Source organism: Bos indicus, chromosome 7, assembly GCF_029378745.1.
Source record: "Bos indicus isolate NIAB-ARS_2022 breed Sahiwal x Tharparkar chromosome 7, NIAB-ARS_B.indTharparkar_mat_pri_1.0, whole genome shotgun sequence".
NCBI lineage: Eukaryota > Metazoa > Chordata > Mammalia > Artiodactyla > Bovidae > Bos > Bos indicus.
In genome coordinates, this window is record NC_091766.1 from 39,733,026 (window position 1) to 39,805,114 (window position 72,089).

Here is a 72,089-nt window from a genome sequence, read left to right on the forward strand (position 1 = left end):
TGCCTTCCCCTTCTCTTTTCCTCCTTTCTAGCTGGAGCCAGGGCACCATCTCTGGGAGCTGGGAACCATGTGTTGAAGATGGTAAAAAACGACGAAATGGAAGACTGAGCTCTTGGTGGGTGTGAGTCTGCTGTGGCAGCCTCAAAGACCACCCACCTGAACTTCTGAGTGGATGAGAAATAAAACATATTATTTCGCCCATCATCAGATCATGTTGGGTGTCTCTGAGCGACCAGACTGATACCTTAAAGGCAAAGGTCCTCTGCTTTCAATACAAGTGCATCTCCTGGAAGGGACACACAGATCCCTGTGAAACAGAGTAGGACCATGTGGGGCCTTTCTGGGAGCAGATCCCCACCCCCCCCCCACTACCACCCCTCATTGTAAGAAAACTCTAGCTTCCTAGGCCTTCCCTGAGTTCCAAATAGTAAATTTAATCAGAGAAGTGGTCCCTGGTGGCTCAGGGGTAAAGAATCTACCTGCAATGCAGGAGACGGGGGTTCAGTCCCTGGGTTGGGAAGATCCTCTGGAGAAGCAAATGGTGACTCACTCCAGTATTCTTGCCTGGGATATCTCATGGGCAGAGGAGCCTGGTGGGCTACATCCATGGGGTTCCAAAAGCGTTGGACATGACTTAGTGACTAAACAACAACAACAACAGAAAATGCAGAAACAATGGAAAGCAGTTAAGCAAGATTCCGTGCCTCAAGACAGGCGATGGGGGGACTTCCGTGGTAGTCCAGTAGCTTAGATTTCACACTCCCAATGTAGGGAGCTCAGGTTTGATCCCTGGTCATGTTACTGAGTCCAAGCTCACTCTGCTCATTGCATGGTGGGCCAATAAATCTGAGAGACAAGGTGTTGAGGCAAGGAAGAGACTTTAATCAGGGACCCGGCAGATGGAGAACATGACAGGCTAGTGCCTTAAAATAACCATCTTATGGGGTCTGAATCCCAGATTATTTTATAGATCAGAGATAGGGGAGGTGAGGAAGCAAAGTAAAAAGGCCATTAATTTTGCAAACATCTCCTAGAGTGGCAAATCTCAGGCAGGGGATATGTTAAGTTCTTCCTTCCTGCCATCCACAGGTGGACAGGGTTCTGAACAAAGGCCCTTTAGTTAAATAGTCAGGCAGAGGGGCAGGATTCTCTGAGGTGGGCCGTTATGTGTGATTATAATAAAAGCAATGAAAGGCAAGTCAAAGAAATAGTTCCAACATGGAGTCAGAATTGGCTTCCTTCCTGCAACAGTCAGGGAACTAGATTCCAATGCTGCAACTAAAGAGTTTGCCTACCACAACTAAAGATCCCTCACGCCACAGTAAAGATGGAAGAGCCTTCGTGCTGCAGCCAAGACCCAGTGCAGCCAGATAAACGTGTGCTCAGTCGTTCAGTTGTGTCCAGCTTTTTGCGACGCCATGGACTGTAGTCCACCACATGCCTCTATCCGTGGGACTGTCCAGGCAAGAATACTGAAGTGGGCTGCCATTGCCTTCTCCAGGGGATCTTCCTGATTCAGAGACTGCAGGTGAATTCTTTACTGCTAAGCCACTGGGGAAGCCTAGACAAATGAATAAAATAAATGTTTTTCAGAATGCTTAATAAATAGGAAAAAAAAGATGACACAGAAGTAGTCAAATATACTTTTTTCAAAAAACAGGAAATGTGGTGCATGTTTCCACATCAGGAAGGGCCCTAACCTTTGCCTCTAGATGGAGGGGTGTGGGAGAACTGACAGAAACTCAAGGCCCCAACTGGGCTGGAGGCAAACCACTTATCTCTAAGGAAATCCTTTCAGGAAGCCTGAAACTCCAAGTGTTTGTTAAAGATATTTAAGGAAAAGAGTAAATGATCATAATTATGGTGAAGGTGAGTATGTGACATGGTTATAAAACAATATATAGGATATATATAAATGTTTAACTTATATAAAGCTAAATAAATATTTATGTAACTTTATGACTTTATAGATGATTTATCTATTTATCTACATATATGAGGGGGGTGGTAGATTGTAAGTGTGAATGTTTTATTATTTGCTTTCTGATTTCTAAAATGAACATGTTTTGCTTTTGTAATATGAAAAAAAGTGTTAATGATACTTTTCACTTTAAAAGGTTATTGTAAAACACACACACTCACACACACACACAACAAATTAGAGGTCACTGTAGCTAACCATCTAACAGTCCCCACCTTTCCCCCACCAGCTTCTACTGGCCCCAACCCCCATCCTCAACTCCTCTGCTTGCAGCCCATCCCTGGTTGCCTACCACACCCCCAGCTGCAACCCCCAGCCTTGGTCTAGTTTTGAACAAACCCTAATGTACCAAACAGAGGTTCTGGGGAACCCTGGTCAGAGACTGTACCCAACACATTTGTGTATGCTGGGGGTAACTGAGCCCATGAATGAGATCCCACCAGGATGACCCAGATAAGAGGATGAAGGCTGAGAAACTTCTGGAGTGGAGGGAAGGCGGAAATAGCAGTGGTTGAAGAGAATGGCAGGAAGTGGAAGAGGAAGAGCTGTGGGTCACTGGCAGAGGCTGAAACGCTGAAGCCAAGGCAGAGGAGTAGTGGGCTGGCCCAAGCCGCTTCCGGGCCCACAAACACTGCAGGTCCCCACGAGGCCACCTGTGGGCCGCTGTACCCTGCACATCTCACAGACAAACCCTCCACCCTCGGGAACTGCAAGCACCATACCAGTCAGTCACCGAGGTTCCAGTGAGGGCCTGAGGTAGGAGGTGGGTGGGTCCCAGGGCTGGACAGTGGGTGTTTGTCAAGCAGAGTAAAATTGAAGCTTTGTTTTCAAAGGACAAAGTTAATGGCAGGAGCTGAGCCCTGTTGGAGTAAAGAGATAAGACGACGATTTCTGGGGTCAAGGAAACCCTCCTGACTGCATGTGCAGAGGAATGCTCCTCGGGGTTCAAAAAGGAGGGGGTGCCACCCCATAATAGGTAGCGCTAAAACTCCCACAGGCCTCTGCACCGGAATCCATCTTGGCAAAAACTTGCATATGCATATTGGGGAGAGACCTAGAACAGATCAGGAGTGAGAAAAGAAATGAGATAATTGGCCAAAAGTAAACAAAGACCTGGAAGAACTGCCCTATACAGATGATTTAACCATCTCTTTACTGTTCTCCTCCTCATTAGGGAGGGTGGGCTTTCTCTCCACGTGTGTATTTCTGCCTTGCTTCTGTCTTATTTAAATTAACTGTTTCTCTGTGTGCTCTCTCACACATTATATTGTGTCTCTAATAATAAACTTTACACTTGTTTTTACAGTTCTTGCCTCCTTGAGAAATTCATTTTTCAAATGGGGCAAGAGCCAGGGGAACTTTGCTTCTAGCTTCTAGCCATTCTCCCACATACTCTCTGGTGGTCTGGTAGCTAGGATTTCTGACTTTTCACCCAGGCTACCCAAATTCAATTCCTAGGTTGGGAACTAAGATTCTACTTCAAATCGCTGCTGTGTGCTGTCTCCGGAGATCAGGCCCATCTCACCTGGGAGCCATGTTGAGCTGGGTGAGTTCAATACCCAGCTCCTGTCAGCTCCTGAATTATCTTTAATCTCTGGACTCAAGGTTAGCATAGCTCTGCAGGTTTAATTACACCGTGCTTTTTCCATTTGGTACTTCCGCTTGCTTTGTTATCCACAGGAGAATCACGGTTTGAGGGAGTGGCAGCCAGGCACACACGAATCACTTGACCTCTCTGGGGACCCACATCAAAAGAAAGACAAACAGAATACAGAGACACCTGAAAGTGCTCCTCACTTGAGGAGAAACCAGCCTGAATCTTCTGTCTCCTCCTCTGCAATCTCTCTGGGATGGCTGCCTTCCCACCCCCTCTTGCTATTTGACCTGGCAGCCCAGCCCCATCTACCACCCAGGGGCTTGAGGGAGAGGAGACCAGAGTACAAGGAAGGCTGAGATGGCCTTGGAGGAAATGAGGTAAAAGATAGAAAGGGGATGGTCCTGATTAAGTTCAGTTCAGTCACTCAGTTGTGTCCGACTCTTTGTGACCCCATGGACTGTAGCTCGCCAGGCCTCCCTGTCCATCACCAACTCCCAGAGTTTACTCAAACTCATGTCCATTGAGTCGGTGATGCCATCCAACCATCTCATCCTCTGTCATCCCCTTCTCCTCCCGCATTCAATTTTTCCCAGCATCAGGGTCTTTTCCAATGAGTTGGCTGTTCGCATCATGTGGCCAAAGTATTGGAGTTTCAGCAGTCTTTCCAATGAATATTCAGAGTTGATTTCCTTTAGGATTTAGTGGTTTGATCTCCTTGTGTAACAGGAGAGAAAAGGGCAGGGCACAACTTTTGAAAGAATGACATAGCCCAAGCACACAACATAAACTGATTAGAATCAAATGGGACCAAGATGGCAGACAAGACTAGACCTTGATCCTAAATCAGCAAGTGAAATGACACACCTAGAGGTGCCATGACAGTTCCAAGTCACTATCAAAAGACCATGGTGTGGGCGGTGGCCCAAATCCTGGAAACTTCTGCCCCTTCCCAAAAATAGTTGGAATAATCATCCCACTCATTAGCATATGAAATTACCCAGCTTATAAAAACTAACCAAGCTACATTTCACTGTTGCACTCGCCCTGTGCAATGGCCCACACTCTGTGGGGTGTGTTTTTATCTGTATCTGAATACAACCACTTCTTACCTATCACTTTGTCTCTCACTGAATTCTTTCTATGATGAGACATCAAGAACCTGAGCTTCATTAGGTCCTGAAACCAGGTACTGTGGGTTTTGGCTGGGTTTGAGTCCCAACTATGTGGGTTCAAGGCCCAACCAGGGTTTTGGCTGGGTTCGAGTCCCAGCCATGTGGGTTCAAGTCCCAATCTGTGGTAAACAGTTTCACTTGGAGTCCAAGGGACTCGCAAGAGTCTTTTCCAGCACCACAACTCAAATGCATCAATTCTTAGGTGCTCAGCCTTCTTTATGGTCCAACTCTCACATCCATACATGACTACTGGAAAAACCATAGCTTTGAATATATGGACCTTTGTCACCAAAGTGATGTCTCAGTTTTTTATACTCTGTCTTGGGCTGTCCTCTTGAAGAAAGTGAAAGAGGAGAGTGAAAAAACTGGCTTAAAACTCAACATTCAAAAAATGAAGATCATGGCATCCAGTCCCATCACTTCATGACAAATAGATGAGGAAACAATGGAAATGGTGAAAGACTTTTATTTACTTGGGTTCCAAAATCATGGCAGATGGTGACTGCGGCTATGAAATTAAAAGACGCTTGCTCCTTGGAAGAAGCTATGATCAACCTAGACAGCACATTAAAAAGCAGAAACATTACTTTGCCAACAAAGGTCCATCTAGTCAAAGCTATGGTTTTTCCAGTAGTCGTGTATGGATGTGAGATTTGAACCATAAAGAAATTTGAAGAATTGATGCTTTTGAACTGTGATGTTGGAAAAGACTCTTGAGAGTCTCTTGGACTGCAAGGAGATCAAAGCAGTCAATCCTAAAGGAAATCACCCTCAGTATTCATTGGAAGGACTGATGCTGAAGCTGAAACTACAATACTTTGGCCACCTGATGCGAAGAACTGACTCAACGGAAAAGGCCCTGATGCTGGGAAAGATTGAAGGCCGGAGAAGGGGATGACAGGATGAGATGGTTGAATGGCATCACTGACTCAATGGACATGAATCTGAGTAAACCCTGGGAGTTGGTGATGGACAGGGAAGCTTGGCATGCTGCAGTCCATGTGGTCTCAAAGAGTCAGACACAACTGAGTGACTGAATTGAACTGAACTAGGTCTGTCAGAATGTGGTCCACTGGAGAAGGGAATGGTAAACCACTTCAGTATTCTTGCCTTGAGAACCCCATGAACAGTATGAAAAGGCAAAATGATAGGATACTGAAAGAGGAACTCCCCAGGTCAGTAAGTGCCCAATATGCTACTGGAGATCAGTGGAGAAATAACTCCAGAAAGAATGAAGGGATGGAGCCAAAGCAAAAAGAATACCCAGTTGTGGATGTGACTGGTGATAGAAGCAAGGTCCGATGCTGTAAAGAGCAATATTGCATAGGAACCTGAAATGTTAGGTTCACGAATCAAGGCAAATTAGAAGTGGTCAAACAGGAGATGGCAAGAGTGAACATCGACATTCTAGGAATCAGCGAACTTAAATGGACTGGAATGGGTGAATTTAACTAGATGACCATTATATCTACTACTGTGGGCAGGAATCCCTTAGAAGAAATGGAGTAGCCATCATGGTCAACAAAAGAGTCCAAAATGCAGTACTTGGATGCAGTCTCAAAAATGACAGAATGATCTATGTTCGTTTCCAAGGCAAACCATTCAATATCACAGTAATCCAAGTCTATGCCCCCAACGAGTAATGCTGAAGAAGCTGAAGTTGAACAATTCTATGAAGACCTACAAGACCTTTTAGAACTAACACCCAAAAAAGATGTCCTTTTCATTATAGAGGACTGGAATGCAAAAGTAGAAAGTCAAGAAACACCTGGAGTAACATGCAAATTTGGCCTTGGAGTATGGAATGAAGCAGAGCAAAGGCTAATAAAGTTTTGCCAAGAGAACGCACTGGTCATAGCAAACACCCTCTTCCAACAACACAAGAGAAGACTCTACTCATGGACATCACCAGATGGTCAACACTGAAATCAGATTGATTATATTCTTTGCAGCCAAGGATGAAAAAGCTGTATACAGACAGCGAAAACAAGACCAGGAGCTGACTGTGGCTCAGATCATGAACTCCTTATTGCCAAATTCAGAATGAAATTAAAGAAAGTATGGAAACCACTAGACCATTCAGGTATGACATAAATCAAATCCCTTATTATACAATGGAAGTAAGAAATAGATTTAAGGGACTAGATCTGATAGACAGAGTGCCTGATGAACTATGGACAGAGAGAGGTTCATGACATTGTACAGGAAACAGGGATCAAGACCATCCCCACAGATAAGAAATGCAAAAAAGCAAAATGGCTGTCTGAGGAGGCCTTACAAATAGCTGTGAAAAGAAGAGAAGCAAAAAGCAAAGGAGAAAAGGAAAGATATAAGCATCTGAATGCAGAGTTCCAAAGAATAGCAAGGAGAGATAAGAAGGCCTCTCACATGAATAATGCAAAGAAATAGAGGGAAACAACAGAATGGGAAAGACTAGAGATCTCTTCAAGAAAATTAAAGGGGCGGTCCTAAGGTGGCAGAGCAATAGGACGGGGAGACCACTTTCTCCCCCACAAATTCATCAAAAGAACATTTGAACGCTGAGTAAATTCCACAAAACAACTTCTGAATGCCGGCAGAGGATATCAGGGACCCAGAAAAGTAGCCCATTGTCTTCGAAAGAGGGTAGGAAAAAATATAAAAGACAAAAAGAGAGACAAAAGAGGTAGGGACGGAGATGAGTCTTAAAAAAGAAAGAAGTTTCCAAACACCAGGAAACACTCTCACTGGCGAGTCTGTGGAGAGCCTTGGAATCTCAGAGGGCAACATAACAGGGAGGAAAAATAAATAAGTAATTAAAACCCACATATTACGTGCCCAATGGTAACTCCCAGTAGAGAAGCAGTGCAGACGCCTGCATCCGCCACTAGCAAGTGGGGGCTGGGCAGGGAGACGCGGGCTGCATTGCTTAGAGTAAGGACCAGGCCTGAATGCCCCGAGGGCAATCTGAGGGAAATAACTTGAGATAGCAAACCAGACTGTGGGATAGCTATCCCTTGAAAAGCCCTAACCTAAGACACCTCCAGGCCTGCTCACAGAACAAAGGACTGAGCAGAGCTAGTGGGCTGCGGGCTGGCCCATCCCCCACTGGAGACAAGCAGGAGAGGGCAGCCAGAGCCAGAAGGGGGCAATCGCAGCCCCAGAGAGGCATCATCTACCAAACAGCAATCAGGCTTTGCTGCTAACCAAGACTTCTTGGGATTCTGGACGGTCGACATCCACCAGGAGGGTCACAGTCAGAGATCAGCTCCCCAGAAGAGACACATGGCACACCTGAGAAGGTGCACCGGTTGTACACCTAGAAAACCGAGCGGCAGGGACAGGGGAGGTGATAAGTCGCAGCGACCGTGCTCACCAAATACCTGGTCACCTGAGCTGCTCTGATCTGGGAAGGGCACAAAACGCAGGCCCAACCAAGTCTGCGCCTGTGAGGAGTACCCTAGTACCTGAACCTGAGCGGCTTAGACCTGGGAAGTGCATACAACCCAGGGCCGGCCTCAGGCAGTCCCCAGCAGAGCAACCTAGAGCCTAAGCAGTGTAGACAAGGAATGCACACACGCCGAGAGCAGGGGCAAGCCCAGTGTGGCTGAGACACTGTGAGCACACGCCAGTGTTATTTGTTTGCAGTGTTCCTCCCTGCCCATAGCACAACTGAACAAGTGAGCCTAAAAAAGTGTCCACCACCACCCCCATGTGTCAGGGCGGAAATTACACACTGAAGATACCTGCAAACAGAAGAAGCTAAAACAGAGGGAACCGCCTTGGAAATGACAGGTGGAATAGATTAAAACCCTGTAGTTAGCATTGACTACATAGGAAGGGGCCTATAGATCTTGAGAAGTATAAGCTGGATCAAGAAACTATCTGAAAATGAACTGACCCCACATTGTCCAAAACAACACCAGAGAAAGTCCTAGATATATTTTTACTATTTTCATTCTTTAAATTAAAAACAATTTAAAGTCCTCTATTACGCCTTTAATTTTCATTTTTATCACCTACTATTGCTTTGCAAAAAAAAAAAAAAGACCCTATTTTTTAAAGCAAACTTCATATATATATGTTTTATAATTTTTGTGACTTTCTTTTTTCTTTAATATTGTATTTTTGAGAATCCAACCTCTACTCTAGATTTTTAATTTTTGCTTTTTGGTATTTGTTATCAATTTTGTAGCTTTAAGAAGCAAATCTTCAGTACCCATTTTTACTTGGGATCGAGATTAGTGGCTTGACCTCTCTCTCCCCCTTTGGACTCTCCTTTTTCTCCACCAAGTCACCTCTATCTCCTCCTTCCACCTTCTCTTCTCTACCCAACTCTGTGAATCTCTGTGTGTTCCAGACTGTGGAGAACACTTAGGGAACTGATTACTGGCTGGATCTGTCTCTCTCCTTTTGATTCTCTCCTTTATCCTACTGGCCACCTCTGTCTCCTTCCTCCCTCTTTTCTTCTCTATGTAACTCTGTGAACATCTCTGATGGATCCAGACTGTGGAGAGCACATAGGGAAGTGATTACTGGCTAGCTTGCTCTCTCCTCTTTTGATTCCCTCTCTTCTCCTCCTGGTCACCTCTATCTCCCTCCTCCCTTTTCTCTTCTCCATATAACTCTGTGAACCTCTATGGGTGTCCCTCACTGTGGAGAAACTTTTCATCTCTAACCTAGATGTTTATCATTGGTGCTGTATAGATGGAGAAGTCTTGAGGCTACTGTAAGAATAAGACTGAAAACCAGAAGCAGGAGGCTTAAGTCCAAATCCTGAGAACACCAGAGGACTCCTGACTCCAGGAAACATTAATCGATAGGAGCTCATCAAATGCCTCCATACCTACACTGAAACCAAGCACCACCCAAGGGCCAACAAGTTCCAGAGCAAGACATACCACGCAAATTGTCCAGCAACACAGGAACATATCTCTGAACTTCAATATACAGGCTGCCCAAAGTCACTCCAAACCCACTGACACCTCATAACTCATTACTGGACACTTCATTGCACTCCAGAGAGAAGAAATCCAGCTCCACCCACCAGAACACTGACACAGGCTTCCCTAACCAGGAAACCTTGACAAGGCACCCATCCAACCCCACCCACAGCAAAGAAACTCCACAATAAAGAGAACTCTACAAACTGCCAGAATACGGAAAGGCCACCCCAAACACAGCAATATAAACAAGATGAAAAGGCAGAGTAGATAAAGGAACAGGATAAATGCCCACCAAACCAAACAAAAGAGGAAGAGATAGGGAATCTACCAGATAAAGAATTCTGAATAATTCTGAATAGTGAAAATGATTCAAAATCTTGAAAACAAATTGGAGTTACAGATAAATAGCCTGGAGAAAAGGATCAAGAAGATGCAAGAAAGGTTTAACAAGGACCTAGAAGAAATAAAAAAGAGTCAATATATAATGAATAATGCAAAAAATGAGATAAAAAACACTCTGGAGGGAACCAACAGTAGAATAACAAAGGCAGAAGATAGGATAAGTGAGGTAGAAGATAGAATGGTGGAAATAAATGAAACAGAGAGGGAAAAAGAAAAACAAATTAAAAGAAATGAGGACAATCTCAGAGACCCCTGCTTCTGCTGCTGCTGCAGCTAAGTCAATTCAGTCATGTCCGACTCTGTGCGACCCCAGCCCACCAGGCTTCCCCATCCCTGGGATTCTCCAGGCAAGAACACTGGAGTGGGTTGCCATTTTCTTCTCCAATGCATGAAAGTGAAAAGTGAAAGTGAAGTCGCTCAGTCGTGTCCGACTCTGTGTGACCCCATGGACTGCTGCCTACCAGGCTCCTCCATCCATGGGATTTTCCAAGCAAGAGTACTAGAGTGGGATGCCATTGCCTTCTCCGCAGAGACCCCGGGACAATGTTAAATGCCCCAACATTCGAATCATAGGAGTCCCAGAAGAAGAAGACAAAAAGAAAGACCATGAGAAAATACTTGAGGAGATAATAGTTGAAAACGTCCCTAAAATGGGGAAGGAAATAATCACCCAAGTCCAAGAAACCCAGGGAGTCCCGAACAGGATAAACCCAAGGCGAAGCACCCAACACATATTAATCAAATTAACAAAGATCAAACACAATGAACAAATATTAAAAGCAGCAAGGGAAAAACACAAGGGGATTCCAATAAGGATAACAGCTGATATTTCAATAGAAACTCTTCAGGCCAGGAGGGAATGGCAGGACATACTTAAAATGATGAAAGAAAATAACCTACAGCCCAGATTACTGTACCCAGGAAGGATCTCATTCAAATATGAAGGAGAAATCAAAAGCTTTACAGACAAGCAAAAGCTGAGAGAATTCAGCACCACCAAACCAGCTCTCCAACAAATGCTAAAGGATCTTCTCTAGACAGGAAACACAGAAAGGGTATATAAACTAAATACTAAATTAAAATTTAAATATACTAAATACAGTAAATGGCAACGGGATCATACTTATAAATAATTACCTTAAATATAAATGTGTTGAATGCCCCAACCAAAAGACAAAGACTGGCTGAATGGATACAGAAACAAGACCCCTATATATGCTGTCTACAAGAGACCCACCTCGAAACAAGGGACACATACAGACTGAAAGTGAAGGGCTGGAAAAAGATATTCCATGCAAATAGAGACTAAAAGAAAGCAGGAGTAGCAATACTCATATCAGATAAAATAGACTTTAAAACAAAGGCTGTGAAAAGAGACAAAGAAGGACATTATATAATGATCAAAGGATCAATCCAAGAAGGAGATAAAACAATTATAAATATCTATGCACCCAACATAGAATCACCACAATATGTAAGACAAATGCTAACAAGTATGAAAGGGGAATTAACAGTAACACAATAATAGTGGGAGACTTTAATACCCCACTCACACCTATGGATAGATAAATCAAACAGAAAATTAACAAGGAAACACAAACTTTAAATGATACAATAGACTAGTTAGACCTAATTGATATCTATAGGACATTTCACCCCAAAACAATGAATTTCACCTTTTTCTCCAGCGCACACAGAACCTTCTCCAGGATAGATCACATCCTGGGCTATAAATCTAGCGTTGGTAAATTCAAAAAAATTGAAATCATTCCAAGCATCTTGTCTGACCACAATGCAGTAAGATTAGATCTCAATTACAGGAAAAAAACTTTTAAAAATTCCGACATATGGAGACTGAACAACACGCTGCTAAATAACCAACAAATCACAGAAGAAATCAAAATATGCATAGAAACGAGTGAAAATGAAAGCACAACAACCCAAAACCTGTGGGACACTGGAAAAGCAGTGCTAAGGGGAAGGTTCATAGCAATACAGGCATACCTCAAGAAATGAGAAAAAAAGTCAAATAAATAACTTAACTCTACACCTAAAGCAACTAGAAAAGGAAGAAATGAAGAACCCCAGGGTTAGTAGAAGGAAAGAAATCTTAAAAACTAGGGCAGAAATAAATGCAAAAGAAACAAAAGAGACCATAGCAAAAATCAACAAAGCCAAAAGCTGGTTCTTTGAGAAGATAAACAAAATGGACAAACCATTAGCCAGACTCATCAAGAAACAAGGGGAGAAAAATCAGATCAATAAAATTAGAAATGAAAATAGATCACAACAGACATCACAGAAATACAAAGGATCAGAAGAGACTACTATCACCAACTATATGCCAAAAAATAGACAACTTGGTAGAAATGGACAAATTCTTAGAAAAGTACAACTTTCCAAAACTGAACCAGGAAGAAATAGAGAATCTTAACAGACCTATCACAAGCACAGAAATTGAAACTGTAATCAGAAATCTTCCAGCAAGCAAAAGCCCAGGTCCAGACGGCTTCACAGCTGAATTCTACCAAAAATTTAGAGAAGGGCTAACACCTATCCTACTCAAACTCTTCCAGAAAATTGCAGAGGAAGGTAAACTTTCAAACTCATTCTCTGAGGCCATCATCACCCTAATACCAAAACCTGACAAAGATGCCACAAAAAAAGAAAACTACAGGCCAGTATCACTGATGAACATAGATGCAAAAATCCTTAACAAAATTCTAGCAATCAGAATCCAACAACACATTAAAAAGATTATACATCATGACCAAGTGGGCTTTATCCCAGGGATGCAAGGATTCTTCAATATCCACAAATCAATCAAGGTAATACACCACATTAAGAAATTGAAAAATAAAAACCATATGATTATCTCAATAGATGCAGAGAAAACCTTTGACAAAATTCAACATCAATTTATGATAAAAACCCTCCAGAAAGCAGGAATAGAAAGAACATACCTCAACATAATAAAAGCTATATATGACAAACCCACAGCAAGCATTATCCTCAATGGTGAAAAATTGAAGGCATTTCCCTAAAGTCAGGAACAACACAAGGGTGCCCACTCTCACCACCACTATTCAACATAGTTTTGGAAGTTTTAGCCACAGAAATCAGAGCAGAAAAATAAATAAAAGGAATCCAAATTGGAAAAGAAGAAGTAAAACTCTCACTGTTTGTAGATGACATGATCCTCTACATAGAAAACCCTAAAGACTCCACCAGAAAATTACTAGAGCCAATCAATGAATATAGTAAAGTTGCAGGATATAAAATCAACACACAGAAATCCCTTGCATTCCTATACACTAATAATGAGAAAATAGAAAGAGGAATTAAGGAAACAATTCCATTCATCATTGCAATGAAAAGAAGGAAATACTTAGGAACATATCTACCTAAAGAAACTAAAGACCTATATATAGAAAGCTATAAAACACTGGTGAAAGAAATCAAAGAGGACACTAATAGATGGAGAAATATACCGTGTTCATGGATCAGAAGAATCAATACAGTGAAATGGAGTATACTACCCAAAGCAATCTATAGATTCAATGCAATCCCTATCAAGCTACCAACGGTATTTTTCACAGAGCTAGAACAAATAATTTCACAATTTGTATGGAAATACAAAAAACCTCGAATAACCAAAGCAATCTTGAGAAAGAAGAATGGAACTGGAGGAATCAACCTGCCTGACTTCAGGCTCTACTCCAAAGCCACAGTCATCAAGACAGTATGGTACTGGCACAAAGACAGAAATATAGATCAATGGAACAAAATAGAAAGCCCAGAGATAAACCCACACACCTATGGACACTTTATCTTTGACAAAGGAGGCAAGAATATACAATGGATTAAAGACAATCTCTTTAACAAGTGGTGCTGGGAAAACTGGTCAACCACTTGTGAAAGAATGAAACTAGAACACTTTCTAACACCATACACAAAAATAAACTCAAAATAGATTAAAGATCTAAACATAAGACCAGAAACTATAAAACTCCTAGAGGAGAACATAGGCAAAACACTCTCTGACATAAATCACAGCAGGATCCTCTATACCCACCTCCCAGAATATTGGAAATGAAAGCAAAATAAACAAATGGGACCTAATTAAAATTATAAGCTTCTGCACAACAAAGGAAACTATAAGCAAGATGAAATGACAGCCTTCGGAATGGGAGAAAATAATAGCAAATGAAGCAATTGACAAAGAATTATTCTCAAAAATATACAAGCAGCTCCTGCAGCTCAATTCCAGAAAAATAAATGACCCAATCAAAAAATGGGCCAAAGAACTAAACAGACATTTCTCCAAAGGAGATATAAAGATGGCTAACAAACACATGAAAAGATGCTCAACATCACTCATTATCAGAGAAATGCAAATCAAAACCACAATGAGGTACCATTTGACACCAGTCAGAATGGCTGCTATCCAAAAGTCTACAAGCAATAAATGCTGGAGAGGGTGTGGAGAAAAGGGAACCCTCTTACACTGTTGGTGGGAATGCAAACTAGTACAGCCACTATGGAGAACAGTGTGGAGATTTCTTAAAAAACTGGAAATAGAACTGCCATACGACCCAGCAATCCCACTGATGGGCATACACATCAAGGAAACCAGAATTGAAAGAGACCCATGTACCCCAATGTTCATCGCAGCACTGTTTATAATAGCCAGGACATGGAAGCAACTAGATGTCCATCAGCAGACGAATGGATAAGAAAGCTGTGGTACATATATACAATGGAGTATTACTCAGCCATTAAAAAGAATACATTTGAATCAGTTCTAATGAGGTGGATGAAACTGGAGCCTATTATACAGAGTGAAGTAAGCCAGAAAGAAAACCACCAATACAGTATAATAATGCATATATATGGAATTTAGAAAGATGGTAACAATAAACCTGTATGTGAGACAGCAAAAGAGACACAGATGTATACAACAGTCTTTTGGACTCTGTGGGAGAGGGCGAGGGTGGGATGATTTGGGAGAATGGCATTGAAACATGTATATTATCATATGTGAAATGAATCACCAGTCCAGGTTTGATGTATGATACAGGATGCTTGGGGCTGGTGCACTAGGATGATCCAGAGGGATGGGAAGGAGAGGGAAGTGGGAGGGGGGTTCAGGATGGGGAACACATGTACACCCGTGGCGGATTCATGTCAATATATGAAAAAACCAATACAATATTGTAAAATAATTAGCCTCCAATTAAAATAAATAAATTTATATTAAAAAGAAAATTACAGATACCAAGGGAACATTTCATGCCAAGATGGGCTCGATAAAGGACAGAAATGGTATGGACCTAACAGAAGCAGAAGATATTAAGAAGAGGTAGCAAGAATACACAGAAGAACTGTACAATAAAGATCTTCATGTCTCAGATAATCACAATGGTGTGATCACTCACCTAGAGCCAGACATCCTGGAATGTGAAGTCAAGTGGGCCTTAGCAAGCATCACTACGAACAAAGCTAGTGGAGGTGATGGAATTCCAGTTGAGCTATTTCAAATCCTGAAAGATGATGCTGTGAAAGTGCTGCACTCAATATGCCAGCAAATTTGGAAAACTCAGCAGTGGCCACAGGACTGGAAAAGGTCAGTTTTCATTCCAATCCCAAAGAAAGGCAATGCCAAAGAATGCTCAAACTACCACACAATTGCACTTACCTCACACGCTAGTAAAGTAATACTCAAAATTCTCCAAGCCAGGCTTCAGCACCATGTGAACCATGAACTTCCAGATGTTCAAGCTGGTTTTAGAAAAGGCAGAGGAACCAGAGATCAAATTGCCAACATCTGCTGGATCATCAAAAAAGCAAAAGAGTTCCAGAAAAATATCTATTTCTGCTTTATTGACTATGCCAAAGCCTTTGTGTAGATCACAATAAACTGTGGAAAATTCTTCAAGAGATGGGAATACCAGGCCACCTGACCTGCCTCTTGATAAATCTATATGCAGGTCAGGAGGCAACAGTTAGAACTGGACATGGAACAACAGACTGGTTCCAAATAAGAAAAGGAGTACATCAAGGCTGTATATTGTCACCCTGCTTATTTAACTTCTATGCAGAGTACATCATGAGAAACACTGGGCTGGAAGAAGCACAAGCTGGAATCAAGATTGCTGGGAGAAATATCAATAACCTCAGATATGCAGATGACACCACCCTTATGGCAGAAAGTGAAGAGGAACTCAAAAGCCTCTTAATGAAAGTGAAAGAGGAATTAAAAAGCCTATTGATGAAGGTGAAAGAGGGGGGTGAAAAAGTTGGCTTAAAGCTCAACATTCAGAAAACGAAGATCATGGCATTTGGTCCCATCACTTCATGGCAAATAGATGGGGAAACAGTGGAAACAGTGTCAGATTTATTTTTGGGGGCTCCAAAATCACTGCAGATGGTGACGGCAGCCATGAAATTAAAAGACGCTTACTCCTTGGAAGGAAAGTTACGACCAACCTAGACAGCATATTAAAAAGCAGAGACGTTACTTTGCCAACAAAGGTCTGTCTAGTCAAGTCTATGGTTTTTCCAGTGGTCATGTATGGATGTGAGAGTTGTACTGTGAAGAAAGCTGAGTGCCGAAGAATTGATGCTTTTGAACTGTGGTGTTGGGGAAGACTCTTGAGAATCCCTTGGACTGCCAGGAGATACAACCAGTTCATCCTAAAGGAGATCTGACCTGGGTGTTCATTGGAAGGACTGATGCTGAAGCTAAAACTCCAATACTTGGCCACCTAATTCGAAGAGTTGACTCATTGGAAAAGACCCTGATGCCGGGGGTGGGGGGGGCGGTACTGGGAGGCAGGAGGAGAAGGGGACGACAGAGGACGAGATGGTTGGATGGTTCACAGACTTAATGGACATGAGTTTGGGTAAACTCCGGGAGTTGGTGATGGACAGGGAGGCCTGGCGTGTTGCAACTCACGGGGTCACAAAGAGTTGGACACGACTGAGCGACTGAACTGAACTGAACTGAACTGAAGGTCTGTCCTTACTTAAAGGAGAAAACATCTTTTAATTTCACTAAACATGGGTTCCATCCACAACTAGGTGTGTGGCCTTGGCCAAAGGAACGTCTCTGTGCCATTTCCCCACCTGTAAAATCAGAGCATTAATTACCACCCATGATCTTTTTGAGGATTAAATGAGTTAGTTTTAATTGTGGAACACTAAAAATAATGCACTTGGTAAGGAAGTGTTAATTTAGTGCCAAGACCAAAGTACACCTTGCCTTGTTGTGTCAGGTGAGATAGACAGCCTTGCAAATCATGGACAACGACCATGTCCCTAACCTAGAACAACGTTAAATAATCCATCTAAGAGGATGCTGGAAGACAAAACTAGCTCTACAAGAATCTAAAAGGTTAAAATGAATGTCTGAACACTGGTTCCCTTCAGTTCAGTTCAGTTCAGTCTCTCAGTTGTGTCCAACTCTTTGCAACTCCATGGACTGTAGCACGCCAGGCTTCCCTGTCCATCACCAACTCCTGGAGTTTACTCAAACTCATGTCCATTGAGTTGGCGATGCTATCCAACCATCTCATCCTCTCTCGTCCCCTTCTCCTGCCCTCAATCTTTCCCAGCATCAGGGTCTTTTCAAATGAGTCAGCTCTTTGCGTCAGATGGCCAAGTATTGGAGTTTCAGCTTCAACATCCCTTAGCACAGAGGAAATTCCTGAGCCCAGTAGGGAGGCCAGAGTTGCTCCCTCAGTGACCTGGTTACATGGCTTCTCCACAGCTCATCCATCTGGTGTGACGCTTGAAGGTGGTTACTGTCAACAAAGTCACCTAGCCCAGGGTTTTCAAACCCACTAACGAAATCAAGTTGATAGGTCACAAGCAGTATCAGAAAAAAAAAAAAAAGCGGATAACAGAAACTCTTAGGAATCCTTTCAGGCAAAGTTTGCCATTTAAGTGTGGGTGTTCTGGGTGGCAGTGTAAAAGCCATTCTCACGCTTCATGTGCTACTGCCAGATTTGATCCAGCTGTCAGCTCTACATCTTGGAGCTCAGGGACAGTGCCGGAGGGAGGATGCCTAGGAAATGGTGCCTGGGCCAGCAGAGGGCGCGCACACAATGTACCCACTGCAGGAGACGAGGCCCACGTTCTCTCAGGCCTTGAGGGGCCATAGCCTACCTCTATAGAGATTAGCAGTAGGGCAGTTAAGCCTTAGGTCCTCTCCACCGCCAAGCCTGGCCTTTCGTGCCCAGGCCCCGCCTCAGCTCTCCTATGCCTTTTCCCCCCAACTCCGTGCTCTTACCTTCCTGTCAGCTGCTTTTCTTCCTCCAAAGGATCTACTTCCTCTCTGCGCAGCCCCTTCCTTCAGTCCTCATTCTTTTCCTTTCTTCCTCCACCCTTCACCTCCCTTTTCCACTCCCACCTCCTTTTCCAGGACACATAAACACACAGTTTTTCAGACAAGTCAGCCTTTATTTTTGAAAATAATTCTGTAGCTTAAACTTTCCTCCATGAACTGAGGTCAGGCAAGAGACAAAAACACACACATTGCTCTCCAACCCATCTGCATCCTGATCTGTGTACCCGGGGATGTTTGGGAGAGAAGGGAGGGAGGTTGGGTCGAATGGTCTTGGCTGCTGTACCTCACACTGAGAGGGCCTCCAAAAGCCAGGCTAGCATGAACTGTCCTAGAGCAACAGGGAAAGGACTGGTTTTTGGAAAGGACTGGATGGAGAGGAGAGAGGGGCAGTCTGTTTCTTAGAGGAAGAATGAGGGAGGGGTGCCCCAGCATCCAAGTCTTTCTCCCCACCACAGTGGATGAGCTGGGGGGAACATTCTGCTTTTCCCCTTCACCATTTCATCTTAGAATCATGAACTGCTGGGCTGCATAGAAAGAAGAGCTGAGAGGAGGTCAGAGATGAAAGAGAGGGGAAGAAGAGAAATACAGGCAGGAGGCAGTAAACCCTGACAACCTAACAGCTCTATCTGGACCCTGACGGTGATGAAACCCCTTTGGTTAGTCTCATTCCGGCACAGATACATCCCCTTCTCACATAATACAGCCCCCTACCCCTACTCCAATTGGGAGAAAGCAGAGATGGTCGGGGACAGGTACAGGAGGAGGGCTCATACTCTGGCTAGAAGAGCCAGGAGAGGGAAAAGAGGCCTGATCAAGAGAACTAAAGTTGTCAACCTCTCCACCGATGTCCTAGGAGAAAACCTGGAATGTGGATGTGTGTGGCCATGATAAGCTCAAGTCCCTCCTACCACACAGTGGTTTCTTGTTCAATAACTCCCCCAACATATCCCAGAAAGAGTCCCCTGATTTGACCCCCTCACCTTATCATCTGTGCACCTGAATGCCACTCGGAAAAAGAAAAAAAAAAAAAAAAAGATAAATGGACCCAAGAGAGAAACACAGAGAGGACGATGAAGCCCAGAGACTGCGGTCCCATCTTAGGCCATGAGATGGCAAGGAGGGGGCCCACGATGGACACGCAGGTGCTGCTAATTCCAGCTAGGATCATAACCATCCCAGGTCTGGGGTGGGGCCAGGTGGACACGGCGGCCCCGGTACAGGAAGCTGACGATGCCCCGGTAGCCGGCCCTGGGGACACCAGACTTGAGGTCATCCATGACTCCCAGGGCCTTGGCAAAGGCCTTGAAGCTGTCCCTGCTCGTGTACTGCACTCGCACCTCCTGCAGCTCGCTCCGCTCACTGGTCCTCACTTTCTCTACCTGCAGCAGGGGAGCACCATAGACACGTGCAAGGAAATCCCTGTCATAAGTCTCCTGTCGCAGGTACGACAGGTCCAGCTGGGTGAAGGGCACGAAGTGCTGGTTCAGCTTGATAAACTTGAGGTGCTGGTCAAAGAACTGCCCGTGGCTCACACCTTTGCGGCCAAAGGTCATTGTTCTGGAGATTTCGGGCCGCACGCAGGCCCGGCCCTGCCGCTGCTCTGGCCGGCGCATCCAGTCATCCCAAAAGGCCTTGGGCCACTTGGGCTCCAGCTCAGCCCAAAGCTCAGCCAACAGCAGCCAGCCCAGGCCAGGGAAAAAGTCTGTGCGGTAGAGCAGTTCGGGCTTGCTGGAGTCCACCATCTGCTCCTTGCCATTGTCGTTCCAGGCAGACACACACCAGAGGGAGGGGTCGGCTCTCAGCAGCGGGTAAGTGGCCTGAAAGTACTCGAAGAAGTCTGGAGCCACCTCCAGATCATCCTCTACCACCACGGCTGCTGGGAACTTGAACTCGTGAAAGACCTGGCCCAGTGCCCAGCGGTAGTGCCGAGCAATCTTGTAGTAGCCCTGGAACTTTCGGTGGTCGGGTGGCACTGCAATGGTGCTCAGGTCAGGCTGCCGGATGTGCATGACAGCACTGCCGTAGGAGGCGATAACCTGGGCTGTCTCCTCATGCCCGCAGTCCTGGCTGACAATGATGGGAAAGTGCTCAGCAGAAGGCCGGTAATTCAGCAGCTTGTCCAGGCAGCGCCGAACAGTGCTGCGGTCACAGGCGATGACCAGGATGGGGATTACAGCTGGTGGAGTGGTCACAGGCACTCGTGGCGGGACGGGCGGGGCCACGGTGGGTACCCTCCACCGCTGGCTCCACCTAGCATGGTGCTCCCTGATCTGCTGCAACAGGCCCCGCTGCCGCTCCAACTCCACCTCGGCGTCCTGGGCCAGGCGGATCACCTCACGGGTGAGGCTGGCGGGGTCATCATCAAGAGCACTGTCTGAGGGTAGCCTGCCAGGCGCTGGGCGTGTCCAAAAGAAGAGGAGCAGCAGGGCGTTCCAGGCCACAAAGAGGATGGCACCCCACAGCACAAGCCCTGCAGACTGCTTCTTCAGCATCCTGGCCCCCGCAGGGGAGGCGGGAAGGGTAGGGCTCAAGGCTGCCCTCAGCTTGCCTGGCTCACACCCCCGCGGTTCTAGGGATGCTTCCTCTGGGCTCCAGGATTAGGAAGCAGCCATGCACCTGAGAAGAGGAGAAAAACAACCATCATCACAAGGCACGGGCCTGCTCTAGAGTAGAAGAAGGGGGTGGGGGGCAGAAACAGATGAAAAATTCAGGACAAGGAAGACCAGGAGGTTAACTCCAGACCTCTCTTAGAAAAGAGCTACCCATTCCCTAATTCGGAGGGTCAATCTGTATGGAAGAACAGGATTAGGATAGCATGCTCCCCGACTCCAAAATGGTTTATGAATCCTCTGAAAAGAAATGTGGGGTTTTTTTTGCAGGGGGGAGTGGGGGAGCAGGATATGTAGAGAATGATATTGGTGGAAGACAGGAAGCAAAGGAACCCCACCCACCCCTTCTCTACCTGACAGATTTTGTTTACCATCTTCCATCCAGAGCTTAGGAGAGATGGGGGGTAAGACCATCTGCCTCCCGTTCCTCAAATCAAACTGCCCAAAGATTACTGACTTTAAAATTCTTAGTATCACACTTCAGGACTAAAGCCAGAACCTTACCTAATAAGGAAGAACCAGAGGCATTCCCATGAAGGTCAGGGACCAGATCTACATGACTGTTTAAGATTCTGTTGGAGGGATGAGCCAATGCAATTCGACTGCAGAATACAATTACAGGCAGAAGTACAAATGTGCTGATGCTATGAGACTATGACTAGAAAACTCTAAGAGAAACAATGATAAGTCCAACCCAAACAATCAAAAACTTGAGTCAGGTAGTGGTAGATAAAAATTAATGTGCAAATATCAGTAGCCTTCATATCCACAAACAATAACTCATTAAATAAACAATAAATGAGAAAACCTTATGTATAATAGCTATGAAATGATATGAAATGTATGCAATGATGATACACTATTCAGGAATAAACAAGAAATATGCAAAAACCTACCGGAACTTATAATTCCTGAAAAGACAAAAGACAACTTAAATGTTCCTTGTTCTTGGTTAGGACACCTCAGCTTCATCAAAAATCTCAATAAAAATAGTTTTTGTACAGCTAGTCAAACATGCATTAGAGAAGGAAATGGCAACCCACTCCAGTGTGCTTGCCTGGAGAATCCCAGGGACGGGGGAGCCTGGTGGGCTGCCGTCTATGGGGTCGCACAGAGTTGGACACGACTGAAGCGACTTAGCAGCAGCAGTAGCAGTCAAACTGGCACTGAAGTTCAAACAGAACATCTAGGAAAATGATGAAAATGAACAAGCTGTGAAGAGGGACTAGCCCTACCAGATATACTACACATTACAAAGCCTCTATAATTAAAAGTGTGTTATGCTGATCAGATCAAAACAGTCAATCCTAAAGGAAACCAACCCTGAATAGTCACTGGTGCTAAAGCTGAAACTCCAATACTTTTTCCACCTGATGCAAAAAGCCAAGTCACTGGAAAAGATCCTGACGCTGGGAAAGACAGAAGTCAGGAGGAGAAGGGGATGGGATGACAGGATGAGACAGATGGTTGGATGGCATCACCAACTAAATGGACATGAGTTTGAGCAAGCTATGGGAGATGGTGAAGGACAGGGACGCCTAACGTGCTGCAGTCCATGGGGGTCGCAAAGAGTCGGACACAACTGAATGAATGAACAACAGCAATGTGGTGCTGATATGTAAACAAACAGATCATTCAAGGAATGGAAATTAAACAGATCATGCAAAGGAATAGAATTTCAACTACAGAAACAGACCCAAATACATGTAGATATCTAATATATGATAAAGAGGATTATTAGAATTACTGGGGCAAAAAAAAAAAATGGTCTTATTAATTGTGTTATAACAACTACATAGGTATTTGCGAACAACAACAAGATCTGTATACAAGAATAAATTTAACAAGTGGACTAGATATTTAAGTAGAAAACTAAAAACATACAAGTGCTAAAAGATTTATGTCAATTCCTCTATAGCTTAGCAGAGGGAAAGGCTTTCTAAATATGCCTTAAAATACAGATGCAGTGATAAATAAAATACTTTTGCATGGCTAAAAATACCATGTGTGCTCAGTTGCTAAGTTGTGTCTGACTCTTTTCGACCCCATGGACTGTAGCCCACCAGGCTCCTCTATCCATGGAATTTTCCAGGCAAGAATACTGGAGTGGGTTGCCATTTCCTTCTCCAAAAACACCATAAGCCAAGTCAAAAGAAGATTAACAAACTGGAAGAGAATATTTGAAACACACATCACAAATAAAAAGCCAATACCCTAACTGACAAAGAGCTTCTTAAAAACTGAAGGGAAAAAAAGCCAAAAATTCCCTGTCTAAAACACTAGCATAACTCACACAAAAAAGTACTAAAATGGCCCATAGATGTATGAAAAGGTGTTCAATTTCACTTATGATAAGAAAAATTCTAATTAAAACTATACTAAGGTAACATTTCTCACCCATCAGACTAGCAAAAATCAAAAATTTGTCTGATTCTCATAATAGAATCAGTTTAAGAATAGAAGTTCTAATTTTGATGATTTCTAATTTTCAGGTTTTTTTTTTTTTAAATGAATCATGTTTTTGGTGTTGTATTTAAGAAATCTTTGTTAAAGTCACAGAGATTTTTTTCCCCTATGTTTTCTTTTTTATGTTTTACAGTTTTAAGTTTTACATTTACATTTATGATTCATTTTGAATTAGTTTTCCTATATGGTGTGAGATAAGGAACTGAAGCCCTTTTAGAGTAGTTTGGCAGTTTGTCAAAATGCTAAACAGAGATACCATATGACCCAGTAAGTCCACTCCTACATATACACCCAAGAGAAATGAAAACAAATGTCTATACAAAAACCAATATAGAATGTTTGAGGGCACTTTGCCAAAAAGTGGAAACAACCCAAACACCCATCAGCACTGGAATACTGTGGCTTATCCACGGAATGGAATAATATTCAGCAAGTAAAATGAAACATAAAAAATAAATAAAATGAATGAAACAAACTACTGATACATACAACACATAGACAAATCTCAAGATAATGTTGCAACATATGAAGGAATACATACAGATCAGTGTCTGCCTGGCAGTGAGACCATCAGGGGAGTATTTCAAAGGGACACTAGGAAACTTTGTGGGGGTGATAGTTTCATGGGCTGAATACAGATGAACAAAGTTCTGAAAATGCACACTTTAGATACCTAAGGCTTACTGTATATCATTTATACTTCAATAAAACTTTTTAAAAAGATATTATCACATCAAATGACAAAATTGAATATAGACAGTAGATCAAAATATCAGTGTTGACTAGGTGATAACCACACTGTGGTTATATAAAAGAATATCCCAATTCTTATATAATACATGATGAAGTAATTAGGTATAGAGAGCCATGGTAGATGCAATTTCTCAAATGGTTCAGAACAAAAATATCAAGTATAAATATGAAGAGAAAATGGAGCAAAATGTTAATAGGTGGATCTGAGTAAAGGGAATATGAGAATCCTTACACCATTTTTATTCTTGCAACTTTTTTATATTTTGAAGTTATTTTCAAATACAATCAAACAGGGACATAGCCCACAGCTCTGACTAGCTTCGTCCAATATGGCCCCAGCTGGACACATCAGAAGAACTGGGGACAATCTATTTGTCCTGAACTCTTCAACCATTCCACGGTCTGCAATGACACGACCTGCTCTCTGCCAGGCTCTGGGAAGGGACTGGGACACACAGCCAACAAGAAAAAGGCATGGTTCTGCCAGGCCCCTCACTCTACCAGACCTCATTACTTAAAGGATCTACCACACCCTTCAATGCCAGGACAGCTGCCATTCTTGATCATGCAACTTTAACCCTGGCATTCCTGCCTCTGGTCTCAACACTTCACACCCAAAAGTTGCAGGTCTGCACTCTCTTGTGCTGGCTGCTCTGCCAGCTACCCTCTGCCTCATAGCCCAGTTCACTAAGCTAACCAAAATCTCAGGTCCCAGATTTCGTCTCTGTGCTCCTGGGCTCTCAAGCAGGCCGATTCAGTATCCAAGGATCAAAGGGCAGATCTTTAAGAGTCTCTACAGGGAATGGATCCTGTCCCTCCTCTGAGACCCCTCCAGCTCCTGCACCACCACCTCCTATCTTCCTTCCAGAAACCATCCACACTCCCTACTCCATAGCACCAGTCTTCTTAGAAGCCTCTGTTTTATTGTGTCATTAAATTTCCATTTTATCAGTGCTCATTCACCAATCAGGGTTTCCCAGAACAGAAACACACACAGATTCCCAGTTTTTCCTTCCTCTGCCTGACGATGTGGTCAATGTTGGAATCCCTAACCCTTGATGTCCTGCCTCCCAACTGACTGGGTAGGAAAAGACTTCAGGCAGAAGGATAGGGGAAAGAAAAGAGAAACTGAACTCCAGCAGCTCAAGTGTTGGCTTCAGGGCTGGAGGAGCAGGCCTATCTCAGACTTATCAATGAGCCACCTCAGGCCAAGAGGCTCTCAGAGTGGTGGCAAAACCCCAAGGGACCGTATGGTCTCCAACCTCACTCTTCTCCTGACATTAGAACTAGGCGGCCCACACCCACTACCCCAGGCCTAGAAGACCTCCCCACCACCCTTCTAAGCCAGGCAGATCAAACCAATCTTCTCAGTCCCTCTGCAGACTGTATCCTTAGCAAGTCTATAAACCTTGTAAATGGCTAGACAGCCCATAGCAAACAGCTGCCCCAGGCCACCAGGCCTCCAACTTAGCGCTCAGGCCTTTGTTCTCACTCCACAACCCTTTCCTTTAAATTCTCAAACAGAACTTGCTTCTCTTGCCATCCGGGTACTGGGACATAACTATTCCCAGGCCCACCCCTTTTCCACACAGACTCCCCCGCAGTCCCAGTGCCATTTCCTACTACTTCTCCCCTTATTCTCCAGGGCATGATCCTCTACTTCGTCTAGAAGTTAGTGGTGTGTGAATGCACTCTCCAGCAGATGGCTGTGCCCATGGGATGAGACAGTCCAGCTTTTGACCAACAGAGCCCATGCACTCATCCAGGAAGCACTGCTGCTCTAAGTCCTACCGTTTGGAGGGTATGGCAGTAACAAGAGCAAGTCAAACATCCCAGGGCAATGCTTGGGCATCACCCTGAGTTTTTTCAAATTGCTGAGACTCAATTTTCTCACCTCTAAGACGGAAATGGTAGTAGAATACCTCACTGGGTTGCTTTGAGGATTGGGTGAGATAATTCACATTAAGTGTTTAGAACAGTGCCTGGCATATGACAGGGTAAGTGCTAGCCCATCACTTGTCTGTCTCCTCTCTTGGTGGTTCTCTCTGCACCATTCTACTAGATTCCTTCCAGGGTCCAAACATCCAAGCCTGCCTCAGGGCCTTTGCATGTGCCTGTATGCTTGGTCTGTTCTTCCCTCTCTCCTTCACCTAGTGGGTTCTGACTCACATCTCACTGGACACCTTCCCAGATACCGTCGGCCCCTGTGAGGTCTACCTCCCCTTCACAACCATCAGCACCAGCACAAACCTGTGCTCAGAATCTGTCAAGTCCCCTCAGCTACATGCTACTTGAGGTAGACCAGCTCCCCCAGTGCTGCCAAGCTGCTATGCTAGGATCTTCAACATTCAGGAGATTTGCCTGTAACAAAAAAGTGACTTTCATGTGTATGTCACACACCTACAATCACTTAATTGTAATTCCCAAGTCCAAAAAGTGTTGAAAAACAGAAGTTTTCCACACTTGTTTGGCATAACCTCATTTGGAGAAATCTAATCTAATGTGAGGCTACTATAGCCTTTATATATCCCTTCATATATTTTGCTACAGAAATAAACATGCTGGACTATGGTATGCTGCTCCAGATCTTAGACTGTATCATAAATGTACCAGGTCATCTTTTTTAATCCAAAAATTTCTAAATTCTGAAACATATCCAGCCCCAAGAATTTCAGAATTATGAAAGTGGAAGAGAAAGTTATTCTTTCACTGCCATCATCCCATTTTCAAGATTTCAAACCCTTTAATCTGACTAGGTTTCTCAGCTGGACCACCTATCACTAACTTTGCTTCCCTTTAGCAACCTTCCCAATAGCAACAGAGCATCCTTCTTAAAGTACACACCTGGTCACAACACTCACCTGCCTTAAAAACTATACTGCCACTACCCACAGAATAAAATGCAAAATCATTATTATGACACACAGGGCCTTCACAACAAACTGACTCAAACATCCCTTTCAATCTCACCTCCAACCACTAACTCCAGGAACTGCATACTCTGGCCTCGACAGGCTACTTACCTCCCCCAGTAAGTATGCTTTCTACACTGTTGTCTCTGCTCTGGCTGGTCCTGCATGCTGAAATCATCTAAAGCCTCATCAACAAGCACTATACCTCCTAAGAACCCAGTTTGGGTGATACTTCCTTAACATTCAGGCAGACTCAGGCTTTCCACACTATACTTCCACCATACTCTCTCCACACCTCCTGCCTTCCCTTTCCACACTGTAATAGAATCTGTGGCTGTACTTACCTGACTCTCACCTTACTCCTTAGAAGAAAAGGCTCTATGACCTCTAAACCTATTACAATGCTTGGCACATGTATGAAGTTCAAGTAGTTAGATGGAGGACATTATTAACTAAATTGGAGAGAAAGACCAAATTAGAAGCCTAACAGTGAAGGATTACATTTTTCAAAGTTGATTACAAAACATCCCATTCTACATGCTCTTCTTACAAAGTGACAATGACACGCCTCCCTCCAGAGCTTGGGGGTTGGGGGGGCCGGCGGGGATAGCAGGTGGGGTCAGTGTTCCCTCTCTCTGAGCTGTGACTACAGAGGAAGTGATGATTATGTGACTTCTTAAGACTAGTTTATGAAAGTCAACACAGTTCCTACTTGATGCTCCTGAGATGCCTATTGTTGGAACCCAGCCACCAAGGTAAGAGGAAGCCCAGCCACATGGACTAGATACCTTCCAAGTATTCTGGCTGACAACCACAGCTAAGGTCAGCTGACAGTCAGCCACAGATAGTAGACATGACAGGAAGCCTTCCAAATGATTCCAGCCCCAGCCACATCCAACTGCAACTACATGAAAGACCAGAAGCAAAATGACATAGCTGAGACGGGAATAAGATAATTCTGCTGTTTTAAGCCACTAGGTTTTAGGGTGATTTGTTATGTAGCAATGAGTATCTGAAATGATGAGTGAAGCAGAATCTAAGTAGCCTTGATACAAAGAGCAAGTGTTCCTTCTGCCGTCTGTCCACAAGAGTCCAAGTTTTGAGGTCCTGCCCCTATACATACTCCTTTATTAGATATTTACTGATGAATAATAAAAAATACCGAATGGCTTAAAACAAGAGCAATCATTTATTCTCTCTTGGTTTCTACAAGTAAGGAATTTGGACGCTGGGGCACAAAGATGACCTGCCTCTGCACCATCAGGTCTGCAACTTCAGCTAGAAGACTCCTCTAAAGGCTCAGTTTCTCATGTGTCGGCAGGATGATGTTGGCGTTGGCTGAGATGTCAGCTGGAGTCACCTCCATGTGGTCTCTCCACATGGCATAGACTTCCTCTGAGCATGAGGCTGAACTCCAAAAAGTGACTGTCTGAAGGAAGAGCGCAAGTCAAATAAAACTGCATCCTTTTCAGGATCCAACCTTGCATCACTTCTGACATATTCACTGGTCAGGGGCATCCTGAGTACCGCCTACATTCAAGGAAAAAGAAACACAGCCACCACAGCCAGGTGGCAGGAGGGCAGTGTCCTATGGTAACAACTGGAGAATGTGATGTTTAAGGTTGTGGCCATTTGGGAAAATACAATCGGACACACCTTCCTTTTCTAAAATAGAACAGTCCTTAACCTTGACCTGAATACCTGATGTTTTGTTATCAATGACATTTGCCTGCAAAGCACAAACTCAAACTTAAACTATGTTTTGCCAGAGTTTTCACTGCTCCTTCAGGGAAGTGACACAGCTGGTCCATACCACCAAGTACAAAGACCAAGTACACTGTGGTGGGAATGAGGAATGAGCCTTTTTAGTGAATAAGACCCTCAATCAAAAACCAGAAGGCTCTGGGCAGGTCCCACCAACTCCTGTAAGTCTCAGTTTTTTCTTCTGAAGAACTGCCTCGGAGCTGTAAGAACCCTTTCTAACACTCTGATTCCTATAGTATTCTCTAGCCAGTCCTCTCTCTATGGCAAAAAAATTTAAAAAGGTGTTTTTTTAAACAGCAAGAGAACACCAGATAGTCAAAAATGAGCAAAAATGGAGAAGTCTTAGTTTTTAGAAAGCATGGAAATGAATGTTGACAGAACTTCCCTTCTATCTCTGTCTTGCTTAGCATGTTAAAAAGCACCGCCTAAAAAAACCGAGAAAGTATAGACACGCCAAAAATAATGGAGACTCAATTGAATTACTTTTTGTTCATTATTAGGCCTCCTCTAATAATGTATCCTCCTGTATCTTGTACCAGGCTCCACAATTTCAAAAGGATGGAAGAACTGAAAGGGAGTCAGAGAAGATACACTAAATAATTCAAGGACTTAAGAGAATAAGACCTAGAGAGAAGGGATACAGGTTATTCATCCTGGAAAAGGCTAACGGGATATATGATGCTAGTGCAGGAAAAAAGCACAAAGCCTTGGGAAACCAAGTAACCCTGAGTAGTCACTTGGGCCTTCGTTCCTGCATTTGTACAGGGAGAGGCTTGATGTGGATCATCTCCAAGGTCTCTGGGTTCTAATGACAAAAAGAACAGTACTAACTTCCTCAATGTCCCAAACAGGAAAAGAGTTTAACCTGTCACATAAGCCACTGAGGTTAAACTCACTACATTGCTTTCTAATCTGAGAGAAGGACAGGGTGGGGAATCCAAGAGAGCTCAATAGTCTCGGAATCGGAATCGAGGCAGACGTGGGGTGGGGCGGCGGGTGTAAGCATCTAAGAGAAGAGGCTACATGGTATGAAAAGTATTATAAACGACAGAAGAGAAAGCTGGGCAATCTTAGCCAGTTCACGTTCGTAAAGCAGAGACTAATTAAATACATCACAGGGGCAAAGGTTAACCAAGGTAGAGCCTTTTACCCCGGGGCTCACTGTCCTGAGGAGACACTGACTAGCTGGCCCCAGCCCTTCTGCTCGGGAGTTTATAAGATGGGGGCCCTGTACGTCTCAGGGCCCCCTACTTCACACACATTAGCAAACAAGTAGGAGCAAATTTTCTTGACAATTTACTTATTCCCACATTGAGTCAATTCTTCCTCAGAGCTGTTGAGAAAGAACTCCTAATAACTTTTGGAAAGGACTCTGGGGTGGAGTCTGAGGAAAAGCCACCTCGGATTCCTCTCCCCAACCCTCTCCAGCAACACCAGCTCCTCCAAGCCCCGCACCCAAGTCCGCCCGGAGGATGTTTCACAACCGCCCCCCTCCTCGCAGAGCCCGCCCTCTCTCCAACAGCTGGAGGCCCGGGATTCCGCAAACGGAACGCAAGAGTTCACTTCCCGGCTCAGGAGCGGCGCGCGGCCGTGACCCCGGGTGGCCCGGGCCAATATCCTCTTGCTGGGGCTCTCAGGCACCGAGGCTGGCGGGGGACACAGAGGGACTGGAAAGCGGCAGCCTCTCAAGTCGGGACCCGAGTCCCGAAGCGCCCTCTCCCCTCCGGCGGGGCCTCCTTCAGTCAGACCTCGATCCCCTTCCGGGAACAAACCCCAGAACTGACGGATGCCGGCGTTCCCTGGCTCCCACTTACCAGGTCCTTCCAACTTCCCGGCCCTGAACTTGGCCCGCCCCGAAGCGTGGGGAGCGAGCCGGGTGCCCCGGCGCGTTCAAGGCGCTCGCGCGGCTGCAGGCGCCTTCCGCCCGGCCGGCCCTTCTCGCTGCGCGCCGGGCCGGATAGCCGGGCGGGCAACGTGGCCCTTCCCCGGGGAGGGCGGAGCGGGGCGGGGCGGGCCGAGGGGCGGAGCTGTCTGCCTCAACTCTTCCAGGGCCCCTTCTCCCCAGGTCGTCTCCAATGCCCGATCTCTCAGAACGACTCGAGGTCTGGACCACCCCAAGTTTTCCGGGGTCCCCAACTTCGGGAGATGTAGTGGAGATAACTGTTACTATTGGGCCCTTCGCTACTCACAATCGCAACTCCACGGGTCAATACCCATCAAACCAATTACGCTTAATCCACTCCAGTCCAGACTTCTCGCGTCTCCCAGCCCAGACCCAGTCACACAGTGCAGAATCTCGTGGAGCTTAGGGGAACAGCCCTGCCAGGGGTAGGCCGAGCAGCTTACCTCAGCAGTGTGTTTACCAAACCCAAAGCCAAGAATCTGGGGGCCTGCTCCCCCAACCGCTGGCTTCCGGAAGGGAGGAGTCCAGGGCATCACAGAGGCTACAGCTTACAGGGAAGTGAGAACAAGAACCAGGGTGCCAAAAAGAAGCCAGGGAGGAAACACTTGCAGTCAAAATCGAGAAAGAGCAAGCTGGCTTCCCTCACCCACCCTTGCTTTTGTTTTTTCTTTCGGGGTAGATAATGCTGTTAGTTGGAAGTAAAAGAGTAGAAACAGACAGACCTTTCCCTAGGGGAGAACCATTAGACCCAAAGAGGAAATTAAGGCCTCAAGCAGGCTTTGGGGTTGACCTGTGAAAGGGGGTAGGGGGAACCCTGGAAAAGCGTAGATATCTGTATCTGACCCTAAGAAGTGAAGGAGGGACGCTAAGAACTACTGGTTACTCGTGCAGATAACTTTCCTGAGAAGGACTGGGTCCAGAGCCAGGGCTGCCATGTGATCAGGACACACTGTTCTGGCACCAGCACCTGCCCCCATCCACTTCCCTCCCCTGTGTTTCAGAGCACAGAGCAGTCTGGAACTTCCTGGTGTGTGGTTACTGACATCACTCACTAACTTGTTTCTAAGTGAAACTAGGAATTGTGTGGCGGTTTAAAGAAACAAAGGCAGGACATGACCTAAAATTCCCTGCATGGGGGTAAGGAGCTAAAACAAAATTGCAGTGGCCTTTACATGCACCTACAACCTACCCCACCCCCAGCCTCTCCTTTAACCCTAGCAGCTCTGCAGAATATACACTGTCGTCTCACTCTACAGATGTATATTCTGAGGCTCAAGCTAAGTCCCAATTTGCTGAAGGTCACAAGACCTAATGAGGGTCATGGCTAGGTTTTAGACCCAGGCAGTCCTACTTCCAAGATGGCACTCATTCCCTCTTCTCATGCAGCCTTGAGTGTTTGAGATAGCTGTGTGTCCAGCATGACAAGCACATAGTGGGGCAGCAGGGAAATCCTGCAGTTGGAGCCTGGTCCTAAAGGAGAAGAGTGAAAGAAGAGCTGACGCCTCAGTGATGCTGGACTCTGTGTGTGTCCAGGGTCTCCAGTTTGGTTGATTGTGTGGACTGTGGCAAGCGATGGGAGTCCACACTTATGGGCCAGTCAGCAGCGAATGTTTCTGTATCTCTGCCCTCTCTCTAAGCTTTTCCTCATGAGGGGTACATGGGATTATAATACTAATACTCCATATCAAAGCAAGAAGGAAAACCATCGTTTCCTAAAATTGGGAAAAGTTGGGAAACACTGTGGATCCAAGATAAGCTAAGATCACTATCCCAGGACAAAGGCCAGAGTAGAATGCTGAAAGGTGAGGAAACCAATTATCCCAGAATATGTCAGATTCCCATCTCTACCAATCCTCCTTCTCTATCTAAGGCTGTTCAGTGGGAAAGAGGAAAGATAACTGTGTACCAAAACTCATGCCCCATCACTATAACCCTCTGTTTAAATTTCAAGTCTTAGAGAAGATCTAAGAGTAGAAATTCCCTGACTGTCCCAAAACAAAGGACCTGGTTAGAGAGGCAGGATGAGCTGAATTCTTGGATGGAAGCAAAAGAAAACATTTGTTCTGAGAGGCAAGAAGCCAGGGTGATGAGTGCCAAATTGACCTGGGAAGAGGCCCTGGGCTCCTGATGGATGTTTCATGGAGAAGGGTTATAGGGTAAGAAGGGCAGAAACAAGGAGCCAAGTGCCTGAATTCTGGGGATGAAACTGGGATTGGATTCTGTGAAAATGGAAGAATAGGAAGTTCTGGTCCTAGCTACTACTCCCAAAAAAGGAGAGGACAGATAAGAAGGAAGTGAAAATTGTCCCAGGAAACTGCCCTCCCATAAACAATGCCCAAGATATCCTGAATTTTTGTATAATTTGCAAAGAATTCATGCTCTGAACATAAGACAGATCTTAGCTTGAAACCGTAAGTAGAAATAAAAGCAAAGTTTTAAATCAACGATGTATCTATTTTTCCCCTTACTTCCTCCCAATATCACTACTCCCCTCGACAACACAGAAACTCAGCTCACCAAAATCAAAGAAAAGAGAAAAGATTAACACAACCACCACTGAGCAATGTCTATTAAATGGAACTTTGGGTTAGTCACCGACGATTCCTTTTGGAAAAAAGAAGGGTATAAATAAATTCAGTTACAACATACACACAACATGTGGTTTATTGGTCCTGGCTAAGTGGCTGAACACCCAATGAGTGCTGTGCCCTGGCATCATGGTGCCCCTTTGAGAAGGCTAATGGCTGTGTCCAGAGGACTGTCTTGTCAAAGGGTCAGGCTGAGGGAAGGACTACTGCTTTTGCTGGAAACAATAGGGGAGAGGAATTCTGGCTCACTCTAAGAAGGAAGCATCTTACCAGGAGGCTGTCTGACAGGGCCCTTGAGTTCTCCTCCCTGGAGGTTTGCAGCAGAATCCCGACGGCCCTTGTCAGGTCAGATACTATAGAAGAAGCACAGAACTGGGCAGGCGATCACAGCATCTGCCACTTCACACTTAGGCAAGCCCTGCCTGCTCAGGGCTTCTGTAGCTTCCCCTCACGCATCATACTGGGAGAATAATCCCTGCTCTGTTCTCCTCACAACAATGTGGTGACGAAAAACTGACACAACACAACAGCCTGGACACTTCACATAATGTAAGCACTGTACAAATACAGCACGACTCTGTGGTACTTCAAGTGCTTCGAAGCACTCACAGGCCTCCTAGGCAGGATGAGGGCCTGGGACCACATATCCCTGAGGGATCACTGTGATCCTAGTGTCTAAGCAAAGAATAGCACCAGGAATTTGCTGGGCAAAGCTAGGGGAGGTGACAGGAAATCCACCTAGGTCTGCCTGCCCAGCCCTCAGGCCACTGGGGGCCTCACAGACTCCTGTGGAAAAGAAGGAAGGGAAAAAGAAAGAAACCAAGTCATAAATACACGATTTTCAGCTTGCAAATGCCCACTGAATATGAGGCCCAGGTGTTACACAGCAGTGAGAGGCAAAGAGATGCTAGAAGCAAGCTTCCTACCCCTTGCCCAGTCCACTGTATCCTATCAAAATTTCCATCACCTCTCCTTTCTGCTGTTGTTGTCACTCAGAAAAGCAGGCATCCTGGCATAGGTAAATTGGAATTCAAGGAAGGAACAGAAGGTAAGAAGGTAAGATGAACAGCTTCTGCTTTAAGTGGGAATAGAGCCTGTGAAAATATAGAAGGCTAAACAATGGCAGTCTGAAAAACACTGTCACTTCAAAGAGCAGGACAGAAGACCAGGATATGGCATAGAAAAGAAAGGCCCAGTGCTCACTCCAAGAAATGGAGCTCCATCTCCTAACAGACACTTGGTCCTTGAGACTTACACTTCTCTCCACCTCTCTTTGGTCTGCTACCCAGAAGCACACATGCCCAGCTGACCGGAGAGCTCTGAGAGCCAACAAGAATCCCTCAATCTGAGCTCTCTTTGAACCCATGCACCTTTGCCACCACTTCATGATAGCAGGTATTGGCTAGTAGCAACAGGATGAGACAAATTCAGGACAGACTCTTAATTAAGCACAAATAAGACTTTTGCCAGAACACTAATTCAATAAATGAACAGAACTCCTAATTCAGTTTTTCTCTATGCAACTAAACAAGCATATCAAACAATAACAATGTTACTCTGCTACATGTACATGGCCCTGGATACTCCTGAAAAATCAATCATTTCATTTGTTCCTTGGAAACAACCTGTGAGGGACTTGGAAAGTTAGTTATCCCCATTTTGCAAGCGAAGAGAACATGGCATAGCTTAACTGACATTATCTAGGGGTGTACACTAAGAAAGGCAGAGCTAGGACACAAATCCTGATTCCCAAACCTGTGTTCAGTTCCTCTGCTCTTACAGTGAGGTTTCACGGCCTACATTTCCTTAAAGGGGAAGGAGGAGAGGCAACTTAGGAGGTATTCCAGACCATCTGCTACCTGCCCCCACCCAAGGTAGCTCTATTTAGTTAGTTCTCCAAAACACAGCAGCCTGCCTCAGCCTGGATAATCCATTCCAGAGTTGTACTTAGCCCAAACTGACTTGGAATCCTATTACCCCAGTGTGGAAAAGGCCTTTACAAGTAATCTAATACAACCTCCCTTCAGAGGCCTAAAGTCTTTTTATGTTCTCCGTGGTCTAACCTCACAACTGACATTGCTCACAACTCCTTTCAAGGTACTCTGTCTGGGTAAGGAGATACTGGGAACAAGCCTGCACTCTGAGAGGGAAGGAGAAGTGAAGTTTTCTGTGTACCCATCAGGGTAAGAGTTCTCATCAGGGCATTTTCTGAATGGCAGTGTCCCGGACTCGCCCTACTCAACACTATCTGCACAGGAGCAGCAAGACACCAAGTGGGAAATGAGACAGGAACCTTACCTTTCTTCTCTCAGCTGCTTCCCTGAAGATCATCAAACCCCCATCCAGTACTCCATTTCCAAAACTGAGAATCCCAGATCAGAAACACCGAAGTGCAGCTTCTCTCCTCTGGTCCAGGTCCAAAGTCCATGGCTAAGTGGACTCTGAATGGGAGGAGTCTGGGGGGGAAGGAGTATGTCCAGGTCCCTCCCCCCCCTGCAGGCTTCAGTGTCCCTCCCAGAGGTCTATTACATCCCTTCATTCAGCTGGTTTATTATGCCCAAAGTCTGGTGATAGGCAGATCCCAGGTACTATCCCATCTCCTGTTCAGGGAAGGAAAGTCATCCACTGTGAGGGCTGGAGAGTCCGTCTTCTGTTGAAGCTCATGAGAGGAAACAGGCCTTAGAACCGGCATGGCCCTTGAAGCTGATTTCTGTGTTAACCTGAAGAATATTTAATCATGACACTCTCTAATCTATTATATACTCAAAGGAATCCCTAATACTTCCTACCTAAATGAGATTATCATCAAAAACCCTTCCTTAAACACTCCACAAGGTTATTCAAAGTACCTACCTCACTCACAATTCCACCCCAAACAGTCACCTCAACAATATGTATACAAATATGACTCAAGGTAAAGGAAAGACAGCACCTAATCCCACCATAGAAAAGTAACCAAAACCACTGCTGTGTGGAGACTGTCTTCTAAGAAATACAGAAAAGAACATTCTCCTCCTGTTCCCGTTTGTGCCACACACTAATCGTCCTACATCTCCCAAGCTTCTTAGGGTGTGCAGTGTTTTAATCGGCCAACTCTCCCAGTCTGAATTAAATCCATACCAGACCTAGATGCTGGCACCTTCTACAAGCATTCTTTGCCCCCTTCCCTTCACTGGCACCCCCCGCCCCTTCCAAAATTGTGCCAAAGATGTAATTCCCAATCTTCGTCAAACTCCTTCCTGAGGCGACTCCCGAGAGCACTTTCCTGAAATGCTAGAGGCCCGAATGCTACCACCAACAGCCCCAGTGATGTTCCAATTTTTTCAATCCAGTGGCCCACCCCGGCCGCCCCTTCCCTTCTAAGTTTATTCCTACACACACACACACACACACACACAACACACACACACACACACACACGCACGCACGCGCCTTTCCTTCCTGTAGGGGCGTGGCGTCCACAAGAACGACCCCCCCCACCCCCCCAGCCAAGAATTTGACTCCTCCCACCCTTCTCCCTGGAACCCCTTGCTCTGTGTTCACTGGGAAAGAGGGTAACAACGCGACCCTCTCTAGACTCTGACCCCCGCACCCCTCTGCGGCCCAGACGACCCTCGCCCTATCTGCGCTGGTTCTTTACCTGGGTCCCGCCCACCCAAACTCGGCAGGTATCCGCAGCCCGCCCCTGGTCGAACTCCAGGCCCCAGGCTGGGTCCCCACTACCGGCCCAGGCCCCACCCCCTCGACCCCCGGCGCCCGGCCCTCCCCTCGCACTCCTTTCCCCCTCCCACCATCTACCGCAGCCACTTCCGCCCGTCCTCCGGAAGTGGGTCCGCGGCAACTGCCACCTCCCGTCATCCCGCCTTATCGCCCCCCGCCTATCACCATCGCCACCAAGGGAGCACGGAACGTGACTCTGCAGGACTTGAGGTTGTTCTGCAGTTACTATTCACAGAACTGGAGAAGAGGTGTGGGCAGGACAGAGTGCGGGTGAGAAAGGACATGTGGACAAGAGTAAAGGCTGGGCAAGAAGGGGCGGGGCAGTGTGGCGGAAAGCCGGAGCTCGCGTCACGTCGAGCCGCGCGGGAAGAAGAGCGCATGCGCATGACACCTCGGCCGGGTGAAGTTTGGTGCTTGGACAGCTTCGCCAGGCCGGACTTGGGCGGGAAGGGGGCGGAGCGAGAGCCCGGAAGTGGGGGCGGAGTCGGCCAGGGGCAGTCTCGCCAGGCCCCCACGGTTTTACTGTCACAACACCATGCCTCTTTGGGGTTCTGAAGAAGGCCTAAGCTGGCCCACTCTCTGGATTCGAGTCCTGGTGAGAAGCAATTCTGGAAGCACCAAGGCCTGTGTTCACCCGTTCCTACGCTGAGAGCTCTGTAGCAGTACTAGAAGAAAGCTGTTTTGTTTATTGCTCACTTTTCTCGCTGCATCTCTAACGGAGGCAGGACCTTCCTTGGGTCTACTCATAGAGTAAGCTCTACTCCCCCTCCCACCCCCAGGACAACTCTGTTCTACACGCATTGTGCGAAGCCCTTGTCAAGTATCAGTGTTAGTACGCACAAGTCTGAACCTTGGTTACCGTTCTCTGAACAGCACAGAAGTTTTGCAGAGGTTAGATGGCTAGAAAGTGATAGGGGCTGATAGCGAACCTTCCAGTCTGTGACACTGACCTGTGTTGCCACTATCGTGTGCAAACAGTCTCCTCTTGAACCTTTCCACACCTTCAAACATTAGACTTCCAGTTTCCAAAATTGCCCTGGTTGATTTTTCTCTAAATGTATTGGTCAGACCTGTTCTTGACTTAAAACTGCATGCAAAAGCAGCTACTACTAATTTTTGTTCATATGTCGTCTACTTAATGACATGTTCTAGAATTTTGCCAGGGCTGTGCAACCTTTGTTTTTTTCCCCTTTTATTGAAAACTGGAACTTAGTCTGTAGTCTTCTGGAATATCTTCTTTGATACTGAACTGCTAAAATCCTTGGAATTTTCATATGTGATAAGAGTACTAGGAGGCTCTTTTGTTATAATATTTGACCTTTGACCTTAGTTCCTGCCACAAGGCCACAAAAACCCTTGGCATTTCCTGGGTGATAGGAATGTCATTTCTTCTAATGAGCAACTTTGTGTGGGCTCCTAGACAGCTTCTGAATGGGAGCTGATCATTGGAAAGATCAAGCTACGATTAGAAAGTTGGAATTTTTTAGCATCTCCCTCCTGCACCTTTCCTTGTGGGAAGGCTTCCCTTGTGGCTCAGCTGGTAAAGAATCCACCTGCAATGCCGGAGATCTGGATTTGATCCCCTGGAGAAGGGAAAGGCTACCCACTCCAGTATTCTGGCATAGAGAATTCCATGGACTATAGTCCATACTGTTGCAAAGAGTTGGACACTACTGAGTGATTTTGATTTCGTTCTCATGCCACCCCCTACCCTTGCCATCGTATTGAGATGAGAGAAGGGTTGAAAATGGAGCTAATGATAAATCATGCTTAGGTGATGAAGCATCCTTTAAAATTCCAACAAAATGGGGGTTCAGAGAGCTTCCAGGTTGGTGAACACATCCACAAACTGGGAGGGTGCAACACCCTCAACTCAGGAAGACAGAAGCTCCTGTGCTTGGGACCTGCCCCCCCCATGCCTTTCCCCTTCCCCCACCCCCATATCCCCCACCCCAGGCCTTGACCTCTGTATATCATCTGGCATTCATCTATATCCTTTAATAAACTAATAAACATGGATAAGTGTTTCCCAGAGTTCTGTGAGTTGGTCTAGCAAATTACTGAATCCTCCGGGTATGAAGTCACAGGAACCTCCAGGTAGAACAGAAGTTAGGAGTAACTTGGTGACTTACTACTTGTAATTGGCATCTGAAGCAGAGTCAGTCCCATGGTACTGGTCCCTAACCTGTGTTATCTGATGTTATTTCAGATTGTGTCAGAATTGAGTTAAATTGTAGGACAACCAGCTGGTATCCCAGAGAACTGCTTGGTGGGAGAAAACGCCCATGCATTTGGTGGCAGAGGTAAAGTATTCTGTATGAGTAGTAATGAAGACATGTAGGAAAAAGACTGGGTTTTTTAGTACGTACGTTAATCTGACTTGCTGTTAACATCAGACTGAATCCAATAGGAACTACTAATTTTAGGCAATCATATGTCATCCATTTAATGACATGTTCTAGGATCTCGCCAAGATTATGGAAAGATTTATAGCCTCTGTTTCCCACCCCACCCCACCCCACCACCCTTTTGAAAATTGTAACCTAGGTTCCAGTTTCCTGGAATATCTTCTACCCACACAGTTCCTCCAGAATATTAGCAGTGACCAAGTTGCATATTTACAGTACTGGGAATGTAATAGTTACTAAGTCAGGAGTCTTGAAATGATTTTTTTATTTGGAAAGATGTCATAATATTAGAGGAGAAGGCAATGGCACCCCACTCCAGTACTCTTGCTTGGAAAATCCCTTGGACGGAGGAGCCTGGTGGGCTGCAGTCCACGGGGTCGCTGAGGGTCGGACACGACTGAGCGACTTCACTTTCACTTTTCACTTTCCTGCATTGGAGAAGGAAATGGCAACCCACTCCAGTGTTCTTGCCTGGAGTATCCCAGGGACGGGGAAGCCTGGTGGGCTCCCATCTATGGGGTCGCACAGAGTCGGACACAACTGAAGTGACTTAGCAGTAGCAGCATAATATTAGAAACAGTCTTAAGACAAAATTTATATTGCTGTCAACCTCACATAATACAGTTCTACAGATAACTTCCTGATACTTTCACAACCCCAAATTTACTCCACTCAGCTGGCTTTCTTATTGGAATTAATGGTAACACCACTTCATTTGTTCAGGCCATAATGCTGAGAGCCATCCTCATACTCCTCTCTTACAACCCCTGTCAATCTGTCTGAAAATCCTCTTGGCTCTATCTTCAAACCATGTCTCAGGTTCAGTACCTCGGTATTCTCACAGCCACCTTCATCCCACACCTGGACAACCCAGGTCCCTCTATCCTTACTTCCCTCCTCCAGTAGCCTGGTCTTCACACAGCAGTCAGAGTGATCCTGGCATTTTTCTGCTTAAAACCCCACAGTGTATCCCCAGTTCAATTGGAATAAAAAGCCAGTCCTTTCAGTAGACTACAGAGCCCAATACCAACTGGCCTGCTTACTCCTGATGGGCTTTGCTCACTCTGTCTCAGCCACACTACCTTCATTGCTATTCCTTGGGGAATATTTCTAGTGCAAAAGCTCTAGCTGTTCTCTCTGCTTATCAGTTCATCAGTCAGTTCAGTTGCTCAGTCATATCTGACTCTTTGCAACCCCATGGACTGAAGCATGCTAGGCTTCCCTATTCATCACCAACTCCTGGAGCTTGCTCAAACTCATGTCCATCAAGTCAGTGATGCCATCCAACCATTTCATCCTCTGTCAGCCACTTCTCCTCTTGCCTTCAAATTTTCCCAGCATCAGGGTCTTTTCCAGTGAGTCAGTTCTTCACATCAGGTGGCCAAAACATTGGAGTGTCAGCATCAGTCCTTCCAATGAATATTCAGGTCTGATTTCCTTTAAGATTGACTGATTTGATCTCCTTGTAGTCAAAGAGACTTGCAAGAATCTTCTCTAACACCACAGTTCAAAAGCATCAATTCTAAAGTGTTCAGCTTTCTTTATGATTCAATTCTCACATCCATGCATGACTACTGGAAAAATCATAGCTTTGGCTAGACAGACCATTGTTGGCAAAGTAATGTCTCTGCTTTTTAATATGCTGTCTATGTTTGACATAGCTTTTCTTCCAAGGAGGAAGTGTCTTTTAATTTCATGGCTGCACTCACCATCTGCAGTGATTTTGGAGCCCAAGAAAATAAAGTCTGTCACTGTTTTCCATTGTTTCCCCATCTATTTGCCATGAAGTGATGGAACTGGATGCCATGATCTTTGTTTTTTTTTTTTAATGTTGAGTTTTAAGCCAACTTTTTCACCCTCCTCTCACTTTCATCAAGAGATTCTTCAGTTCCTCTTCACTTTCTGCCATAAGAGTGGTATCATCTGCATATCTGAGGTTACTGATATTTCTCCTGGCAATCTTGATTCCTGCTTGTGCTTCATCCAGCCCAGCATTTTGCATGATGTACTCTGCATGGAAGTTAAATAAGCAGGGTGACAATATACAGCCTTGACATACTCCTTTCCCAATTTGGAACCAGTCCATTGTTCCATGTCCAATTCTAACTGTTGCTTCTTGACCTGCATACAGATTTCTCAAGAGGCAGGTAAAGTGGTCAGGTATTCCCATCTCTTGAAGAATTTTCCACAGTTTGTTGTGATCCACACAGTTAAAGGCTTTGGTATAGTCAATAAAGCAGAAGTAAATGTTATTCTGGAACTCTCGCTTTTTATATGATCCAACAGATGTTGCAATTTGATCTCTCTGCTTATAAAGCTCCTATTCTGGATATTTTCATTACTCAGATATTTCCTCAAATGTCACCTTCTCAGTGAGGCCTTCCCTGACCAACCTATTTAAACCCTGGCCCTTACCACAGCATTGCCAGTATCCCTTTGTTGTTGTTCAGTCGCTCAGTCGTGTCTGAGTCTTTGCAGCCCATCAACTGCAGCCTGTCAGGCTTCCCTGTCCTTCACCATCTCCTGGAGCTTGCTCAAACTCATGTCCATTGAGTCAGTGATGCCATCCAACCATTGCATCCTCTGTCGTCCCCTTCTCCTCCTGCCTTCAATCTTTCCCAGCATCAAGGTCTTTTCTAATGAGTTGGCTCTTTGAATCAGGTGGCCAAAGTACTGGAGCTTCAGCTTCAACATCAGTCCATCCAAATGAATATTCAGGATTGATTTCCTTTAGGATTGACTGGTTTGATCTCCTTGCAGTCCAAGGGATTCTTAAAGGGTCTTCTCCCAACACTACAGTTACTCTCCCTCACTCTGCTCCATTTTTTCAGTAGCACTTATCAACTCCTTCCATATTTATTATGCTTTACTACTTCCTATCTGCCTCTGCCTGCTTGAATGTCAGTTCCCTGAGAGGAGGCATGTTTGGCTGTTTGGTTCCTTGCTATATCCCAAGTGCCTGGACAAGGGTATGCTCAGCACTTAGTAGGTGCTCAGTAAACATTTGTGAAATGAATGAATGAATGAACTTGAACAATTATTTTCATGATGGAGTATTGTTATCTGGGCCTTTCTTACCTGCAGATACATGAACATAGTGGTAAGCATACTATGCATATTTTGTATATGATATTTTTATCATCATACCATAAATACTATCATGTTTCTAAATATTTTCAGAATTACAACCACTTTTTCTTTTTAAATGTACTTAAACTTTTTGCATGCTTGTTATTATTTTTCAGACAATAGACTTGTTCAAAGGAAAAGTTAATTATTTCCCACCTCCACTTATCCTGCTGAAAGGAACCACTTTCAAATTTAGTGGATATCTTTCCAAATATTTTCTCTATACGTACATATAAATATGTAACATGTACAGATTTCACAGTTCAAAGACAAGTATGTAACTTTATTTTCTGTAACACAAGCCAGTTTCTATTTTAGGCCTCACTTACTCTGATAGCAGAAAAACTAAGTGTAGTTAACTCAGAATAAATGTTCACACTTCATGATTTGCTTATGTTTTAATGATCAGTTATGGTTTAATTCAGGCTTAATCCACCTGCAATGTGGGAGACCTGGGTTTGATCCCTGGATTGGCAAGATCCCCTGAAGGAGGGCATGGCAACCCACTCCAGTATTCTTGCCTGGAGAATCCCCATGGACAGAGGAGCTTGGCAGGCTGCAGTCCATGGGGTTGCAAAGAAACGGACCCAACTGAACGACTAAGCACAGCACAGCATGGTTTAATTCTAGTGAACTTGTTCTTTTCTTCTTTCACCTTTATATAATTACCAAGTTTTTTAAAGTTATTATAAAAGTATATATTCATTGCAGAAAAATTTTGTTGTCGTTCAGCTGCTAACAACAGCTGTCTGCCTCTTTGAGACCCCGTGAACTGCAGTATGCCAGGCTTCTCTGTCCTTCACTATCTCCCTGAATTTGCTCAAACTAATGTCTCTTGAATCAGTGATGCCACCTCCTCTGCTGCCCGCTTCTCTTGTCCTCAGTTTTTCCCAGCATCAGGGTCTTCCCCAGTGAGTCAGCTCTTTGTATCTGCTGGTCAAAGCACTGGAGCTTCAGTTTCAGCATCAGTCCTTCAATGAATATTCATGGTTGATTTCCTTTAGGATGGACTAGTTTGATCTCCTTGCAGTCCAAGGGACTCTCAAGAGTCTTCTCCAACACCACAGTTTGAAAGCATCACTTCTCTGGTGCTCAGCCTTCTTTATGGTCCAACTCTCACGTCCATGCATGAGTCCTGGAAAAACCATAGTTTTGACTGTATGGATTTTTGTTGGCCAAGCGATTCTCTGCTTTTTAATACACTGTCTAGGTTTGTTAATAGCTATTTTTCCAAGGAGTAAGCATCTTAAAATAGTAAGTCACAAATAAGCAAAATAAAAACCATACGTAAAGCCAGCAGCCAGAAATAATCAATTTGTTCTGTTCATATATATGCATACTTGAGTTCCTATTATAATTAGCTTTTATTGCTTTATATATTGCAAACATTTTTTCATGTCAGAAAATACACTTCCATGGCATTTTTAATGACTGTGTGGTCTCCCATTGTATAAATGTACCATAATTATTTTACCTGATTTTGTACATTTGGTTTGTTTCCAGCTTTTCATTTTTGTGGAATTACTTGTAGATGAATCTCTGTGCACATCCCTAATTATTTCCTCAGGATAAAACCCTTGGAACAGTTGTTAAAAGGTTGTGCTCACTGTTGAAGGCTTTTGATGGTGTTGTCAGTAGACCTACCAAATGGTGTCACTGCTTTCACTCCAGCAGGCAGAAGGATCCTTTTCTTCACATTGTGCCAACACCGTCTTAAAAGTCTTCCACATTACCTTGTTTTTCGATGTTTTCTTGAATGTTTTCACAAGTATATTTTTTTCCAACATAATATTTTTCAGGTGATAATTATTTGGGATTCATTTTAGAAATTAGATCCTCTTTTATAATTTAATAGACTCCTCCTTATCTTATCAAGTATTCTTTGTATTGATTTTGGTCCAAAGCCCTATAGGGACAAAAGTCAGTTTGTATATTTGCTATTTGTGACATGTTCTTTTATTCTGGAATATATTGTAAAACTCTGACCCATAAAGAAATGGCCATATTCGTTTTCTCCTCTTATCTTATTTTACCTCTTAGCAACTTGTAAGACACTGGACTATGCACCTCTTCTTCCAACACTATTCCCCTTTAATTCCCTTGCCACCACTCTCTCCTGGGTGCCCTCCTCCCTCTCTGACTACTCCTTCTCAACCTTCCTAACCAGCTTCTTCCTCTTCCCTTTTATTCTGTACCCAACACTTTCTGTTTATGTAATGCTGTTACCGAACTTAGGTCTGGATCCTCGATGTCCAAAAATTATTACTCAAGAAAGAGACAAATGTTTGTAAAAGGAAAGTTGCTTTTAATCAGAGTGCTGGCAATCTGAGGAGACAGTGAATTCAGTTTCCCTGCAAAGCTATCTCTGAAGATTCTGCTTGGCCATGATAGTTTGTAAAGGGGAAAAAAAGGAAATAATCTCAGTTAATCATTGAAATAGGGGCACAGAGTTGTTTCAGTTCCCGACATAAAGAAAGCTGAGAGCCAAAGAATTGATGCTTTTGAACTGTGGTGTTAGAGAAGACTCTTGAGAGTCCCTTGGACTGCAAGAAGATCCAACCAGTCAGTCCTAAAGGAAATCAGTCCTGAATATTCATTGGAAAGACTGATGCTGAAGCTGAAGCTCTAATACTTTAGCCACCTGATGCAAAGAAATGACTCAGTGGAAAAGACCTTGATGCTGGGAATGATTGAAGGCAGGAGGAGAAGGGGATGACAGAGGATGCGATGGTTGGATGGCATCACTGACTCGATGGACATGGGTTTGAGCAAGCTTTGGGAGTTGGTGATGGACAGGAAAACCTGGCATGCTGCAGTACATGGGGTCGCAAAGAGTTGGACACGACTGAACGACTGAACTGAACCGAACTGAATCCTGTTATCCTAAGATGTAAATTATGGGAATGGGTCTGGTAAGACCTTTACAACCTTGAGACATTCTTTTGATTTACTGTAATAACCAATTTAAAAAGCATATAGCTCTCTTGTTAAGACTAGCAAGGGGGGCTGTCTCCATTCCCCCTTCTGATGTCTATGTCAGAAGCTTTCTCTGTCCCTTTTTCTCTTTAATAAAACTCTGCTACACAAAAGCTCTTAAGTGATCAAGCCAGGTCCCTGGTCCCAAAGCTAAATCATCTTCTTCAGAGATCACAAATCCCACATTGTTCAGCATAAGCTATCAATGTCAAGACAAAAGGAACCTCTCAGGAGAGTTCTTTCCTGCCAGAAGCTGCTTTCAATCCCAGTATGAGTCACTTGGCTTCCATTATCAACTCCACAAATAAGCCCCCAGGCCCCTTCTCCTCATCCTCCAGGCCCATATATCCAGCTACATACTTGGACATCTCAACTGGGTCCCCTTACAGACAGCTCTAATGCACGTGTCCAAAACTGACTCACAGTATTCCTCCCAGCTCCTCTCCCAGCATTCCCCTTCTCAGTGAGTAGCTCCATCATCCCACGAAATACTTGTGCCAGAATTCCAAGTCCTTCACAAAGTTTCCACCTCTAATCAATAAACACACTCCTCAAGGTTCATCTCCCAATTACTTCATGCTGCGCTTCTCTCTGTCTCTTCCCAACCTGGGCCAGTTGTTACAGCTCATACCCTAACCATAGGGATTGGGTCACAAAGGACTCAAGCTTGGCCAGCCAGTTCCTTCCTGGAATTTACCGAACTAGGAGAAGGTTTCTGTCAGATAGCAAACCACGAGCACAAATGAAAATAGTTTCAGCTTTTCTATTTAAAGGACGAAAGTCTTGGAGGACACTTGCTCAAGATTTGTGGGCCTTGCTCAACCTTTTGACCTTCTGACATGAGTTGATGCTCAAACTATGTGCAATATATATAGTAAGTGCTCAGTAAATGTTGGTTACTATTCTTATGATTAATTCTGAAAAGTTTCAGTCTAGTACTTTTTGTTTGTTTCATTTGTTCTATTCCCATCTTAGGAATACCAGTTTTGTATATGTTGGGACTCATTTGACTACTTCCACTTCCCTCATTTTCTGGTCTTTGTTTCTTTGCCATTTGTCATGTTTTTTGAATAGTTTTTTGTGCATGCATGCATGCTTGCTCAGTTGTGTCCAGCTCTTTGCAATCATGTGAACTGTAGCCCACCAGGCTCCTCTGTCCAAGGAATTTTCCAAGCAAGAATACTGGGAGTGGGTTACCATTTCTTCCTGTAGGGAATCTTCCTGACCCAGGGTTCAAACCAGCATCTCCTGCATTGGCAAGCGGATTCTTTACCACTGAGCTACCTGGGAAGCCCCTAGTTTTTTTAGTTATACTTATTTTATTTTTGATGTTTCTAGTGTTCCCAGGCAAATATCAGGTTAATACAGTTAAGTTCCCCCAATTTTCCTTAAATTTAAAATAAAATTCTAACAGTGCATACTTGGTTTTATTTTTTCATTCTTCCAAAATGTATGATTTAGTGGTTTTCAGTATACTTGATACAGTTACACAACCATCACCACTTATCCAAAACACTTTCATCACCCTTGAAAGAAACTGCATGTCCATTAGCAGTCACTCTCCTTTCTTGCCTCCCTCACCCCTATGAACCATTGATTTACTATACATCCCTATCAGCCTGTTCTGAACATTTCATATGAATATCATCAGACATGTGTCTGCTTCTTAGCGTAGTTTTTAAGATTTCATCCATGTTATAGTATGTATTAGCACTTCATTCCTTTTTGTGGCTGAATAACTTTTCACTGTATATATGTTGTTTATTCATTCATCAGTTGATAGATATTAAGTTGTTTCCACTCTATAGTATCTGTTTTTGCCAGTGTAATATAAGGAATACATAAAAGGAGACTGGACTGCAGCCTCCACATAAAAGCCTACAGAATCCTCAGATGAAGAAAGGTATTTGGGAGAAATTTGTGTTTTCTGGGGAACAGTGGATGTGGGCCAGTGCCCCCCTAGATTTGGGGAAATCCCAATTTTAAATGATCTGTTACCCCTGTTCTTGTTATGCACATAATCATCACACCATGTATCTTCTGTGTCAGATGGAGACAGTCCTGACCATGGGCATGTTCTGACTTTCTCCTGTCTTGTCACTCACTCAGTCCTTGGCCTGGTTGGTATTCATTCCTGAAATACCCTCCACCTGTAAGTCTCTCTTCATGTGGGTTTTCTTAATCATTATACTATTTTCTAAAATCTGCTCCCATTAGCACTTCCAGGAGGTGAGGGTGGACTTTTCTAGAACACTGAAGACAGATAACCCCCACTCCCTTTTTTATGTCCCTTGTGGCTAAAAATAAATAACTAAAAATTGGGTGTGGGGACCTGGAGTTATACTGCAAATATGGGACTAAAGAGGATGTGACTAGCCCAGACATCTCCGTAGCTGATGTGTAAAGCTGAAGACTGTGTAGTGTGCCATAGGGAATTCAAGTGAAACCCAGAATATTAAGCAGAGACTTAGGATGAAGGTGGGGTGGTAGATGGAGGACACTTGGGAATTTCAGTTTAATCATGGGATGAAAGCTATTTAAGTACACTTAAAATCATAGCACTGCCTTGCTTTGTTTCACAGTGAAGGATGCACTTACTGCCTTGTGTCTGGTCTTTCCTTATTTAATCCTAGTATTATTTTAATTATATTACTTTGGAGCATTTCTCCCCAACTAGATTATGAGCTTCTTACAAGAAGAGACCCTGCTTACCTCATAATACTCATATGTTTCTGAATTTGTTCAATGCAGCGAACATTTACCTGCCAGCTCAGATTCTGGCTCCTCTGATTTCTGTGGACTTGGGAGATTCGGTTTCCTTTTCCAAGGCTCAGGTTGTGAAATCTGCCTTTCATTCTTGGCAAGGCATTCATGAGGATCAAGTGAAACCAAGGCTATGGGAACCCTTTTAGAACTGAAAAGAGCTATGTAAGTATCTGTGGTATTTAGAAGTTTCCAGATAGCAATCAGTATGCCAGGGTGCTAGTCGTTTTGAGCTTTCAGGGGAGGACCCCTTAATGCCCTTTCCATCTGAGAACTGAGAAAGCCCTGAGCATCCCCTCCCTTAGGAAGCTGCTCCCATTTCTCACCTGGCCTCTCCTTTTTCAGGACTCTCAGAGTGTGATCATGCCACAGAGAAATCCAGTCTGCTTTTAAACACCTTTCTTTAACCATATTATAAGTTCTGATTGTCACTAGATCAGTTGGTTGGTTTTCAAATCTGTGAATTTGCATTTAAACCAGCAGCATTCTTAAGTCAGTATTCCTTTAGACCAGCTCCATCAGAAAGGGTTTTCCAGTTACCTAGTGAATATTTGAACCTTCAGATACTGATGCCAGGAAGCTGAGGTTTTCCTGTAGGGCCTCCACTAGTGGGGAGTGGTGCAGAGAGGGGAGGAGAGGGAGAAGGGCAGTCAAAGGAGAACAGTCTGAAACAGAGATGTCTTTTGCCTTCAGGATGTATCAGGTCACAGGAGAGAGGAGACTGGTTATCAAGAAAGAACAAAAAAACTTACAAGTAAAACACTGAAGACAATGCAGGAGTACAAGAAGTATGTAAAATTAATTTGGAGTATTTCCTGAAGGTAGGTTTTGAAGGGAACCAGGAGAGAGGAATCCCTGGTTTAGGAGTCATATATCCTCTACTTGAAGTAGAACCTAGCTCAAATAGGAATATTTCTAATCTTTATCATCTAAACTGAGCCTGGTGCCAGGAGCTTGGATGCTGATCCTGATTGCAGTGACCAGGTTTCACACATCCCAATCAAACCCTTTAAAGCATCTCCTCATGTAGGAGCAGTTGAGAAGTACTTTTGGGGAAAACAATTTTAACGAATACCTCCAAAGCAAAACTATAACCTCATCATAATTCCTTTATTTCTTTTGAAATGGGTTTTAAACCAGAATAACTATTTCTAATTGTTAGAAATATTTTAAATAATTGTCAGTAATAATCTTTACTAATCATGAAAAGAGAAACACATACATTAGTCTTTTTCAAAGTATCATTTCTGATCTTTTGCTCAGTATGTGAGTTGCTGTTTTCCACCTTATTTTGTGATAAAGGTGTGGTACTCATGTTCCCCACCCCCATGCCCCCCAAACCAATACTAGACTCCTCTAGAATAGTGGAAGAACAGAAGTTAAAGGCAACCCTACACTCCCAGCAAACACTCATCAGGTATCACCTGGAAACCGTTCAAGGCAAAAACCAAAAATGTTTAAGGGGCCTCTAGCTTCTTGGAGTTAATAATCCATTCTGCCTACTGCCTCCCAGTTATTTCACTGCTATATGACAGTCACCTCTGCATTGTATCACGCACTGATTTCATTCCTGGTAACTGTTGAAGGACTGACCTTTTCAGATGATTGGCGCTTCTAAATAAACCAGATCCATTTGAGGTCATGTCTGGGGGAATATTAAGCTTGCATTCTCACATGCCTTCTTGAGTGGGTGAAAAACAATTGGAATTTCTGTACAGAATTGGGTGTGATGTATGAAATGGATCCTGTTACTCAGCTGCAACCCAGAGTGAGGCAAATATCTCAAGAAAAACATTTGATATGCATTTTTCTGGGCTTTGTCAATACCTGAAAACAAGAGGCAGTTTCTTCCAAGGAAGAGATCATGGATGGTTGGTCTGAGGAACACAGAGATTCCAGATTGATTTCCCCTCCCTCAGCTTGGGGTGCCACATCTTCCTTATCCACCCACCAAAGTCCTCGGAAGTATTCTATTACTAGCTCAAATGCCTCTTCCTCCTTGAAACCTCAGTCACTGTCAGCACTGATTTGTCTTTCCCTTGGAATTCATTGTGGTACAGCTATCCCTAGTGTTACTCCTTTCCTCATCTCTCAGTTTCACCTCACCCCCAGCAGTATCTTGAGAGACTCCAGTGGAGTATGAACAGCTGCAGGATGCAGCAGATGTGAGCAGCCACAGAGGAAATCGAAGTCTCAGTGAAATCCTATATGGAAACCCAGGCAAGCTGTGAAATCGAAATTAAGAAAGGTAGAAAAAAAATGTAAAATGTTGAAGATTTAGCCTGATAAATTTTGAGCAAAAGAAGAAAGAAACATGATATAGTGGATAAGGCAGAACTTTGGGCTCAAATCTGAGTGAAGTTTACAAAGTCCACTCAACCAGATCCCTAGAGGAGAGATAGAGCCAAGAAAATGTTAGAAACTTGGTTGTAGATTTTACAAGATTGAACCAAGAGGGCCAAGTCTGTGGGGTAATGGAAAATAGAGTAGGCACTCCAAGAATAATACATTGTTTTCTCATTTAAAAAGTAAGGAAGCACAATCTGAAAAGTATGGGAAAGTGCAAGTTTAGGCCTGCTTTGAGAGATGCCATGGCATATCATTATGCCTTGAGTTCAGCTGCCACCTCCGCCACAAAGTTCTGTGCCCATGGGCAATTCTTTAACCTCTCGACGCCTAAGTTCCTCTACCTGCCAAATGGGAAATGATAATGGCCACCTCATGGTATTCTTGTAAAGACTGGAGGAGTTGCCAAAAATGGTGCCTGGTACATAGTGAGTACTATGTTATTTTATTACACATGAAATTTGAAAGTTCTCCTTGGTGATTTATTTGGAATCAATAAACTTTAGGAATAACCTTATCAAATTTTTCATAAATGATGAAACACAGTGTGATTATGTGACCTTTATAAGCCATTTGAATTGCATTTTATTATCCACCAGTCTCTTTAGGTCATTTTTAAATGACTTCATGTATTTAAATCTTGTCTTCCAGTATGACTCTTGAATGCAGGAAGTTCTGTCTTAACCTTATGTGACACAATGTGAGGCACATATATCAGAGCTTACTAATACCTGTTAGTTCCTTTAAAATGCAAACTTTCAAATGTATCCCAATGACAGTCATTTACACATTAGCAATAAGTTTCTTTCTTTGTAAGTATTTATTTGGCTGTTAGTTGTGGCACTCAGGATCTTCAGTCTTCCTGTGGCATGCAAACTCAGCTGTGGCATGTAGGATCTAGTTCCCAGACCGGGGATCAAACCCAGGACGCCTGCGTTGGGAGCATGAAGTCTTAGTGAAGCCACTGGATCACCAGGGAAGTCCCAGCTTCTTTCTTTTTTAATGCCATCTTGGAAAACCCAGATGTCCCTGGTAGAAAGGTCTGGATAAGTAAGTGTTAACAAAGGGAGAGAAGACCCCAGAAGGAAATGTGGCTGCGGCAGCAGATCTTGCTGGGTCTCGATAGAGGAAATAAAATGTGTTTACTGAAAAGTTTTATGAAAACAAAACAGAAGGTATAACAAGGACCATGACTCATACTTTTCAACTGCCCCCTCTGTCCAGCTATGGCAGGCTCCTTTTCATGTGTTTTTCCGCAGATGTTGGGCCCCTGTCCTCAGGCTCACAGCCCATTGAAGAAACTGGTCAGCAGCTTCGAAAAACAACCCAGGGCATGGAAGAAGGCCCTGCAGGGCCCCAGAGCTCAGAACTTGACCTGAAGCTTTGACCAGGAGGTAACATTTGTCCTTCCTATTAACCAAATGTAAGGGAACTGTTGGAACAGCAAGGACACAGGGAGGATCGAATCATTTCACTAAACCATCCATTTGTGAGCCGTTTCAAATTTACCGATTTCCTGCTGGGGCAGTGGGAGAGGGAAAATGAGAAGAAAAACCAAGTCCAGTGGTCTTAATTCTGAGGGCCTACATGGGGCAGAGAATATGCTTTGATGGAAAGGCAAGACTTTTCTCTGGGATATGTAGAATTGGAGGCAAGGGGAAGCAGGAGGGAGGTTGGGAATGTAGGCTCTGGAGGAGGGAAGTAGGAAGTGAGTTCTGTCCTCCCAGTGGGCTTTCCCTCCCCAAGCAGATCACTAGCACAGACGGGAGTGACTATTAGGAGAGATGGGGGTTCCGTTCAAAAGCTGGATGGGCTGGTGACTGTCCCTTTGCCACAGAGCTAGAGTGGCAGTGCAGCATGCATCCCAGAGGTCTGGCATGCCAAGCTCCAGGAGGACCCCAAGGTCAAGTGGACAGAGCAGGAACAGGGTTTGTGCCATCTCGCCAATCTACTGCCCTGTCTGAGAGGGTGCTCTCCAGATGAGGTCCATCAGGGGCCTGTGGGGTGTGTAGCCAGCAATGAAAACTGAGGGGAGCAGAAGGAGGCTGAGCCAGATGTTCCCCCTTCTTCCCAGCAACGATGCCCACATCCTGTCCAGCCTACATCCATCCATCAGATTTAGGAACTTCAAAGTAGAGACAGGGTGTACAGCCAGTTGAGTTGCCAGATAAAACACAGGACACCCAATTAAATTTGAACTAAAGACAAACAAGGAATAATTGTTATTGCATGAGACATACACTAAAAAAAGACTATTCCTTGTTTATCTGAAATTAAAATCTTACTGGCTGTCCTGATTTTTTTAAATTGTTTTGCTAAATCTGGTATTTCGATTAACAGGACAAATGCTAAATGAATCTCAACATTTTTGAGGATGGTATTAAAGTAATAGGGTCTTGTCATGTCTGGGCAGTTGTAGGAATTTCCAGAAGTGGTGCTGAGTTCTCCAGGCTCTGGGATTTTGTTACTGACTCCCAGGTGACAGTTTCCTTTCCAAGCACTTGGCCCCTCTTCCCTCTGGGAGCTATGAGAGAAAAGAAAAAAGAAATATACTATACAAGCTGATTTGATGGGCCAGCCAAAGGAACTGGCAGTAACTCAGGGGTTTCAAACTGTGGGTCACAACTCCTGCAGGTTGTGAACCCAGGTCATGCCAGCATGAGTAGGGGATAGGGTGGATTAGGGAAGGGGATCAGAGTGTACAGCCTGTATTTTTTTTTCAACTGCTCTCCCTTTTTAATCAATTTTACACAATGATATTGTACATGAGTAATCACAGTAAGAGACAGGATGGGTTTCCTATACACATACAAGACGTACAAGCTCATTCACTGAGGCTTTTAGAAGGTTTTATCAGTACAAAACTTGTTAATACAGGTGAAGCCCAAGAGTACAGTAAACATGACAGAACATCAACTCAGCAGAGGTGAATTCTTAAGGCGTTTGTCTCCTGCCCACACTGTCTGCCATGAACCAAGTATAGAGGACTTTCTCTCTCGGGTATTGAACCTTTGATGAGCACAGGCCTGTGGGACATGCAGCTTCACAGTGACCCCACAGCTCAACCACACCAACCTTGACACAAGCAAAGGATGTCTTCCTTTCTCAAGTATTCTCAAGAGTAAAAAAGCTATTCCTGGTCACCCTACTCCTTTGGGTAACCTACATTCTAAAATATATGATTATTAATCTGGTAACATTCTCAAGCATTTTTGGCAAGATATCTCAAATATCTCATCACTGTTCATCTACTCACTAAAAATTCTTTGAGCTTCATAAAGATTGTTTCTGATTTTCCCCTCAAAGTATGACAATTACATACAGAATAAACGTGCTAGAGTTAACAGAACTAAACAGAGGGCAGACTTTTCCTTACAGAATAAAGCAGTAATGGAGATATAAGAGAATAGTCTAGTATACACATTAATGGAGGAAGCTGAGTCCACTAATGATTCTGTCACTTCTACCCAGTCCACTAACAGTTCTGAGCGAGTGTGTTTCTACTTTCCTTTTTCACACCCAATCTCATTAGCCACAGGAACTGTTAAAAGTTCACAATGTTGACCTTCACTTGGCCCATGGAATTCCCATGATACGCAATGGGGAAACTGCCCACCAGCCCTCACAGTCAGCTACTGCTTCCCATGGCCAGAGCTAGACCTCATCACTGCCTGGGATGGATTTTAGTTCTCTCACTTACATACCTCAGGAACATAGAGGTTCAAAGACTACATTAAACAAAGGCTTGCAGGACACATTAGGGAAAGAAAAACCCATGCATCACATCCACATCTATTTTCCATCCTTCACAAAGCCTAACCCTCTTACAACAAAACAGGCTTTTGTAAGCAGATTTTTAAAAAGATAAAGCAGGAGAAATCAGTAACTGGCTGTGATTTGACCTAAAGTAGAGAAAGAAAACAAAATGTTTGCTAGATTTTAAAAATGACAATTTTACAAAGACAATCTTCAATCTGTAATTTTATTACTTAACTGTCTCTAGAAGCAGAGTATTAATACAAAATAAAAACTGATTTTTTAATTAGACAATTCCACAAAATTTCAATAAACATTTAACATTCATTATTTTAGTAAATTTTATGTAATAATCCGTGACTACCGAAGGTTTCCTATGTGTGATTTTATACTTTTGCACAATCCTTCATATAAACTAGGTACTGGGAGGAAGTGTGGTAAGAAACAGCCAAAGGACAGCTGTTCCTCTTTCCTGAAAGTAAAATCAAATTACTATCTATCTCACACCCACCACTGCCATGCACACAGTTGTTAGTTGCTGAGTCGTGTCTGACTCAGTGACCCAGTGGACTATAGCCTGCCAGACTCCTCTGTCCACGGGATTTCCCTGATAAGAATATCGGAGTGGGTTGCCATTTCCTTCTCTACTGCTTGTATTTTATCTCAAAAAAATCTTGTATCTCTGAGTTATTGTGTGTATACATGACTAACAATATTTCTTACTGTAGTCAGGGTCCAAAATGTTTGAAAGACACTAATGATGATGTTGAGGCTTGCAGGACATTATTGTGAAAACTGTTGGATCAACAGCCAGGATGAGTTGGTTTCACACCCATGGGTTAGGGTAAGCTTTGCCTTGTTCTGGAGAAATCACCCTCTGGAACCATCTTATCTTTTCATGGAATCTTCAGTCCCTGCATATAAATGGCCAATGCTTAATTTAAATCATTTAAAGTTCCCAGGTTTGTTCATTTTGTTTACTGTACTGTAATAACTTATTAAAAACGTACGTGGAATTGAACATTGTTGCACCTGGTCTTAGGCATTAAATATGTTATAATGTGGGACTAAAGGCATTGTCCAAATGGCCATAGTGGGTTTTCTTAATTTATTTTTTTATTGAAGGATAATTGCTTTACAGAAAACCATAGTGGTTTTAACATTTGCTTTATTTCCTCCTCTAGAGGAAAGGTTTTTCACTGAAAAATCCATGGAGATTACTTGGGATAATTCCCCAAAGCTACCCTAAATGGTTTTGACAGAGTCATAATTTCTCTCATGCAAAGAATATATGATGCTTTTACTTAGAAAGTGGAAGAAGAAATGTTTGCAGTTGTACTTTGAATTTTTAAAAAATTCCTATAACAATTAGCTCTTGATTCAGAAATTATAAATAAAGCTATTTTATCATCCAGTGTCACTGAAACATTTTGTCCTGTGATGTTTTATTTTTATTGTTCTTAGAGATTTAATTTTTATCTTGCACTCTTTGTCGGAAATAGCTTATAAATATTAAGTCTAAATACTTATTGTCCTGTACCAATTGTTCCAACCTCTGTTTCTTCAAATTTTGTATTTATATATGAATGAAGTGGATTTGCCATGCTTTTTCAGTAGGGAGATACTGTTTGGCCATGGAATGTACAGGCTTTGGAGGCAGATACACCAGGATATGAAACTAATTCTGACACACAGTACACTGTGACACACAACACACTATGATTTTGAAAGGCACATAACGCCTTAGAGCCTCAACATCCTTAAATGTAAGATGGGGGGAAGTACCTAACTGGAAGAGCTATTGTGGAGTTTATATGAAAGAATAAAGACTGGCATGGGGAAGATAATGCTATATACTCACCAAAGTCCATTTGTGTTTCCTCTTTATGAACTTGACAGTACGTTTTAAACCTCCCTTTAATTAGTTTGGGGCTATGTGACTGGGTTATGGTGTGGGCTATTTCTAGGCCTGGCTACCTAACCTGCTCCCATAGAGCACACATGTTTTAGATCGTGTGGCTGCAAGACGAAGACTGCTCAACTCACATAAGACTAAGCAAGAAGTCAACCTTTCTTTGATTCTTTCTTCCTGGTAGCTCAGCTGGAAAAGAATCTGCCTGCAATGTAGAAGACCCTAGTTTGATTCCTGGGTCGGGAAGATCCCCTGGAGAAGGGATAGGCTACCCACTTCAGTATTCTTGGGCTTCCCTGGTGGCTCAGACAGTAAAGAATCTGCCTGCAATGAGGGAGACCTAGGTTCGATCCCTGGGTTGGGAAAATCCCCTGGAGAAGGGAACAGCTACCTACTCCAGTATTCTAGCCTAGAGAATTCCAAATTCCATGGACTCTACAGTTAATGGGGTCACAAAGAGTCAGATATGACTGAGTGATTCTTTCAGTTTTTATTCTTTAAGGCCATTAAGATTTTGAGTTTGTTGCTACAGCATTGACTAGCCAACTCTGACCAGTGGGGCTTCTCAGGTGGCACTAGTGTAAAGAACCTGCATGCCAATGTAGGAGGATGTAAGAGACTTGGGTTTGATCCCTGGGTCGGGAAGATCTCCTAGAGGAGGACATGGCAACCCATTTCAGTATTCTTGCCTGGAGAATCCCATGGCTAGAGGAGCCTGGCAAACTACAATCCATAGGGTCACAAAGAGTCGGACATGATTGAAGTGATTTAGCATGCATGCAAACACTAAACAATGCATTTGAGATACTAAGTGTATTTTTCTTAAATGTAGGTAGATGTAGATACTTGGATATAGAAACTTAGATACAGATAGAAAACAGTAAATTTTAGCATTTAAGGTATCTATGAACCTTAAAGTATAGTATGAGTCCTTTGATATATATTAAGAGTAAAAAAGAAGACAGAGTATATACCATGTCACATTTTGTGTAAGAAAGAAGGGAAAATCAAGATATACATATGTATTTGCTTATTTTTGCCCCCCCCCCAAAAAAAGTATAGGAAAAGAGAAAACAGAAACTGATAAAAATGATTACCTATAAGGGGTAGATTGGAACAGAGTGGAGATAGTGTTCATGGGAGTGAGACTTCTCTGACTAAATATGTTTATACAGTGTTGATTTTTGAGCCATAAAGTTTATGTATTCAGAAATAAGAGTAAATCATAAAAGGAAAATGCCCTAAAGTTGGACCTTAAAAGAAACACATGGCCCAACTCTAAATAAAATTGGTCATTCAACCAGCAATGAAAAAGAAGCTTATTTGGGATAAACTAAACACTCTTCCAGTTGAGCTATTTCAAATCCTGAAAGATGATGCTGTGAAAGTGCTGCACTCAATATGCCAGCAAATTTGAAAAACTCAGCAGTGGCCACAGGACTGGAAAAGGTCAGTTTTCATTCCAATCCCAAAGAAAGGCAATGCCAAAGAATGCTCAAACTACCACACAATTGCACTCATCTCACACGCTAGTAAAGTAATGCTCAAAATTCTCCAAGCCAGGCTTCAGCAATATGTGAACCGTGAACTTCCTGATGTTCAAGCTGGTTTTAGAAAAGGCAGAGGAACCAGAGATCAAATTGCCAACATCCACTGGATCATGGAAAAAGCAAGAGGGTGCCAGAAAAACATCTATCTCTGCTTTATTGACTATGCCAACTCTGTGTGGATCACAATAAACTGTGGAAAATTCTCAATGAGATGGGAATACCAGACCACCTGACCTGCCTCTTGAGAAATCTCTATGCAGGTCAGGAAACAACAGTTAGAACTGGACATGGAACAATAGACTGGTTCCAAATAGGAAAAGGAGTACATCAAGGCTGTATATTGTCACCTGGCTTATTTAACTTATATGCAGAGTACATCATGAGAAACGCTGGACTGGAAGAAACACAAGCTGGCATCAAGATTGCCGGGAGAAATATCAATAACCTGATATGCAGATGACACCACCCTTATGGCAGAAAGTGAAGAGGAACTCAAAAGCCTCTTGATGAAAGTGGAGAGTGAAAAAGTTGGCTTAAAGCTCAACATTCAGAAAATGGAGATCATGGCATCCGGTCCCATCACTTCATGGGAAATAGATGGGGAAACAGTGGAAACAGTGTCAGACTTTATTTTGGGGGGCTCCAAAATCACTGCAGATGGTGACTGCAGCCACGAAATTAAAAGACACTTACTCCTTGGAAGGAAAGTTATGACCAACCTAGATAGCATATTCAAAAGCAGAGATATTACTTTGCCAACAAAGGTCTGTCTAGTCAAGGCTATGGTTTTTCCTGTGGTCATGTATGCATGTGAGAGTTGGACTGTGAAGAAGGCTGAGCACCGAAGAATTGATGCTTTTGAACTGTGGTGTTGGAGAAGACTCTTGAGAGTCCCTTGGAGTGCAAGGAGATCCAACCAGTCCATTCTGAAGGAGATCAGCCCTGGGATTTCTTTGGAAGGAATGATGCTGAAGCTGAAACTCCAGTACTTTGGCCACCTCATGCAAAGAGTTGACTCATTGGAAAAGACTCTGATGCTGGGAGGGATTGAGGGCAGGAGGAGAAGGGGATGACAGAGGATGAGATGGTTGGATGGGATCACTGACTCGATGGACGTGAGTTTGAGTGAACTCTGGGAGTTAGTGATGGACAGGGAGGCCTGGCGTGCTGCAATTCATGGGGTTGCAAAGAGTCAGACACGACTGAGCAACTGAACTGATCTGAACTGAAACACTGTTATTCTGACTGCACATACATTTTATTGGAAATGAGGAATGTCCAGTATAAGAGGGGAAAAATAAAGGAGAATTTAAGAAAAACACTGTTAAATACCAATAACAATATAAACTCATATAATTCATATTCCACCTCCTTGCTCTCCATACATATACATATGAAATAGTTGTGCTCCTGAAGGATCCTAAAAATTATATTCTAGTGACAATGAGCCTACCTAGTCCCCTTATTTTGCATTTCCCAATAAAATAACTGCCACAGGCAAGGATAATCAAATGGTACTACAATCACTACAGGAAAGGTAGTTGGGCAATAGGTTATTCCCACAGGGGCGGAGTACCACTTCACAGATCATTACTAATTTCAAAGGGAAAGTTGTTCCTTTGATACCCGATGCAATGTATGCCCCCACACACATATGCATGTGGCCTTGCCTGTCCCTGGGGACCACTTGCCCAGACTGCTGGGTAAAGTGGCCCAGTGACAGTTGTAAAGCTCCAGCCTCCACCTTGTCACCTCACCTCCTACGACAGATGTCCCTGCTTTGACATGGCTGTCATTACACCTACCAGAGTCAAAGCTGCAGCAGCTCCCATGCCTGGGTCCAAAGCAGTGGGACCCATGGAGGCCCTGGTTTTTCCAGTAGCTGCCCAGAGGCACCTGGTAACACAGCCGAGACGTACAAATGCATCAACACCCCATAGGAGTGTTGATTCCCCAGATGAGTCCTCCAGGATGTGATGGTGTCACGCAGCAACTCCAAAGATGTCCCACATGACAAAGTGACAAGCAGGCCACTTGTGAAGTCATTGGCAGCTCAGCAATAAATCACTTTTTATTTGTTTCCCTCCTTTTCTGCCTCAATTCTTACCCCTCCCTTTTTTTGCTCCCATGAGATTGTACTCATTATAAAACACCAGCATGTAAACTTTGCCTCAGTCTTTGTTCCCAGGCAGGTGCTTCTCTGTGGAGGTATGGCAGTCACCATCTCCACCCAGTCACCATTAGGGTCACCAGTAGTGGAAAAACCCAACATATGGACCTCTTCATAAAATGAATGAAGATGAACCTTCATGAGGTGGAACTCTTCAGAACGCTCTGAAGCATTCTTGCAAACAATGTTTAACCCCAAACGAATCAAGCTTCCAGATCTAATTTCCATTTTAAGGGCAACATAGGCTTCCCTGGTGGCTCAGATGGTAAAGAGTCTGACTACAATGCGGGAGACCTGGGTTTGATCCCTGGGTTTGATCCCTGGGTTGGGAAGATCCCCTGGAGAAGGAAATGGCAACCCACTCCAGTATCCTTGCCTGGAAAATCCCATGGACAGAGGAGCCTGGTAGGCTATAGTCCATGGGGTCGCAAAGAGTGGGACACAACTGAGCAACTTAACTTTCTTTTCTAGGCTTAAAAGTTAAAGAACACCATCAGGAAGAAAGCAGACACATTAAGAATGTACAACTCTATAAATCCCCTGGCCTGGACTCTTCAACAGTCAATGTTGTAAGTCAAAACCAAACAGAAGTTAAGATGGGGGAGATTTTCCAGGTTAACCTCCAGAAAGACTTCACAAACCTTGATTAGATCGTGGGGGAAACTGCATAGAAATCTTCAGGGGACAATTTTAAAAATTTAAAGTGTGGAAAATTCTTCAAGAGATGGGAATACCAGACCACCTGATCTGCCTCTTGAGAAATCTGTATGCAGGTCAGGAAGCAACAGTTAGAACTGGACATGGAACAACAGACTGGTCCAAATAGGAAAAGGAGTTAGTCAAGGCTCTATGTCGTCACCCTGTTTATTTAACTTATATGCAGAGTACATCATGAGAAACGCTGGACTGGAAGAAACACAAGCTGGAATCAAGATTGCCAGGAGAAATATCAATAACCTCAGATATGCAGATGACACCACCCTTATGACAGAAAGTGAAGAGGAACTCAAAAGCCTCTTGATGAAGGTGAAAGTGGAGAGTGAAAAAGTTGGCTTAAAGCTCAACATTCAGAAAACGAAGATCATGGCATCCGGTCCCACCACTTCATGGGAAATAGATGGGGAAACAGTGTCAGACTTTATTTTGGGGGGCTCCAAAATCACTACAGATGGTGACTGCAGCCATGAAATTAAAAGACACTTACTCCTTGGAAGGAAAATTATGACCAACCTAGATAGCATATTAAAAAGCAGAGACATTACTTTGCCAACAAAGGTCTGTCTAGTCAAGGCTATGGTTTTTCCTGTGGTCATGTATGGATGTGAGAGTTGGACTGTGAAGAAGGCTGAGTGCCAAAGAATTGATGCTTTTGAACTGTGGTGTTGGAAAAGACCCTTGAGAGTCCCTTGGAGTGCAAGGAGATCCAACCAGTCCATTCTGAAAGAGATCAGCTCTGGGATTTCTTCGGAAGGAATGATGCTGAAGCTGAAACTCCAGTACTTTGGCCACCTCATGCAAAGAGTTGACTCATTGGAAAAGACTCTGATGCTGGGAGGGATTGAGGGCAGGAGGAGAAGGGGACGACAGAGGATGAGATGGCTGGATGGCATCACTGACTCGATGGACGTGAGTCTGAGTGAACTCTGGGAGTTGGTGATGGACAGGGAGGCCTGGCGTGCTGCGATGCACGGGGTCGCAAAGAGTCGGACACGACTGAGTGACTGATCTGATCTGATCTGGATATTAGTTGTGATTGTAGAATGATTATTACTTTTTTTAGGTGTGATAGTGGCATTGTGTTTATATAGGTAATTGTCTTTATTTAGAGATTCATGCTGAAATATTTAAGGATCATGATGTCATATTGACAACTTAGTTTCAAATTTTATGTATGTCAGTGTATGTGTGGTGGGGGCAGGGAAGAGAGAGCAAATGTAAAATATTAACCATTCTGTTTAGAGGGAAGGCCTTCGTGGTTCTTTCAACATAAAATGTTTTAAAATTTTCACAATAAAACTTAAAGTGTTTTTAAATTGTCAGAAAAAAATCTAGGTAAAATTCAGGATACATTCATACTTGAAGAAATGTTTTAAACTGTTTTTTATTTTCCTCAATTGGTCTCCAAAAGGCAGTCAATACTTTATCAGGGGTTAATTCACTTCCCTCAAAATGTATGTGAAAGTAGCTCAGTTGTGTCCAACTCTTTGGACCCCATGGCCTATAGAGTCCATGGAATTCTCCACGCCAGAATACTGGAGTGGGTAGCCTTTCCCTTCTACAGGGGATCTTCCTAACCCAGGGATCAAACCCAGGTCTCCACATTGTGGGTGGATTCTTTACCAGATAAGCCATAGGGAAACCCAAGAAAACTGGAGTGTGTAGCCTATCCCTTCTCCAGTGGATCTTCCCAACCCAGGAATCGAACTGGGGTCTCCTGCATTTAAGGCAGATTCTTTACCAATTAAGCTATCAGGGAAGCCCTTCAAAATATGTGTTCACTCCCAAATTGCTGTGCTTTCAAAAGTTATTTAGCTCTAGCAGGTGTCTAGCAATTTCCCAAGTAGAAAGAATTTGATACCATTGTTGTACATCTAAATTCTTGTTGACAAAGAATTTGTCAAACCAGCAAGTAGCACAGAGAGTCTCTTCCTTTGAAAATCTTTTTGGTGTGCAAACTGAATATTCAGGCACTGAGGCACCATGGAGAAAATGTTTTTTTTAGAAGTAAATTTTGATTAATCTGGTCGAGGCATCAGTTATCTTTCCCATGCATTACAAATCTTGTTTAGGATTCAGATAGGAATGGCTTCATTCTCTATAGCTGTATTAGCAACAGGTAGACACTAAACAGGAGAAGGCGATGGCACCCCACTCCAGTCCTGTTGCCTGGAAAATCCCATGGATGGAGGAGTCTGGTAGGCTGCAGTCCATGGGGTCACAAAGAGTCGGACACGACTGAGCAACTTCATTTTCACTTTCACTTTCCACTTTCATGCATTGGAGAAGGAAATGGCAACCCACTCCAGTGTTCTTCCCTGGAGAATCCCGGGGACAGGGGAGCCTGGTGGGCTGCCATCTATGGGGTTGCACAGAGTCGGACACAACTGAAGCGACTTAGCAGCAGCAGACACTAAATAACTTTTAAATATGATAATATACAGTTATTTCAGGCTTTTATTACTAAAACTACTTCCTGACTCATGGGGAAAACTTTCCAAGCTTGTTGTTGTTGTAGCTATTTTAATTGATTTTCAGAGAGTTTTCTATTATTATCATTCCTCTAACCCACAGCTTGCACTTTATTCCCCAGATGCCTCCATTCCAAACACAGTTGCTACTCCCATACCCCCTTCTGCTCTCATCAAGGTGACTGGCTCCAGGTCAGCTGATCTTCAGCGCTTCCACCCAAGACAGTGCCAGGAAGCCATGCACCCTTACATTATATTCGTGCTAACTAAACTGGCTTGACAATGCTCTGGACTCATATAGGAGTCCCCCACAGGTTGGGTTATCTCTGCTTTATCCAGGAAGGGGCCCTTCTTATACCCATAGAATGCTTGTAGTATACGAATGTGCATTTTCCCCTACTGAACAGCAGAACTCCTCAGTTAAGGCTGAGTCCATAGCCACTGCATTAGGTTTCTGCTGCATTAATGCTGCATAGCAAGTGACCAAAAATCTCAAAAAAAAAAAAAAAAGCCATTGATGTTTCTTTCAGGCCAGTAAAGGCAGCTCTGCTTTAGGCTATGCACTGGTTTAGGGCTGCTCCACTTGTCTCTTGTTCTCTGGACCAATGGCTACTTGGGCAGGCTCTTCTCCATGTAGGGTGGCAGCTGTGTTGGTAGGGTGAGCAGAGACACATGGCCTTGGCTTAGAACTAACATACTGTCGCTTCTGCCACATATCGCCCTGGTTGATTTTGGGATCCATTGATTATGGATCCCAAAATCAATGGGATAGGGAAGTACTCTCCATCCTGGTGAAACTTGCTAAGGGCAGGGAGAAGAGGAAGAATTGCAGGCAGATAATTCAGTTGACCTCAGTCTTCTTTGCAGCTTGGCGCATCCTTGCAACTAAGTTATGGCCAGTGGGATGTGAGGGGGAGCAATGTGTACAACCTTCAGGCCTTGCCCTTGTAAGGATTAGGCATGCCCTGTCTTCCCCCTGCCCATTACCTGGAGGGCATGGTGGGATTGCAGCAGTCACCCAGCCCAGAGGCAGATGGCACAGTTGTCCTTCCAGTCCTACCTCTGGACTGTTACACATATGTCATTTACACTGCTGGATTTTTGCCTCCCCTGTTATGGCATCTTAGAACCATAGTTATTTAGTACACTATCCATTCATTCAACAAGTATCTACTGAGTGTCTTCTCTGTGCCAAGCATTGTGCTAAGGCTTGGAGGAAGTAACAATCAGCAAAAATAAGAAAGGGACTAATGTATGTTGCCTCCTTCAGAGTAATCCCTGAAGGTGGTGGGAAAGAGTTCAGAGCAGCATACAGCAGTAAATCAGCTTCCTTTACTATCTTTGGTTCTTTTCAGTTGCAGTCTGCTGCTGCTGCTGCTGCTAAGTCACTTCAGTCGTGTCTGACTCTGCAACTCCATAGACGGCAGCCCACCAGGGTCCCCTGTCCCTGGGATTCTCCAGGCAGGAACACTGGAGTGGGTTGCCATTTCCTTCTCCAGTGCATGAAAGTGAAAAGTGAAAGTGAAGATGCTCTGTCGTGTCCGACCCTTAGCGACCCCATGGACTGCAGCCTACCAGGCTCCTCCGTCCATGGGATTTTCCAGGCAAGAGTACTGGAGTGGGTTGCCATTGCTGTCTACTACCATTCATTTCTGAGAACACTATTTTCTTCCCTCCATTTTATAATTCTCTCTCCTCCTCATATTAGTTGGGCTTTTCCAGAGAGACAGAATAAAGAAGATGTGTCTGTCTGTCTGTCTACCTATCTTAGAGAGAAGAAGAACAGGAGGAGAAAGGAGAACAGTAAGGGAAAGAAGGAGGAGGAGGGGGCAGTGGGAGGAGGAAGAAGAGGAGGGAAGAGGAGAAAAGGAAAGGGAGTGAGAGATTGATTTTTAAGGAATTGGCTCATGTAGTTTTGGAGGTTGGCCAGTCCAAAATCAGCAGGGTGGGCCAGCAGGCTGGAGAGCTGCAGAGAAAAGTTGCAGTTTGAGTCCAAAGGCTCATAACTGGCACAGCTCCTTCTAGCTCAGAGGAGGTTAGTCTTTCTGTTCTCTGTAGGCCTTCAACTGATTGGACAAGACCACTCATATTATGGAGGGCAATGTGCTTTACTCAAAGTCAATCCATTTAAATGTAAACCTCATCCAAAAGACTAACAGAAACATCCAAAATAATGTTTAACCAGATATCTGGAGACCATGGCTCAACCAAGCTGACACATGAAATTAAACACATCTTCCAAGGCCAGTTTTTAACACTTTATGGTGGTGGTTTAGTCATTAAGTCGTGTCTGACTCTTGCGACCCCATGGACTGTAGTAGCCTGCCAGGCTTCTCTGTCCATGGGATTCTCCAGGCAAGAATACTGGAGTGGGTTGCCATTTCCTTCTCCACAGTTCAGTGGTTAGGATTCCACAATCTCAACGCAGGGGCAGGGGTTTGAACCCTGGTTGACAAGATCCCACGTGCTACGTGGCATAGCCAAAAAAATAAAAAAACATCCATAAAAATACTGATATGTAGTGTTCAGTGAAGCTTTTTTTCAAGTTGAAAACTGAATAATTGCCACCATTTGTCAGGCACAAGTCTAGTCATGTCCAACTCTTTGTGACCCCGTGGACTGCAGCACACCAGGCTTCCCTGTCCATCATCAGCTCCTGCAGCTTGCTCAAACTCATGTCCATCGTGTTGGTGATGCCATTTCCTCCTGCCTTCAATCTTTCCCAGAACCAGGGTCTTTTCTAATGAGTCAGATCTTCACATCAGATAGCCAAAGAATTGGAGCTTCAGTCCATGGGGTCGCAAAGAGTCGGACACGACTGAGCAACTAACACACACACACAACCACTGAACTGCCAGGGAAGTCCCTTACTGATGCTTTTTATGCAGGTGACTCTCCACCCTTTTCATTCTCCTTCAACAAGAAGAAAATTTCCTACTGGTTCTTATGTGGCTTCACCATTTCCTGGCGCTTGAGTTGCCAGCAGTCAGCTGTGTCTTGGATGCTTTGCCTTCCTACTTTTCCATGAGCCATCACTGATAACCCATGGAATGGCACATGTTTGAACAACTTACTTAGGCACTCCAGAGAAAAACCAAGGAGAAAGAAGTGAGAAAGAGTAATAAGAATAAAGAAAAGGTGAAAGCTAGCAGGAAATGACGGGAGGAGGAAAAGAAACAGAAATCATATTTTCTATTAATTTGCTTTATGTTCCTGTGTCAGTTCATAAATTCTCATCTGGCTGATTGGACAAACCAGTATTTTCTGAATACTCTCAGCCAGCCAGGCTACAGATTCCTCCATTGGGGTGGAACTGAGAAAGCTTTAAAAGCAGGCAAAAGCCATATGGGGACATGTGTCATAAGCAAAATGGTCTTCCATGAGTGAGTGCTGCCGATGGCTTGAAGTAGGTAATGCAGAGGTTATCAAACGGTGCTCCTTTAAGACTTGGTTTTCTAGTTAGGCAACTGTCTAAGTCACCATACAAAAAGATCCCAAATGCATTGGCTTTAACAAAATAGGTCTCTATTTCTCTTTTAGATAATAGCACAGAGGTCGGCAGGTGGACAGTACAGAACAATAGTTGAACTGCTCCACAGGTCATAGGGTGCCAAGGTTGGAAGGTTGGCATTGTCATCATCAAAACAAGGTATCCACTCATGGATCCAGGATGTCACTTCAGTGCCACTCCAGTTGTCCCCTTTCCAAGCCAGGTGGAAGGGGCAGAAGAAGCAGAGGACTAAGAGCTGGGTTTTTTTGTTGTTTTTTTTTAAGGACATCACCTGAAAGTTTCTCCTTTACTTCTGCTCATATTCCTTTGTTCAGAGGCTTGAAGGGAAGCTGGGCACATGCCCTGCCAAAACCTGTTGGGAGGGGTCGGATTACTAAATGGAAGAAGGCAAGACTGGATCCTCTGAATAGCTTGTAGTCTTTGCCCTAGCTAGTTCTTTGGAGGTGATTTGAATCCCTCATGAGAGTCTGATCCAGCGGGCAACACCCCAATTTTCCATTCTCTACATGAGAAGCTCCACTTTCCACCTTATTTGAGGTTTCCATCTAGATTTCTGAGAAATAAGTTTTTTTTGCTTAAAAAGAGAAGCTCAAATCAGTGAGGTGACTCAGTCAAAAGCACTTGTTACACCTTGGAGTCATACCTGAACCCCTAGCCATGGCCATTCTGGTACAAGGGGAGCCTGAGGTGAGGGGCGGTGGTACTGTCCAGAGCCAGGCCTCCTCACGTAAGAAGTTCATCTGCTTTCCCACCCTCCCCTCACCAAGTCCCTCTTCCACACTCATACCTAATAGTTCTCAATCTCAGGAGAAAATATTTGGCCTCGTCATCTGGCATGAAGATGGTATTTGTCATGTCTACCTGACAAAACATGGCTGTCCCCACCCCAGTTTCTGGACTTTCCTCAAGTCAAGTTCTGATCAGTGGTATATATCTTGAGCCAAGTGTGCCTGTCACATCATGCTCCTTCAAAAAGCTCCTGTTGACTGGAACACAGATCAGATGGCTGGACTAGGGAAGTCTCTTTGGCCCATGGGAAGGAAGCAGCACAAGAGAAGGCTGAGTAACAAGATAATGGGAGCCTGAGTCCCTGATGATTGCAGAGCCACCATAGCAGCCCTGGGCTACTGTTTCCAACTTTCATCTTGTCTAAGCTGCCTTCATTTAGGGTCTCACTTAAAGCATCAATCATCATCCTAATGGTGGTGATGTGGGTGTGGGTGGAATACTACTTTCCAGCTGTCAAAGCTAGACACTAATTAAAACTAGTGCTTTAATTAGAATAGATTTTATTCGATAACTGTTGCAATAGGGAAGAAGGTCCAGTGTGAACTAAACTCTAATTCAATTATATAAACCTGAGTCTTTTAAAGGGAGAATGAGAGAGTAGGGAGGAGGAAATGAGGAGTTGGGAGCAGAGTCAGGGAAATAGAAATAAAAAAATGTGATTGACACATTGGGATTTGCTAACTGACATTTATAGAAGCGAGGCTCCTACCCTCCTACAGAGACTGGGAGACAGGGATCCTATCTTCAAATGTTGACTGGAACAAACAGAACATTCCTTTGAGTTTTCCCAGGCAGGAACTTCAGTGGGCTGGAGTAGTCATCCTAGGGGACGTGGCCTTCAGCTGTTAAAATCTATGCTAGTGTTTGTTTACATCTCTAAATGCAGGACATGGGTGGAGTTGTTCTTTGCCAAGAGCTCTCTGTAGTGCTCACAGTCCACCCCACTCCAATGTCTAGGATCTTTGTGAGGCAGCCTAGGATAGCTTGGCCCTTAGGACCACAAGAGAATGAATCAGATTCAGGACTTTCTGGCTAGCAACCCTGCACACACAGGCCCTCTCCTCTGCAGGAGACAGGGTGGCTAGGGTGAAAAAACCATTGCAAAATAAGCCAGGAGAAGAGGAACCACAGTTGTCATCCAACTTTTTGGTTTCTTTGATGTTTTTATAAGTTACAATAGGCCTTTAGTCAAAATCTGAGTCCCCCTGCTTCCTAGAGCCATACAGCAGGGAGCAGGGTGGTCCAGGTCACACTTCTGGCAACTCCAGAGCAGTGGCAAGGATTGGGGTCTGAGCTAGGACCTTGGAGACACCCTCCACACACCCATCCTCCATGCCTCACCATGCTCCCTAACAACTCCTCTCCTTACCCCACCTCTAGCTCCTAACTTCCACCTTGCACCCCATCCCCAGAGCATTCTCCTGTTTCACACATGTACTTGACCCGTTATCATGTGTGTGCCTTCCAAATTCAGTCTTTTTCCAGCTGTGTGTCTATCTCCCTCCTCCTTTGCTTGGCTAATGCCTACTTAGCCTCAGGCCTCAGCCCTCAGCTGTCAGCTTGAACACTGCCTCTTCATTTTATCTTTCCGAACTTCTAAACCAGGTCAGTCTCCACTCCCTTCTACCTCCAGGTTTCTAGGAAGGAAGTACAAGGAGGCAGACAAAAAGAGAAGTAGCTTCAGGGTAAAAAAGTGAAGGTGAAACTGTTAGTTACTCATTCGTGTCCAACTCTTTGGGACCCCCCAGCCAGACTGTAGCCTCCCAAACACCTCTGTCCATGGAATTTTCCAGGCAGGAATACTGGAGTGTGTAGCCATTCCGTTCTCCAGGGGATCTGCCTGACCCAGGGATTGAACCTGGGTCTCCTGCATTGCAGGAGATTCTTTACCATCTGAGCCACCAGGGAAGCTTCAGGGTACAACAGAGTAAAGGAAAGCTGACTCAGCACTGGGGTAAAAGCCAGCATGTTTAAAAGGGGAAGCTAAGGAGCTAGTGGCAAGACCACTTGAGAAGGTGAGGAGGGCAGCAGAGCTGAAGAAGGGGATCTGGTTTAGAAAAGGCAACAAGAAAGGAAAGGAAGTATGCTCAAAGAGACGATAGCAACAACAAAAAGCAGGCATCACAGGTCTTAGTAGTGTACCTCCTCTGTAACTATTATACATTTAGAGGGGAGAGGTGAAAAATTGTGGTTGGCTATTTCAGATGACCTCAGTCTTCTTAGGGAAATAGGAACTTAGGTCTTATGAAAAATGGGCATGGGAATAAAATCAAGATATATTCTCATTTGTTAGGGCAGTATTAGGACTAAGAGCTATAATAGGTAGACTCAAAATGCAATGGCTCTACAGTATAGTCTCTAGGCCATAGAAATTTATTTCTTGCACCCACCCTTAGCAGTCCAGGATGGGTGTTTGGATCAGTGGGCAGTTCCCTTCCTTGGTGATCATTTAGGCACACAGGCTCTGCCATTCTCTAAGGTCTAGAGAAAATGGGAGGAACATGCAGAGCATGCAAAGGAGGTTCTCACAGATGTGGCATGGAAGGGATACACACATTTCTGCTCACATCCCTTTGGAGGGACATTGATCATGTGCTGTCAACCAACTGTAAAAAGGACTAGAAGATGTTAGGCTAGCTGTGTGCTCACAGGAGAGAACAGAGTTTGATAGACAGCTAGTGGTTTTCACCACTGTGGTAGGCAGAAAAATGGACCCCAAAGATGTCCACATCTTAATTTCTAGAACCTGTGAATATGTTACCTCATGTGGTAAAAGGGATTTTGAAGATATTTAGGATCTTGAAATGAGGTAGTTATTCTGCAGATTCCCCTGTGAGTGAAAGTGAAGTTGCTCAGTCATGTCCGACTCTTTACGACCCCATGGACTGTAGCTTACCACACTCCTCCATCCATGGGATTTTCCAGGCAAGAGTACTGGAGTGGGTTGCCATTTCCTTTTCCAGAGCATCTTCCCAACCCAAGGATCGAAACCGGGTCTCCCACATTGTAGGCAGACACTTTACTGTCTGAGCCACTAGCCCGCGGGGCATAAATCAAAGAAGGAGGCAGGAGAGTCAGTCAGTATCAGAGGGATGCAGCATAGAAAGAGTAGCATGGCCACTGCTGACTTTGAAGATGGAAGGGGACCATGAACTAAGAAATTTGGGGACCCTGTAGAAGCTAGGAAAAAAAAAAAAAAGAATGGGTTCTTCTCTAAAGCCTCCAGAAAAAAATGCAACTCCTGCTGACACCTTGATTTTAGCCCAATGACACTCATTTCAAATTCTTGATCTCCAGAACTCTAAGATAGTATGTTTATATCATTTTAAACCACCAAATTATGGTGATTTCTGCAGCAAGAAGAAACTAAGACAACCACATGTGGTAATTTCTTTTTAAAAAATTTACTTATTAGTGGTGTGAAGCGTTATGTTAAAATTTAAGAAGACAAGACTATGTGTTGACTTTCCACTTTTTGCAGAAGCCTATTGACTGCTTTATTAACTCTCAGGGATTAGTTAGGGCTGGAGGACTTTAACATGGAGAGGTTCCAGAACAGCAGTTCTCAAAATGGGATCCCCAGACCAACATAATCTGTCTAAGAACTTGTAGAAATGGAAATCCTCAGCTATCTCAGCCTTACTAAATCACAGAATCTGGGGTCTAGCAGTCTGTGTTTAACAAGCCCTCTGGGGCCCAGCAGGCTGTGTTCAGTTTGAGACACTTGCTCAAGTTTGAGAACCACTATTCTAGGACTAAGGGACTATTCTAGATTGAAGGAAACTAAAAAGCAAAAATGAATTAACAAGGCGTGATTATAAGCTGGATCTTTTTGTTCCAAAGGACATTATTGGAACAATTAAAGAAATCTGGATGGAGTCAGAGAATTCATAGTAATGCATCAGTATTAATTTTATGATTTTGATGGTTGTGGGGTGGTGATATAAGTCGTCCTTGCTTATAGGAAATATACACTAAAAATATTCAGATATAATGAGGTGCTTCACTTGTAACTTGTGGCTTGTAACTTCACTTCACTAGTAACTTGTGAATTTGTGAATTCTCAAATGATTCAAGGGGGGAAGTTTTAAACTCTACTTTCCATTTTTCTTTGAGGCTATTTCAAGATTTTTAGAAGTTTTTAAAAAAAAAACAAAACACAACAACCCAGCATGATATCATTTTTCAAATATCAGCTTGGCAAGCATAAAAAATGTGGTGACGGTATAGGGAAACAGTTTCACACACCATTGTTGGAATTATATATTGTAATATTTGGAGAGGGCAATTTTACAATATCTATCAAAAACTTAAAAACAAAATTTGTCTCAGAAATTGTGCTGAGGGTAAAGAAATACATTTTATTGCAAATGTATAAGGAAATGTATTTATATTAGAAAAAGACTGGAAACAACTGAAATACTTATCATTAGGTGATTGGTTAAATAA

The 72,089-nt window shown here is 43.9% G+C and overlaps 1 protein-coding gene and 1 long non-coding RNA gene across 9 annotated transcripts; one reads left to right on the forward strand and one right to left on the reverse strand.

Moving 5' to 3' along the window:
• Positions 1 to 18,519: 18,519 nt before the first annotated feature.
• MGAT1 (alpha-1,3-mannosyl-glycoprotein 2-beta-N-acetylglucosaminyltransferase) lies at positions 18,520 to 37,153 on the reverse strand. 3 transcript variants are annotated; one of them, XM_019964785.2, is made up of 3 exons: positions 37,063 to 37,153; positions 35,721 to 36,142; positions 18,520 to 21,043 (listed from the first exon to the last, which is right to left on the reverse strand). In XM_019964785.2, the coding sequence occupies exon 3, from the start codon at positions 20,917 to 20,919 to the stop codon at positions 19,576 to 19,578; it is 1,344 nt and encodes a 447-aa protein (XP_019820344.1). In that variant the 5' UTR covers positions 20,920 to 21,043; positions 35,721 to 36,142; positions 37,063 to 37,153; the 3' UTR covers positions 18,520 to 19,575. The 3 variants fall into 3 exon arrangements, with proteins under 3 accessions (XP_019820344.1, XP_070649466.1, XP_019820345.1); XM_070793365.1 differs by lacking the exon at positions 37,063 to 37,153 and having other exon boundaries at positions 35,721 to 36,815; XM_019964786.2 differs by lacking the exons at positions 35,721 to 36,142; positions 37,063 to 37,153 and adding an exon at positions 30,746 to 30,902.
• Positions 37,154 to 37,215: 62 nt separating this feature from the next.
• Positions 37,216 to 56,367, forward strand: LOC109561948 (uncharacterized). Of its 6 annotated transcripts, XR_011567637.1 has the most exons (7): positions 37,216 to 37,892; positions 39,352 to 39,445; positions 43,105 to 47,807; positions 48,407 to 48,583; positions 49,112 to 49,239; positions 52,024 to 52,158; positions 52,602 to 56,367. It is a non-coding gene; the product is annotated as an uncharacterized lncRNA (long non-coding RNA). The 6 variants fall into 6 exon arrangements; XR_011567633.1 differs by having other exon boundaries at positions 37,218 to 37,892; positions 47,705 to 47,807; positions 52,024 to 56,367; XR_011567636.1 differs by lacking the exon at positions 48,407 to 48,583 and having other exon boundaries at positions 52,024 to 56,367.
• The last annotated feature ends 15,722 nt before the right edge of the window (positions 56,368 to 72,089 follow it).

What these genes read in the sequence shown, in the direction of transcription:
- MGAT1 (XM_019964785.2), bottom strand. Translation starts at nt 20,919, where the DNA reads ATGCTGAAGAAGCAGTCTGCAGGGCTTGTGCTGTGGGGTGCCATCCTC.